The 72,089-nt window shown below is 27.6% G+C and overlaps 6 protein-coding genes across 8 annotated transcripts; 5 read left to right on the top strand and 1 right to left on the bottom strand.

Moving 5' to 3' along the window:
- The first annotated feature begins 14,849 nt into the window (after nt 1-14,849).
- Nucleotides 14,850-20,513, top strand: LOC111036311. The gene is made up of 5 exons (XM_022318306.1): nt 14,850-15,499; nt 17,672-18,593; nt 19,482-19,614; nt 20,118-20,194; nt 20,284-20,513. Exons 1-5 carry the CDS (start codon nt 15,329-15,331, stop codon nt 20,373-20,375), a joined length of 1,395 nt encoding a protein of 464 aa, XP_022173998.1. The 5' UTR covers nt 14,850-15,328; the 3' UTR covers nt 20,376-20,513.
- Nucleotides 20,514-42,018: 21,505 nt separating this feature from the next.
- Nucleotides 42,019-44,274, bottom strand: LOC111036301 (zinc finger BED domain-containing protein 4-like). The gene is made up of 5 exons (XM_022318293.1): nt 44,061-44,274; nt 43,793-43,958; nt 43,156-43,496; nt 42,989-43,059; nt 42,019-42,843 (listed from the first exon to the last, which is right to left on the bottom strand). The coding sequence occupies exons 1-5, from the start codon at nt 44,272-44,274 to the stop codon at nt 42,019-42,021; spliced, it is 1,617 nt and encodes a 538-aa protein (XP_022173985.1).
- Nucleotides 44,275-45,868: 1,594 nt separating this feature from the next.
- Nucleotides 45,869-50,795, top strand: LOC111036305. Of its 3 annotated transcripts, XM_022318299.1 has the most exons (8): nt 45,968-46,128; nt 46,186-46,346; nt 46,425-46,503; nt 46,610-46,745; nt 46,812-46,922; nt 48,477-48,537; nt 48,962-49,032; nt 50,395-50,784. In XM_022318299.1, exons 4-7 carry the CDS (start codon nt 46,611-46,613, stop codon nt 49,021-49,023), a joined length of 369 nt encoding a protein of 122 aa, XP_022173991.1. In that variant the 5' UTR covers nt 45,968-46,128; nt 46,186-46,346; nt 46,425-46,503; nt 46,610; the 3' UTR covers nt 49,024-49,032; nt 50,395-50,784. The 3 variants fall into 3 exon arrangements, with proteins under 3 accessions (XP_022173990.1, XP_022173992.1, XP_022173991.1); XM_022318298.1 differs by lacking the exons at nt 45,968-46,128; nt 46,186-46,346; nt 46,425-46,503 and adding an exon at nt 45,869-45,961 and having other exon boundaries at nt 50,395-50,789; XM_022318300.1 differs by lacking the exons at nt 45,968-46,128; nt 46,186-46,346; nt 46,425-46,503; nt 48,477-48,537 and adding an exon at nt 45,869-45,961 and having other exon boundaries at nt 50,395-50,795.
- Nucleotides 50,796-53,524: 2,729 nt separating this feature from the next.
- On the top strand, nt 53,525-58,860 carry LOC111036300 (E3 SUMO-protein ligase KIAA1586-like). The gene is made up of 8 exons (XM_022318292.1): nt 53,525-53,560; nt 54,177-54,278; nt 54,341-54,433; nt 54,860-55,231; nt 55,427-55,828; nt 55,943-56,561; nt 56,655-56,809; nt 58,828-58,860. Exons 1-8 carry the CDS (start codon nt 53,525-53,527, stop codon nt 58,858-58,860), a joined length of 1,812 nt encoding a protein of 603 aa, XP_022173984.1.
- Nucleotides 58,861-59,818: 958 nt separating this feature from the next.
- On the top strand, nt 59,819-68,719 carry LOC111036309 (PAX-interacting protein 1-like). Its single transcript, XM_022318303.1, has 14 exons — nt 59,819-59,934; nt 60,009-60,137; nt 61,223-61,402; nt 61,504-61,629; nt 61,708-61,810; nt 63,007-63,088; nt 64,010-64,209; nt 64,283-64,392; nt 65,001-65,147; nt 65,490-65,674; nt 66,202-66,461; nt 66,522-66,690; nt 68,246-68,548; nt 68,615-68,719. Exons 1-14 carry the CDS (start codon nt 59,819-59,821, stop codon nt 68,704-68,706), a joined length of 2,202 nt encoding a protein of 733 aa, XP_022173995.1. The 3' UTR covers nt 68,707-68,719.
- A 1,766-nt stretch (nt 68,720-70,485) lies between these two features.
- Nucleotides 70,486-71,214, top strand: LOC111036312. The gene has a single exon (XM_022318307.1). It carries the CDS (start codon nt 70,486-70,488, stop codon nt 71,212-71,214), a length of 729 nt encoding a protein of 242 aa, XP_022173999.1.
- Nucleotides 71,215-72,089: the final 875 nt, after the last annotated feature.

The following is a 72,089-nucleotide window of genomic DNA, read 5'->3' as shown; positions in this document are numbered from 1 at the left end:
TTTAAATTAGAAATTTACACAAAAATAAATGTTCTTTTCATATATAAGATTTGAAAATTGAATACGAGATGACTTATAAGTTTTTTACTTAAATCAAAAAAAAAAAAAATTCTTCATAAGAGTCAAATTAAATTTGTATGAGCATTTTAAGTTGACATTTTTACAACATCGAACATTTACTCCATTTCTCATATAGCGATTTTCTTATTTTGTTGTAGTTCAAAAACGAATGACTATTGACTACAGATACTTGGAATTTATGTTTATATTATCAATTCATATACTCGATAAAATGTTCAAAACATGTTGGCTCGTTTTGAGCTGTTTCCAGATATTTTCAATTTTTTTCGTTTTTTTTTATATATTTGTATTTGTTGAGTCAAAAAGCTTAAAAAATGTAATGCAAAGCCCCAGATATATATTTACAATATCAGTTAAAAAAAATTAAAAGTACACGGGCTCGATTTTTTTTATAAGAATTTAAACTTTAAAGTTCAAATGTTGACAAAATCCATATCATTTAAAATGTACAAGCTATTTTATAGTTCAACATTTTTAAAATGTTCAACTTTTATAGCTAAGGTTAGATAATTTAAAACAAAGTTCCTAGCAAGTAGGAACCAAGTGTTGCTATAACCAAAAAATCTAAATTTATAATATAAGGCAGGTTTTTTAAATTTTTTTTATGTTCAAATGTGGTCGAAATTACATATTAAAAAACCAAGAATAATGATTTATGTTATTTTGTTGCAAATTAAAAATATTATTCCTGCAGGGTAGGTACTTGAACCTTTTAAACCATATTATTATATTTTATACACACAATGACTTTTCAAATTTATTTTTTCTGGCAAAAATTAATTTCATCTACTGCGTAGTACTAATGCTTATTAGTAAAATAAATTACCTTAATCACAATTATATCATCAAATATACTAAAGAACAAAGTAATATTATAGACTGACGACCAGAAAATACTTTAAAAATTACTTTAAAATACTTTCGTATTTAATGATTTTAATATCATTGGATTCAAATTTAACATTATCCATTACAGTGACCCACTTGCAACATATTGCATAAATGCACAACAGATCGACTTATAATTATTATCCTCTTTATGAAATTGTATTCGTTAATTTTTGTTACGTTTCAGTGGTTCACACATGAATTTAAAAAAAGTTAAGTGCAAATGTATCAAAACGGCAATAACATAAGATACGAGTCAATATTTGAATTTTTATATAGATTATTCAATAGGTATAAAATAATATTTTTTAAATAACATGTTATTTATTCCAAAAAAAACTTTCAAAATATGCATTATATGAACGTAGACAGCTAAATCCGACACATGATATGTATATTATAGTATATTGTAATATAATAATTTCTGTATTTGGCTCTATAGGACTATTTATAGAGTCATTTTTATAAAGAGATATTATATTCTAAACCAATTTGAACAATACCGTTCTTTTGCTAACCATTTCAAATGCAGTGTATGGTGTAAATCAGACATTTTTTTCATGGGTACCATAAGTAAAAAAAAGGCCATTAAGTTCATAACCTACTACCTAACAGATTTCCACTTCGAATTCATTCACTCGTGGAATACATTTAAGTTACGCCCAATGTCGAGATGTTCATCAACGTTATATTTATTTATAGAATTTATTTAGGTACTGCTATGCATAGTGTTATCCTAAGATGATACATAATCTGAATGCGTAATGTAATTTCGGTTATTAATTATTATTCATTTGACCAACGCAATTTCTCAAATTATTTATGTATCAAACGTCCAAAGCCTTAAGATTATTGCTCGTGCCAGCAATAATTGTTCCTCCGGTTGCATATTATTGACTATTCCGAGCATTAAATAGCCGGACCAAAATATCAACAAAATATACTTTTATCGTTGTCATCGTTTTATCCAGCTGGGCGACTCTAAATCAAACCGCTGTGTGCATGTAAAAGGTGGCACGAAGCAAACACGAATGTTCGTCGTCGAGTATAATTCTACAATGATAATAATATTAATGTGTACCGACTTATTTGCCGCTGACGAACATCACAGACATGTGTCACTTTTGCGCCGTATAGAATGAGCTTAAAGACGTGCACGAATGCGTGTGAGGTTGTAAACGTGTCACAACTCACCGATTCACATGCTGTAGGTATTGCAATATATTTAACAACATATTTTGTTCATCTTAAATAGGTATACATATAATACAAAATATGATTAATATTATTTTAATATTATCAATAAACTTACTCATGAAAATAACTTTTATATGTTAGCATCTTCTATTTTTGTTTTTCTTATTGTTTTTTTCTTTCCATCAATTCCATTCAAAATCGATATCGTTTTTTTGGTGTTATTCAAAAACGAATAACCATACTAAGCTATAAAAAAATGTTGCCAGTAGTTGAGCTATTTTAGATATTTTAGATGTTTGATATTTTTTATTTTATTTCGTTTTTTCTTCTTTTGTTAGGTCCAAAAGTATTTAAAGTTCGAATTTTGAGGATATTTATTGAAATCGCGGAAATTCTCAAATTATTTTACAAATAGAATTCAGAAATATTTTCCTTTTTTATCTAAGATTTAAAAAATGAATACAAGATTCCTTATAAGTTTTTCTACATATAAAAAAAAAAAGTTTACCACAAAGTCATTTTAATCATTTATACGAGTGTTCAATTTTTTTCGATGATGGATCAACCTGTAAATTAACTATTTCTCATTTTCTCTTCAATCGGTTTTTGTTGTTTGGTTGTCATTCACAAACAAATAATAAGAGTAGATCCTTGCAAATTGTACCAAACGTTTATTTTATAATTCTCTATTAGGTACTACTACTACTACTATTCTCTATGATAACATTTTGATTCTTTTGTTAATCATATTTACCGATGTAAATATTTTGAAATCTTAAAATTATTAGTTTTTTTTTCTATAAATGTTAATAAGACTTTTTCATTGGGTCAGACATCTTTAAAAAATGAGTAGAAGGTTCCCCATAAGTTCTTGTTATATAAATTTGAAAATATTTTCATCATTTTTTGTTTGAAAAATGAATATTATTAATCATGTGAGGGGAGGTAGGAGTGGAAGAGCTCCTCCCTAACATATTTGATCATCCTATACTATGGGTAAGCTCTTTGGAAAATTTGTTTATTACAAAACGATTATAGTATACGTATCAGAATTATTACCAAAGATATAGATGATATTGCCACAATTGGAAAGTGAACAATCAATATTTGAAGTATACATACATGATTACAAAAATGTTCATACAAAATAAATATTTTTTATTATTTTATTTAGTATGTTATTACTTAATTATTTTATTTTATAATTATAATTATTCATTATTCACTGTAATGAAAATAACATTTAAAATAATAAATAGTTAAAAGAAAAAAATATGTATGTTCTTTATTTCCATGTTACAATAATTGAATTAAGAATGCATTTGTGTAATGCATTATATATTTTATTAACATAAATACATTTAGGTATTAAGTACCTTTTGTAAAAAATAAATTAAAAATTGATGTCCTAATTAGTAATTTCCACACGAACTGATTTTGATTTGTAATATCCAAAATGTCTAAAGAGCCTAACTACCATCGGTATATGATTGCAATAAGTGAGCATTTTGTTTGGAACAACTGACTCTTATAAAAAAAAGTTAAAAATTTATTGGTATCGACTAATTTGGCAAAAACACTAAATTTTCAAACGGCTCGTTCATTCTCGAAAATATATTATTTATAATAAGCACGTATAAAATACACCACTTCGTTCGGCGTACGTGGAATAGTACGTTAACGCATCCATCGACCAAACGGCAATATCGCACTTAATGTTTTCCATAATCATTTATTCTTATCATTAGTTGTTATTTGTAGGTATTATTATATTATAACAAAAACGTGTTTGTTGGAAACGAAGACGCCACGGAATTCCGGCGTGGCGGCGCCCTCGCATCGTCGGCATCGGAGGCTGTGTGCCATATTATATGTATATATATATTATATTATTATAATATATGTTATGATATTGTATAATACAAAAAAAAAAGAAACGAAAACAAGGTCGCATGGTATTTGTTGTCGTGCTCAAAACCTGCTGCCGTCTGTAAGGTGTCGTCGCCGCCAGTTGAGCGGTTATATTTTTGTCACATATTTATTAAATTTACAAAATACATATATATATATATATGTCTGTGTGTGTGGGTACGTTATTATATTATTATGCGACTTCTTATAAACGTATGTAATAATAATAATAATAATAATAATAATAGTCGCGGTGTCGTCCCGACGAAGTTTTGAAATCCGTTGACACACGCGATTTTCGCCGGGACGATGACGCGCGGCCGACGGACTGAAAATGTTTAGAAAAAAAAAAAACACTTCAAAACGAGTTATACAGCAGCGATTACACGACGACTTTGACAGTGATCAATACGTACGTGTTCGTTTTGGTATTTGTTCATAATATCGTTATCGACTCCTCCATCGTCGTAACGCGGCGGCGGCGTAAAGTCGTTTGGCTGCCAAACTCGGCATTGGTACACCTATGCCATGTTAAATCATATTTGCTTACACCGCGATTTAAGATCGCGTCGGTAAATCTCAAGTCGTGGCCTACACTATTGTTTTGTGTCCATATACCGTGTACCGGATACCGGACATGCGAGTAACCACTAGAAAACGGTTAGATACTGCAGTAGGAAGTAGGTGTATCCGTTTACTCGGCATGTCATTATTTATTGTTTTGTTATTGACTATATTACAGTAATATTGTCGTTAAGTTATCATCATATCCAACGTCTTCGTACGTGTTTCAGAAATCTTTCTCTACTCCTACTTTTTTCTGATTTTAATAAATAAATGTGTAGGTAGGTATTTAATAAAATAGGAAAAACGTGGCTTTGTAAGCAGATGCACTGTTTTATAATCACGTGATAATGAACTTTCGATCAAAATGTCACCGATTTATGCGATAATACTGCCCGATAACAGTCTAATTGTAGTGTCTTATAGTTGTATATATAGGTATAGTACTATTATTTATTTTATGTCAAGAGCTTGACGCCAGAATTACCAAATACATATAACATTACAATTTTCAATTACTTTTTTTCTATAAAATTAATTTGAAGATAAAATTAAATAATATATCATGAGTTTGATTATTTTTAATAGCTTAATATTAAAATATCATGTATTAACATAATATATAAGTTAAATATAATGTAAACCTAAATCTAATCAGAAATTATGAAGTGTTAAGTGTTTGGCGTTTGCTAATGTTGTAAACATATTTGTTGCATTTATGTATTTTGTTCAATACGAATTCAATTAGCTTAGATAATAATTACAATAATTTTCAAGTGTCATTAATTCAAGATGTCATATTCATTTGTTTGGTTAAAAATAAACCATAACACCAAACGGTAAGATATTATGAATTTGTGAAACTGTAGGTACAGTAGTCATATTATATTAAATATTGATGTATCTAATATGAAAGTATAGAATATGCAACAATCATTATTAACATTTTCATTTATTTTATGACTTTTGTTACAAAAAGGTTTTCCAATGAAAAACAAGAACAAAACATTATTGAGAAACAAAAACATCCTTCAAATATAACGTGTGTTATTATATTATGCTGAAGTAGAAATTCATTTGAAAATGTAATTATTTTACCTATTAAATAATATTGTTCGAGTCAGTTAAATTGGAACTTACACTAGGTACAGTGTACATAAACATATTATTAAAGGCATTAATATTTAAGAATAATCAATTATATTCATAAAGTATAGGTTAACTACTATAATATATATATTTTTAATTGAAATAACATTATAAAGTCTATTAAATAAACATAATATTAAAGAATATGAGAGATCACGAATAATAATAATCAACACTTCAGCGATATGCAATGTAGCTTTAACTAATAAATAAGCTTATAGGTATAGTGGCGCATACTGGTCAAATGTTCAATGTTACCTATATACATTTTAAAACTTATAAATGATTATATTAAAATAAAATATGTGTCCTCATTTAAGTTTCAATACACCTACGCGTAGATGCGTAGAGGACATTTTGTCTAAAATATTACAACCATGTAGGCAAATACTACTATTTTTAAACAATAAATAATTTGTTTGGGACATATACCTATTCATACTTTAATTGTTATTTTTCATCGATGTGGTATATTGTCAACTATGTATGATGTAATTTTCCAGTTGGTGAGTGGTAACATAAATGCATTATTGATATTTACGGTTCCCACCGACCAAAAATACATAAGGTCCTTTTAGGATGTTCCAAGGTCCGTGGAGACTGTTAATTTATTATGAATATTTTGTTCAATGAATCCATCCATTTATATTACAAAAAAGAAAATATGTTAAGTGTATACCATGCACAATTGAAGAAAAAAAATAGCATGGATAATATGAAATAATATTATAATACTATTCTCTTATTATTCAGAAAATAAATTTAAATAATAAATGTTTCTATTCTCAAAGTGACAACATAAACGTAATTTTCTTCTTGTCTTAAACTAAAATACAACTGTTTAAATCATAGTTTATACAATAATTATAAGTTATTTAAAAAATAATTTTAACGGAAAAATCTTATAAAAATAAATAATCAATTATACCTAAATTTCTTTTACCCTATAATATATTAACCTGAAGAATTCATAATCAGTTTACGATTATTATTAAATGTAATTCATATCATGTCATAATTTTAAGATGAAAGTATGACCTCACTATTTGGTACGTTCTTACACAAAAACTAAGGGATATCTATGGACAATGAGTGCAATTCAAGTTGTTTTTTAACAATTATTATAACTATAATAATGAACTATCGTAATAATGTTATATGGTTTAAAATGTCAATGAATTAATTTACCTGGTTAAAAAGGGAAAAATGTGATAAACATACAGGATTAGTCGAGTACCTAAATGTATTTATGATAATTGATAAATCAATGAACTCAAAAATAGATACTATAAGTGGCTAGGTTTATCTCAAAATCATCATAATTGTAATGAAAAAGAATGCTTGCTTAATTTTTTTCGTGGATTGTATTGCTGGTTTTGAGATTTGTTTTGAAAATTTACTAAAACTTCGAAAATACCATCACTGTCCAATTTTGGAAAATAAAAAAAAATGCAGCAAACCTCATCTTAAAACAGCAGTGCGCCAATTAACTTCTAATCTATAACTATTTAGTAAAATTAACAAATCTGATCGTTTTCCATGAATGTATATATTTAACTGAGCTCTGAGTTCACTGAGTTAACTAAGTTAAATTCAATATCAATAGATGCAGTAGCTTAGAAACCTATAATAAATATGTTATAATTATTATTACATAGACAAGTTTATTTTATAAACTTAATACTAATTTGATTATTTTACTTTGCAAAACATAATTATTTATTATTATACAGCTAAGGACTAAGACGTTAATGAAAATAAATGTTCTACTTAAATAATTTTTAATTATATTTTTCTTGCAATTTAAATTTCCCCATCCATATAATTATAACAATTACTGTGGTATATTATAATGATATGTCGTTTAGAATTTATTTGTAATGACATTAACAATGTTTGGCTTCAAATGTAAGTAAAAACACATGTACTTACTGTACATACACTGTCTTAACCAATATATATTACAACATAAAAATTAATTTAATCAGAAATATATGGTGAAGTATTTCAACTGGAGCGTCTGTCTCTTCACTGAGTTCATCTTGTCATTATTGTATCTAATTATCAATTAAGTTTATTATTTAAGACTTGTAACAGATAGCCTAACTTATAGTATGATGGATGTAATTGTTAAAAATATTGTATTTTTGGTTCCTATTATAAGCCTGGATTCTAATCATACATGTCGAAGCCGTTCTGCAAATTGCAATTTTCATTAAAAAATAATATATTTAAATGTATGTTTTCAGGTAAGAAGAAGTTGCCCTCAAGTTGTTAGTAGAATACCAAAAAATTACTCTTTTACACAATAAATAAAAATTGTTTCGTCAAATTTAGTACATTTTGTAACTTTGTATTATTTCTTGATATATCATTGGCAACACGATAAAAATATGAAGACACATGAAAACCACTTATAAATAGTAATTTTAAAATACAACAAGTAAAATATCATAGTGTTATGTAAAATACATCATAAAAGAAACTTGTTTGAATTTATTGTGAAAATCGAGTAAAATATTATACAACTTTTCAATAGTAAAATTTTGTCAGTAGTCAGTAATCATTACATTAAAACACTATAGAATACTTAATAGGTAATAATAAAACAAGAAACGTATTACGAAATAAAAAATAACTAACAATTAATATACGAGTACGTTTATAGTTCAAATTAGTATGCAAACGCAACTACAGGTATAATTAAGCAAAAAAAAAAATATCGTTAGGTTAATATATTTTATCAAAATCACAAAAACTTAATAATTATGTTTTTCACATAATAAATAATAATTATTCATTAAAAATGTAACTTCAAAAATATTCACATTATTTAAATAATAGTGTAATTTTGAAGTAATAAATTAGCTAAGAAATTAAAATAATAAAATAAGTAAAGTAAAGAAATAAAAGAAGTCATAAAAACAACACTATAAAAACTGTATGATTATTTAAATTAAATAAAAATTGCCTATACAAAACTCCTTCTATAGTTAAGTATATATTTATTTATCTATTATAATTATAACGGGCAGTACCCCCTGAATACATAATAGATAATACAATTTAGATTTGAATAATCAATTGAAATATGTGTTCAAAAAATATTTTGGATACACTTCAATTATTGTTACTGAACACGTATACCGATACACAATATTATGCCAATAACAAATAACACTGCCGCACATGTATTAGGTAAAATATTTAATTACTTCATTCAGGATATCATATAATATAATCGTTTATCAGTCCTAATTAGTCTAATGATCGTTTTTAATAGTTTTGAACAGCCTATATTTAAATACTATGAGCCACATTAATGATTGGACGTAATTCATAATTTGTCATTAGGTATCACTGAATTTCATATTCAGAACAAGAATAATAAAACATCAATAAAATAAAAACTACTAGATAATACAGAATTGGTTATTTTTATGTTGAAAACAGTGTGTATACATTTAAATGTATACAATTACAACATTAATAAATATTCTGCACCAGTATGGAGTAGTTTAAGACGAGATCACTTATGCGTGATGAACTAGGTGTGAATATTGAATAGTAACAGATCACATTTGAAAACCATCAATTTTTCATAGTGGTATGCACCTAATTTTCTCTGGGATATTATTAAAAGAAAACTATATATATATTATCAGATATATTATCAGACTATGATATTCAGATTTCATATATGAGTATAATACCAACATATTATACCTATGCATAGTTATTGAGGTACGTACGATAATGAGTACTAGGTACTTAATGCTTCAATATAATATTCCATATCTACAGTTGTTGGTAGTAAGATTCTAACTGATAATAACGTAATAACTTAGGTACCTACATGGTTTTAAGTACATATAATAACTTATGTAAGAATATAAAATAATATCTTAAGCGAACATTTTATATCCGTGCAGAACTCCAAATTATAAAATACAGACGATTGCTCCAATGATAACCAGAAATCAAAAATCATCAAAAATATCTATATCATAAATAATTGATAGTATAATAACTTACAGTTTACCTACGATACTAATTTTAATATTTAAATCAAAGTTTAGCGATTACAAAATGTCGTTCGTACAAAACTGAACCGTCTTTCACAATGTAAGATGTGTAAATATACATCCATCCTTACTTATACCTCTGTTTTCACTCGAATCGTGTTGAAAACGTGTGTTTGAAGGAATAATAAAAATAATAGAAGCTTCGTAACATGGAGTTTACCTAATATAATTACATGTATTCAGGTTTCTCTAGATGTACCTAACTCATATACTTATTCAACACCTGATATAATTTATTATGTTGTATAATATTTTAATACTTATACTATCGTATAATATCTTCAGTGTACACAAAACTATAAAATATTAATACAATAAATATTATTTTAACTTCTACGTTAACCAAATATAATACTAAAATAGCATTTACAATTTAGTATATTTTAACCGTGGTATAGTTAAGAGGATTATCACTTTGTTGGTAGGTAAATGACAATTTATTTGCCGAGTAAAAAAAAAACAAGATGAATAATTTACTTAATAAATTCACCAATTTTTTTGTGTTCTTACGCTAAGCTATAAACGTATCGTTCATGACATTAAAAAACGTAGGTACCAATAATTATTGATTTTTAATTTTATTTTTAGTACACCTTATGTGTATAAAATTGTTCAATGTCGGGTGTCCAAAATAACAAATTACACCTACAATATAATGGCCCTTCCGTTTATTGTTGTCAGTAGTTGTCACTGTGGTACACTGTGCACTGAATGTGTCAAACCATGGAAATGCAATACTAACAACATGTCGTTTATTATTATTATTATTATTATTATTTGTATTTTGTACCCTTGGACTGTGGTTATAATAAACTTATTTATTTTTGTATAGTTTACTTTCAGACATAATAATATTAGGTATCTCATATTATTTAAAATATCGTGTGATGTACATATTATGTAAAATTATTTCGTTTTTACTCTTCATTAATTAAAATTTGAAGCCAATCAAAACAAGACCGAAGAGCCTTTAATTTAAATAATATTCTATTTATATTTATATTTTTCGCTTTAAATGCAAATAATAATTAATAAGGTTTTTTTCCGTTTGTGAAATGGACATTATTTCACTTTATATTTTACTTACCTATACTCTTTCGTTACAAAAAAAAAAGTAAGTACCTGTATAAGCAATAAGCATGTAACTAACAGATAAGTTCAAATGTCATTACTCAAGTAACCAGAAAGCTGGTATAGTCGTATTATTATAACGTATTATCGAGTACCTATGTGTACTCGTATATTGTATACTTACACGAAAAAAACATACATTGTTATATGATTATATATTGCATATATATATATCTTCTGAACTTCACATTACAACATTGTTACATTGTTATATAACAACACACATTATGGGGTTGAAACCAATTAATATAACAACCATAACTAAATTACTGGTTATTATTATTAGTGTTCGCGAATAATTATTAAGGAGTGTTTGATTGAACAAACGTACCTATTTATTTACCTACATTAATTACATAACGTTTGCTGATGATTTATATAAATACTGCAAGTGAAATTCCTTAGGTCGTACAATCGAATATATTCATTTTGACATTACCCGCCAGTACAGACCAACCCGTTGGTGCTCTTTTTTCTGACAGAGAAACGATACAACCATACAGTTCTATGGTGATTGCTTTTGCCATTGTTTTCAACAATGTATGCTACATTAATTAAGCTACATTAACCTACTGCACGGGTACTAAAAAAAATACATACAATCAATCAAGCATTATATTATTTAGAATATAACATAATAATATATAACACGATCATTTTTGAACATATGATTACTATTTATTATAAAGATTTTCAAAATATTGATTTTAGTTTCTAATTATTTTTTTTAGTCTTAAAATAAATAAATCAAATTTTAATTATTATAAATTATTATTATTATTATACATTTATTATTTTAATTTATTTAATTTCTTTTAAAATCTTTTTAATTTTAAATGTATTTAATTACTTATAACCTTTTTTTTAGTGTTTTGTGACATATTTGTGCATTTGATGGAATTAAACATTTTTGAATTTACTTTTTTCATTACATTTATTTTAATACTGCTTTTTAAAATATTTTTATTTTACTATAAAAATAAAAATAAATTGTCATCTCTTATAATTGCCTTGTAAACATTTTAACATACATCAGTACTCTACAGTAGACAGCACATAAGTACTTACGTACCCAATATGTGATGTATTTACTCAATTATTTTGATAACTTTACATTTAAACTTTAAACAAATCTTATTTTGTAAAATTGTAGTTCTATACTCGGAATGCTATGCATAATTTAATTTTAAAATATTGTACTATTATATTATGTAAAATGCGGTAACATGTAATAAATAATTAAAATTGTTGTTTTTAATAATTAGAATAATTAGATATTATACAGTTGGCTCTCTCCAATCGTTTTATACTTGGACAATTATAATTTTATTTGAATTTGAGAAAGGTTTATTTATATGTGAAAATAGTGCATTTAATGGGCCATGACCTGTTTTTTGTACTCAAAAACGTGCCTTACAAGTTACAGGTTTTTTTTCAGGTTTCGTACGACAATACAATTTCGATACATTTTTTTTTTTTTTTGTAGAAAGATGAAGACTTCTTACAGTGGACTTCAAAAAAAAAATTATATTTCTAAAGTATTATCTAAGATTTTTTACATGAACAATTTTCACAAGCTTTTCACTTTTTATTATTTTTATTTTCAGTAACGTAATAAAGAATCGAAGTGCAATGGACTCCGTAGAAAGTGAGTTATTGTAATATGACCACCCTACGAGGTATGAGAGTTTTTACTAAAGCGTGTTTTGAGTAGGTAGGTACGCTTCATTTTTCCTTTTTATGCCACTGACATGTGCGCACCTGCATCGAGTGCATAAATACCCCTCAACGCACACTAATGATTAACGACTAAAACAAAAGGTTAGGTTAGGTTGCGCCCTACTTATAAAGTTGGAAAATTATTGGTTTGGATTATATGGAACCGTATTATCGTGGGAAAATATATCATCAAAAATACGTCATATTTTTGGAACTGGATTTGTATTAAATCTTTTTTTTGGAATCGTAATCTGCTTGAGACATATTATATATTTTGGCTACATATATTGATGGGACTATAACATACTGAATAATATTTTGTTGAATTTGATCGGAAACTTTTTTCTTGGAAACGGTTAAAACTAGGTTACGGTATATGGTTCCGAAAAAATACATTTTTAACAAAATACGTTTCTGCACTTATACTATTCTGCTAAAATATGTTTCAATTCAATATAATTCCAAAATTATATTTTCTGTTTAATTTCCAAATGGAGGTATACGGTTTCGAGTAAATACTTTTCAAACTAAAAGCACTATACAAGCAAATACTTTTCGGACGAAATATGTTCCCAAATAAATACAATTTAGAAAAGATATTTTCCGAAGTTTTATGATCCAATCAATTATTTTCCGACGAAAATAGCTCTCCCAAAATAATTCCAGATGGTGGCGAGAGAACAATATAACATATCGCCTGAATAGTTCTCCTTATTAAATAGATATACGCAGCCCCTTATAACAAATTGAAATACATATTATTCTATAATCCATAAAGTCTCGGACAAAATTTAAAACGATTTTGTACAGTTATTATATTATTATAAAAGTCAACCTAATTTCAAATATTATATTAAAAAATATCATTGTATAGGTATTAATTGTATGCAATTCAATGGATCATATCATCTGACATTCTGATATGTGACTCGTTACGGTCGAGGAGTACATGTTCTACTACAACTACGAGTTCTGGAGTGATTATCATTTCGTCGTTGTGTACGATTTCTCAAGCAATAAGTCTATACTCAAAATAATATAATATTGAACAATAACAATGACACTTGTATATTATTTTATCGTCGATCATAATATCTCCACGATCAAGCCATCCCAAAACTGTCATCGGTGCAGTACGTATTGTTCCAAGTACGACCCTCATTTTGTACTCATAAACCCCAAACGGAGTATTGGTTTTGATAGTTTTGATAATCATATACCAGCTGTAACCCGAAATGTATGCAAAGTCAATCACAAGATGAGACCTTGGTGTATTTCTATAGATCGACGATTGTAATGTCGAATAAACTTACAACTTGTGTACAATTTTGATTTTCACACCGTTTACAATAATCCATATGGATACGAAAAGGGTAAATAATCAAATATAGAATTTATTCCAAGTGCAAAGTCAAACAAAATTCTTTTTTCATCAAATAAATCGCTTTTCTACACTGCTTTCCTATGATCTAAGTTCGGTTTGGAATGGTAGAGGTACGTAAATATACCGTTAGTCTGTACCTCTAGTATCTACCATGTCATCTATCACACAATAATAACATAACGAGTGATAATGTATAATATATATTATGTGATCTACCGGCTACTGCAACTACAGTGTAGTGGTAATTATTATGTTTTTTGTAGTGACTGTCTGATTCTTTTATCGGTGGACAGATGGGCCCGATTGTGTGAAGCCATAACAATGTAATGTTACATTAAATGTGTGAATAGCTTTATGATTAGATTTCAACTCATAAAATAATAATTACTACAATTTCTACAATTCCATAAGAAAAAAATTTAAAATAAGGCGAAACAAATATACATTTAACTCATATGTGGGTACATAGTTTATGAAAAGTAGATTGGTACCTACCGATAATATGTCTTTATTTATTAATCAAATCATATTACCTATAAGACAGTTGGTTGAGATTTATGGATAATATTATGAATACATATATTATATAAGGCAAGTGTAACTTCATTCTTCATAATTTCTAGGTAGTGTCGCAGTGTACCACTAATTGTTATTTAAAAATCTAGATGGCCTCATTTATAATAAAAAAATATATTAAGCTTTTAAAAATGCCATAAAAAAAACATGCTCTAAAACTACGCTCGTGGCACTTTGCACAGATAAATAAAGACATTTCGGGTCCGGGTTGAAAACTCCTGATTTAACTATATTGGCGGGGGGGTATTTTTAGAAATCTTTTGCCCGAGGTATTCAGACACTTCGCCTAGCCACTGTACCTACAATCTACATACCTACCTATGTGACGACATGTGGCAGAGGTAGGTAGTATTGCTAAGTGTACTTATTATAACTTTACGCTGTCATGGTGGGGGTGAAAGGGAGCGGTAAAATGACGAAGAAGACGGCGACGTGGTACGCTGGGCAAGTGTGTGTGCAGGTAGGCTCTGCAGTGCGGCGGGGAAAATTAACAGAGCGGCTAGCGAATGAGCGTGTTACTCAGTGAATTTAGCTGGATAATACACAGTTTTCCAGTCGTCGTAATCTGTCGGCGCGAGCTGTTCAGCGAGCACATGTCATTGACGATCAAAAGCACCTTATAAAACACGGTTTCGCAGATCACATGGACGCGGTCAAGCTGGAGGCCAAATGGCCGCCAGACAGGAAATCCACCATCGAAGCATCCGAGTTTGGTATCTACAAGGAGCCGTCCGACGGGAAACGCCTGCGCGGCACTGACAAGGCCACAGGATGTCTCCTGGTACTATCCCTGATCGCTGCGGCCGCGGTGGTGGTAAGCAATCCAACAATACTACATATTATTATATTATAATATAAAACATAAGTATATGGCATGCATGACAAAAGTATAGATATAATATTAAGTACACCTATGTCTTGGTTTAAACTATGCCTTCCACTATAAGCTATAAATAATAATTAATAACTTTCATAAGAAAAATTCGAGAATTTCCTGATATAATCTTTATTATCGATTCGAAACTAAATTTTTACAACATATTTATGTAACAGTAAAAAATTAAGTAATTTTTAAGAATTTAATAATATTAGTGGAGGACGAGAAATGAGTATATCTTCATCTCCTCATCGATCCTAACCTTTTTCCCCAGTGTGATGCCTATCTCACCTGTCGTACCTACGTATGTCCAAATGCACATCGATTGTTTTGAAACTTTTGGTGATTTTGGTATAGTTATCATCCCGGTAGACATTCCTCTTTGCTATTTCCATTACGACTATATTAAATCACGTACACATCATCTACGTGATCGTTTAAAATCACGACGTGTATTTATAGTTTCTCGTTCGTATTCCGATGTGTAATCTTAGAGAATTTCAGTCGCAATTTTATAGTGTTATGAGTCTTTTTCAAATACAAGCAAAACATCAATAATATGTTTCTTGCTAAAGAATATAAATCTTTAAATGATAAATCTTCAAGCACCAAACATTGGAACAGTAATGAATATCCAAAACATACTAAATCTATTCCCCCTGTGGAATTAAACTCACTGAGTGTAATAAAATACACTAAAATCCTGTTCCGTATAAACTATTTAAAGTAATTAAATATGTATAAGAATATGAGGGTGAATATTAAATCACATCATTTCGATCAAACAAATAAAAAATTTACATCAGCTTACACTTTGTCACGAGTTTAAAATACCAACAACACATATTACAGTTGTATAAGAATAAGTTTAAAAACTTCATACAAACTAATCAGTAAGCATATTATATTATTTTATTTTTGTATCCGTTTCAACTAAGAAAGAACACGTAATCACTAAAAGAACATTTTCTTTAGGAAGCACTTAAGGTTATTAAGAACCATTTAAAAAAAATTAAATTACGAACGTTTAAAAAGAAGCTCCTCTGAAATAGTGATGGTTTCAAAAAATATATATTATAAGGTACACTATAGTGTATTTCTTACACTATGAATTAATACATCTTGTTTATCAGAGAACAGTTATAATTTCACAGTAGGATTTTGATACGTTTACAAGTAGTTACACGAATAGTGCGTACTAATCGAGCCGTGAACATTATGGTCACCGAAACCGCGTGGATATGATAATTATAATCAGATAGGTATATACTTTCCGTGGTAATTATGTCAAACCACGTTTAGAGTTAACAATATTTTTATTTTATATCATAGTCTGTATGGGTAATTTGTCGGACACGCACTCTTGTTTTCACCGCGAAAGCGTATGGTTTTTTTCCATCAATTTTAGAAAACCGAAATCAAAACTTTAAATTAAGAATAAAATAATTACAGTTCGTTATCTCACGTATAAAGGTAGGTATATCAATATACACCAATATACACCAATGTACGCAACACCGAATTTATTTTCCGCTTTATAGACGGGAACGATAATAATATACCTATTAATTCAGATTGTATCGCGTTAATTACCCCACAAATCAACAAGTATTATTGTATCGCATAATGTAGAATACGTATAACAAAAACGAAAGTGAATTTCTATGCGTGTTGTTAAGTTATATATTATTCGTATGTGTGAGAGTGTTGAAAAAGAAAAGACATTTTAACTGGACATGGTATTCCTTTCAAAAGTCCAGATTGCTTGTAAAATTGTTTAACGTACAATATAATATAATGTTAATCTTATTCCAAATTTAATATTAATACATAATTATTATTGTGCAAAATTAGTATCTACTAATGAATTTATATAGTTTTTCTTAGGGTTTTTATTAAGCTTGTGTGGACCATTAAAAAATCTAATTTCAAATTCATATTTAATTAGATTTCTTCACCCAGGTTAGGTTAGGTTATTCATTTTTGTAAAAACTTAAAGTTTTATAAAAATAATATCTTATTAGAGAATATTTGTTTATAATATAATTTAACTATTTCTTTTTTAAATTAATAAAATATATTAATTAACATGATAAATGTTTCTTTTAGCTATACTTCTCGTTCTATGATTATACAATCCCAACAACTCAAGGTGCGTCTACTGGACCAATAGTGAGTTACGCAAAATACGTAAAAGAAAAAAATACTTTTACTACTCAAATGGTTAACCGGTCGACAGACGGGCTTCTGACAGCAGTTCTCGGTGTGCAAAATTCCGAAAACTACACGAAACGAAATCCGGAGGACGACGTAGTTATTGCCAAGAGGATTGACGACGGTAAGTTAGGAAACGGTAGGCACATGCGATTGTATCCTCAGATGGGACCGCAACAGCCGGCTTATTTGTCGTACGATTCAAATTATTGGAGAATTAATAAAAACAATAAGCTCGAATATGCCGATGGTATGTATGGGTTCAATCGGAGATCGGACTTTCCGCAGTTGGCAGCTTATCGAGCACCGTTCCCGCCAAAGAGCATCCTGGACGTTATGAAATACGTGACTGGGGCCCCTCATAAGGCAAACATTCCGGAATACATGATAGCACAAGAATCCAACCCTCATCGGTACTATCCTATTCGACCGGCGGAAGAAGTCAACAGATTCCTCCCGGATGTAAATACGCCAAGTGCCAATCTGAGAAGATTCCGCAACAAATTTGGTCCGCCGGTATTCTTGACACCGCCTATCATGTCGTTCCCGGATGACTTCATGAAGCCGCCCGACCTCGATGCCTATTATTCGATGGATTTTGAGAGTGACGTTCCTTTAGACCTTACGCTACAAGAAGGGTCATCTAGTGTACCGTCACATACCGGCGTAATATTCCGTCCACCTTTTAACAGTGGTTATCCTGTACCAGATACTCCAAAACAAAAAAAAGTTAAAAATAAAAGAAACAAAAAGCCAATAAGCGTGATGTTAGACATCTATCCATTATCGGATAACGAACACGAAAATAATGAACAAGGTTAGTAATTCAAAATTAATTGTAGTTAATGAACAAAATAATATATCTTTTTTTTTTTTAGTTTTGCAGACAATATTATTTAAAGTAAAGTTAAGTAAAATTCCCCCACTTGAAATTTATTTTTTTCTTATAATAATTTACACTTAAATTATAATTACAATGTTATAAAAGAGGATAGTATTTTTTTTTTTAATAAAAATAAATATAATTACAATTTAAGGGTCACAAATCTCATAATATATTCCTATAATATATACAGATTAAAGACATCACAAAACTATGCTGAAACATTTACTTAAACTGTTAACATAAAGTATGTATTCTAGACTAATAATTTCAAAATTGATAAAAAAAAATAGTTATTATTTTAGTTCCAATAATAAACCTATAAGTATCTAATAATGATTTTAAGTGTATTAACATATTATATAATATATATATATATGTATATTGTTTTAAAATTTCATGAAATTCATTTTGAAATGTTTCACGAAATATTTCATTTTGATGAAGAAAAATAAAAAATCAAATTTTTATTTAAAGCTATAGTAGAGAGTTCAGTAAACAATTCTACTTAGTTAAATGTTATAGAATTATTGCTTACGTCGTACAAATGTACAATGTATAAATTACATAATAATTATCTATCTTATGTATATCTTCTCAATATTATGATCGGAAATTAAATAATATTGATAAGAATTAATCACTCACTCAGGCATAAAAACAGTCTGACCACATCTAAACGATCTAGTGATGATTTTATGAAACATACCAAAATTAAAAAATGTTTTTTCAAAATATTTTGAATTGAAAATGGCATGTGAAATGTTTTATACTCATGAGTCATAACCCTATGGCCTATATATATATATTGTTTTTATTTAGCTGAAGAAGATGAAGAAGAGCATCATCCCGAGATAATTACTTCGTTAAAAAACAATGTTCAGTATTCAGATTCAGATAAATTATTGTTTCGATTGAACTTATTTCCAAAATTCAGTGACGGTGGCCGTAGAATGTAAGTGTTGCAATATATTATAATATTACCACGTTAACAATATTAAAAGCAAATATGAAAAAAAATTTCGAAAACTGAAGGATAAATAATGGTACCCAATTTTAAGAGTCTTATAATTCAGTATAATCAGAGGTTAGGAAGTTGGGTAAGTACCTACCTATTGATTATACACTTTTATACTGCAACTGGAAATGCCAAAGGATGAAATATTTGTCCTAAAACAATTATTTTGACACTGTATTTGATGGAAAGTGCAGTACTAAAAATCTGCTACCTATATGTCATATATTAATTATACCTTAGCTACCCATCTCTACATTTTTCATAGATATTATAGGTACAGAAGCTTTAGTTTTGTCACTAAAAAAATCAAGTAATTATTCTGCTATCCCTGCCTCCTCGTACCATTAACATAATAAATAGTTACGATTATAAATTATAACACACTAATGTCATTGGATTTAAAAACGTAAATAAAACCAAGTACACTATTTTTTGTTTAGGTCCAAAAATTTGAAGTCCGAAGAACACGATGGTCGTAAACCAACTATTCATTTGACAACGAATAAACCATTATTAGGTAACTTATTCGAAAATTAAATTATTTTAAATACACAAAATAACTATTATCTATTATGATTTTTCTATAAATATGTAATGTTAATCTAGACAAAGAAAAAACCGAAGATGATGAAAAATTATTCGACTATGAATATTCGTCAGAATCAAAAAATATAGCAAATATATCAAAAACACAATAGTGCAAGAATCAAGACTTGAACCAAATTAATTGAGTTACTCTTAATTAATACAAAAATTACTATAATTTATAATTTATAAACTACTATAAGTCTGTGTATTTTTTATAAAGCAAAAATAGATGTTTAAAAAGTATTTCATTTATTACAAGTATTCATTATTTGATCCAAATACAAAATCTTTGGACAATAAATTTGATAAGAAAAAAATTACTTACTGTAATATTATTATTCTCTGAATTTGTTTTCAAATTACTTTCGGAACAATCAATTCAAAAAACGATTGAAGGCGTTCAATCCTGTGTATTACTAAAAATACATATATTTGAAAAAATATTACAAATATCACTTAGGTATGTTTCATAATACCATACAAAAAATTGACTTTTAAAACATTATAATATTATAAAGTTTTTGAATCATTGTACCAGCTGATCTATATCCACTTAGCCAGCCGTGAGCCGTGAGGCCTTGTCAGGACCAATCAACCAAACAAAAGCTACTGAGAACATTTTTTTATTTCATTTCAGTGGCCTTCGTATTAAATACACTTAGTGTTCATATTTTTGAAGCTGAAATGCTAATCCAGTTAAAAGTACAGCTATGTTTAAGATCTGTGTAAATATTTGGTTAGATAAATACGTTTTATATGATATTATATAAAAAAAATATATATATATATCACTGATATTAAACATTTAGCCTTTAAAAATATTTACATATATATTTATATATTTACTTTTTATTACATGTTAAATAAAATCACTATGACCAAAAATATATACAATTACTACTTTGATATATATTTAAATAATACTTTAAATTATTTTTAACACGTTTGTTTTATTTTAATTGTGAGTAAAAAATCAAAATATTTAATATTACAATTTTATGTACACGTGTAAAAGAACATATAGTTTTGTATTATTTAATAAATAATTAAAACAGATGTGATGGAAGTTCATCATTTCATTGCATCCTTGTAAAGTGTTTTAATTTATATATAACTAGGATCTATGAATATAAAATATATAAAGTGTTCAAATACATGATATTAATATTATTAATTATTATACATACTTTATTTTATACAATTTTTCATGAATTATTATCATAATTATAATTGATTGTGATAAACTGAAAACTTCAAAAATCGAATAAAACATAGTGCATACTGCATACTAATTTGTAGTTACTATACATAAATTATATTACTAACTAATATTTAATTTCGAATTAATTTTTTTGCCATGAAAATTAATTGCCTCCAATCAAAACTTTTTTATAAATATAATCTGGGGGAATCTCAATTTATGTCATTACTGTATTTGTCTATTTAATACAAATAAAATATCTTTTACACTATAAATTCAACTTTCCACTTTCGGATGGAAAGAATCCATCAAAAAATATGTAGATAATGAAATCTAACAATAAAATTATTTTCAAATATTTTAATATTCTAATAATGAACAATGTTTATTTATAATGAATATTCAAATGGGGGCCCCGAATACTCTACCATTAAATTTGACAATTCAATCTAATATCAAAATTAACAGAGTAAACGAATTTTTTTTAATGTAAAGTTGCTACATTATGCTTTAGGAAGACGGAGACAAGACATTTTAATCATCTAAGTTTTTATTTTCTCATTCAGTTCGCAGATTAATGAGAAACTTAAATCACACACTCATCATTAACATGATTCTGTGAAGAATGTTTTTTGTAAGGCTCAATTTACCTTCGTAAACATGTATTACCTATATTTTCGTGTTTAAGACACTAAGCTGTAGTAGGTATGGGAGTACCCATAATTATTCCGTATTTAAAACGCATAACAATACGTTATAATAGGTAAAGATTGGAATTTTTCGTAATATACTAGCAGATGCTAATAGATTTTAATATAATACAAAAATAGGTATCACAATGTACTTATTATACTATATGTGAGAGACAACAATATCATTTAAAAAAAAAACTGAACTACTGCCACATAATTATATTTTACCAGAAAAAACTATGCCCAACTTGTAACAACATGTTTATATATTCGTGTAATATGTGAACACAATTTTTATAACGTTTAAGGACAGACAAAAATAAACAAATTCATGTATAATGTATTGCGATAATGCGATAAATTCTAATGATATCCGACAAATGACATATTATTTTAACTTGATGAATCTGTGAATTTTAATAACTGAATCAATTGTTTCCCAAATGGGAAAAAAATGATTGTTTTAATAGTTATTTAATTTAAACTTGATCTGAACTAAGAAAAACCATTAAACTTTACTTTCATTCTTTACATTATGGTAAAAACTTAGTCCACTAGTGTCCCATAACCCTTTCTATTGTTCAATGTACTTGACAAAAGTCTAACTTTGGCTCAACTCATACAAGGCAAATGAATATTACTAAACAACTTTTATAAAATGTCCTATATTATCATCTATGTATAAAAAGTCGAATAGCAATTTCCGTGCAAAAACAGAACTGTAGAAAAACATTAGAAACTACAAAATCTTTATGATTACTATTTGGTTATTTATTACCTACCTATGTGTGCGATTCAATTGTTTGATAAAGAAAATTCTGTTATTTCAATAATTTTCTACTCTCTAAATGGAAACTAGAACTTCCAAGTTCCAACAACGTACAAATCCAAACCCATTATTTGTTATAATTTACATAATATTATATTATACTCACATTGACTGAAACTGCTAATATACAGTTATACACTATAGCGTATATTGTGTGTGTATATGTATGTATAATATATTATATATATACATAAATATATATACAGATAGTTACTTACAAAGTATACGGCACAAGTCTTCCTCGCATAATAGATTATAATATTACAGAACTTGATTCACATATACTCCATAGAGTATTCGTACCTATTATAATAGAAGATACACTATATTATAATATAATGTCGCTTAGAGATATAATAATATGTAGCTTCGCACATTTGAAATTGGTAATAAAATAATAGGCATATAACTTTCACTGCCTAATGTGTCGTTAATCGTCATATTATAATGAAAATTAACTCTAGACGTGGTTAGGTATTTAAAAGATAAAAATAGTTACTTTAAGATACTAAAATTCAAAAAATATAATTGTATTCAAAAAAATTTTAATGTATAATATTTAATTTAAAATATTTACATTGCAGTAATTTGTTTATAATAGGTATCTATTTCTACATTTTCATAATTTAAAAAACTTTTTTTACATATTTTTAACTTCCTGGGTACATTTTTGTACACGGAGAATTGTATTTAATACCATTTTATTTTTATTTTAAACATTTCAATAATATAATACTATGTATCAACCTACATAAAAAACTCGTAAGTTAATATTACAGCATTTAAAAGTTTGAACAAACAGTTGAAAATTAATAAGCTTGTAGTAAGATCTTTTTAAACTCGATACTTTTTGAAAAATATTATTAAACAAACAATTTTTTCAAACACAACAACCATCAATTAAATATATTGTTTCAAGTGCATAATAACTATAATAAGCATAATATTATAAAGACATTATAGGGCACTACATTTTCACACTAGGAGATGAGCAGTTTCTTTTTGTGGCTCAATTACGTTTGTTAGGTACATTTAATTTTTTTAAACAATTCAAACAACAATAGCTTAAAAAAATAAATGAAAATGTTGAATATAATAAATTATTTCCATCCATATCTTAACTCAAATTAAGCACTGTAGTAAAAGTATGTTCATCATTGCATGCCTTTTGATTATTTTTAACATTAAAAGCATTAGTAATTTGAAATTGTTTATTAACTTAAATGACGAGCATTTTTTTTTATACATATATTTACTGCCATTATAGGTAACAAAAATGATCAACTTTCATCCATAGTCTATACAGTTGAGTATTTCTCGAATCCCGATAACTTTTAAAAGCGTAGTAATGGAATTCGCATTAATTAAATTTATGAAATTTGTTGTGTTGTTAAATAAAACGTTGAAAACTAACTCTTTTGTCATTGCAGCAATGTTATGTCATGGCCGTATGATACAATAAAATTTAAATTGTGTGCACTCATATTGTATTCGCATTTAGCAACTGCTGTAATTAATTATGTGAAATGAAATAAAATACCCAGAAATACACAAAATGGTTTTAACATTTTTTGAAAATGTGTCAGCCACACGCTATTTAAAAATACACTTTACCATAAAACATGTAAAATATCATGTATTTTCATGTGTTTTTATAGTTAATGTGCTTGACTATGCGCCTATGTCTCCGTCAGTTTTACTGTGACAACACAAAGTCCACGGGCCTAAAGACAACACGAGAACGTCCGAATGTTGTTGTTTTATGACTATTACACTCCTTATAGTATTACGACATACAGCCATGCATCTATGTTGCATCCATTAAATTATGTTCTTCGAAAAGCACATAATATGTACCGATAATAATTGATTATAGACTTTGTAATATTTTACCGCAGTACCTGTGGTACTAGTCTATTGCTTATTTTATTAATTTGCAGTAAATTTATTTTGTAAAATAGTATATGGAATATGCACCAGATGTCCAGATCAGTATGGTACACGTATAGTTCATAATTGTACATAAAATCAACACCGAATTTTGACAAAGATAAATAAATGTCCTACAAAACATAATTGTTTTTATTTGTCTTAACTGTTTCAACTTTCAAGCTATCAATTGTATTTTTCTGTCAGCCATCAGTAATTCATAATCAACTGTTAAATGTAAATAGGTAAAAAAAAAAAACGAATTGTTTTTAAATTAGTCTATGAGAAAGAATAAAGCAATATAACTATTTTGAATCGAATCAAATTGAATTTAGTCCATAAAAATATAAATTTTAAATCTGTAACTAAACCCAACTGCATTTGTATCAACACTTGAAGTACATCATTTGTATTTTTTTTTAACAATAACACAAAATTTAAACCAGATGTTTTTATTTATTTAACCATTACATATTATAAGAAATAAGTTTGAATTTGAGATTATGTTCGGATATCCTGTAGGTAACAATATGTTGTCCATGTGGTCTATTTGAATTGAGATATATAATACGGGTAGTCATCTGAATATCTAAATGAGTGGGAATACGAAGTTGGGTAGCCGATTGAAACACCTGAAAATCAAACAGTATTTACTATCAATAATTAATTAAAAATATGATTTTTTGTATGAGCAATAGGTATTCTTCTTGAGTTTTTATTTTTTATTTTTGGCTATTTAAAGTAATTCAATACCTAAACCACTTCTGTATCCGTAAGGCAAGTACCGTGGATATCCACCGAAACCATACGAATATGGCAAATAGGCATACGATGTTTCTGCAGCTTTCATGTCATCATTTGTAACCTGTCCGGCTGATTGCGCGGCCGGTTGTGCGGCGGGCATTGCGAAAGCGACATTCAACACTGCCAAGCACATCATAATCTGGAATATAGAATAAAACATATTTTCAATAGCCTTTTTTAGAATATATTGCCTTTTTAAATAATTTGATTTTTAAAACTATACATAGGTAAAAGGAACCATGGCATAGTTTCTACTTGTAAGTTATAATCAGAGTTTGGGACTTATACCACTTATAATCATCAAAATAAGCGCTGAAAAAAGCATTTAAATACTTCATTTTAAGCACTCAAATTAACACTTAAAAATATTAAAATAATAAACAAAAAAAACTTTAGATAACATTGATAACAACTATGGTTTAATTTTTATACTAAAAAAATTCATCTTTAAAAAAAATTAAAACTTTTAGTTTTTTTGAGTTTTCTTTGTTATACTTCTTATATATTTTCTGGAAAATGTTCTAATAACCGAAAAAATTGAATAATTTGGCAGATTCTACCAAGCGAGCAAATACGAGTTCCAGTGTCTATTACTAGGAAATCTCATACAAAGAAAAAAAATTATTTTTATTTCTAGGTTTACCATAAACAAAAATAACTTATAACTTATTATAATAGGTCGGGATCAGAAAAGGTGTTTTGACTTATAGTTAGAAGTTAGAACTTAACATTATGAATTAAATGTATATTTTTACTAAGAAGTTACCTACCTAAATATAATAATAAATGTGGCATAGGCTTCTCACTTAAATAGAAACCTATGTACAAAACGAGCAGAATAGGTCAACCATGAGACCCCAAATTTTCACAGATTATGTGAACTTATATTAATGTTGTATTTTTTTAATTATTTAGAACTAAAAAAATCTAATTCATACCAATATGTGTTAATACGATTGAAAAAATAAAATTAATATTTAAATATTAACAAGAAGACTTAACTTACCATGGTGAATGTAGCAGACATTTTTCTTGATTTTTGTTAAGAATTTTAAAGAATTTTAAACTTGTCTTTTAACACAAAACAATTCGACTGATTTTCAATTGACTCTACTCGTCCTTTTATTCTAATTTTCCACTAATAATAGGTTTTTTTAAACAATAGACTGTTAAGTAATAATTAATGATCGATACAACATAAATACGCAATTGAAACTCGACCAAGGATAACCGCAAGTATATTCTTCCCTGTGGCTGAACTTAAGGTTATTTAATGGAACATTCCTCATTAGAACGATGGTTTGTTTATAGTAATATTATTTTTATTATTTGTAAATTTTACAGGCTAATAATATTCATAACATATAATTCATAGTAATTTGATTTTTTTTTTTTTGTATTAAAAATGTTTATTTACAATCTATATTTAATATAATACAATAAGTAAATTTGAGTAATAACATTTTTGACATGAGTTCACATGATAAGAGAAAATATCCATTGATATTACTCTTCAGTAGTAATTTGATTAAAACATAATTATCAAGTAGGTACAGTAGTGTCGCGAGAACATGTTGTATTTCACTTTATTTATTAATATTTTACTATTCCTTTAAAACGTAATAAGTCAGAGATAGCCTTTTTTATTTTTTTGGCCTATCTTACCTAAATTTGTTTAATTCGCCCTGGATTCAGAATATAATCATTTTATTTTGCGTTGTTTTCTATTATAAATTATTTTTTGTAGTTTTTGTATGACGTAAGACATTTTTCTTAAATTTTAAATTTTAAAATAAATTTGTTCAAAAAAAAAATTGTGTTGTCATTATTTGTGGGTTTTCGTTGTAACTAACTGTGTGCTTTGCATGAAAAATGAATTATTTGTTGCTAAAAGTGTATAAGCTTTTATATTACTTGTAACTTTAAAATTTCTTATACGTTCAAATATTATAATCGTGAAAATGTTAAATACTTATCAGAATAAACCATCTGGTAATATCCAAACATAAAATTGGTACTATTATTTTGCATCTTAAGAAATCATTTTACATCATTATAATAATTATTATTATTTTATTTTGTTTACTGTATAGGTATAGTAATACTAGTGGGTAGATACATAGTTTCAATTACTATGAATGGAAAAACCACCAACATAAAATTGTTTTTGTTGATATTAATTGCACAATAATCGTTTGAAGCAAGTTGCAAGTACAAGTAAAATCGCATTTAACTATCTATTCTAATTGCGCTCACATCCTTATTAAACCAAAGCCCACTCCCCGCCTTTCCCATTCCATAACACATATATCACACGGTATACCTTCAGTAGATTCACATCATGTTATTTACATATTTAATGTCATAATATATAAATTATTAAGTAGTTAAGTTTTATTATTAAGTTTAAGATATTCAATTAATTCTCAAGATATAATAACTTTTGTTTGAAGCTAATAAAAATAATAAAAAATAAAAACTATCTATTATTTTAAGGCAAATTGTGGTTTATTTATAATATCAAATATTCATCTAAAATAAAATCTTAAAAATAATATTATACATTTTTAAATGTTCATATTCATAACACTCAAAATAAGGTATTACCAAAGAAAAATTGGTAAAGTTTCACGGAAGAGATGCTCACACATGGATTTTAAGATTCAAAATAGAAATAGAAAATTTTCTTTTGCTTGCAAATGATTGACATTAGATATTTAGACAGACGAAGAATAAAAACATGAATCGAATCGTATTATTTATGGCCCCAAGGCCCGAAAAAAAGAAATTATATCTTAAAACTAATATGAGAGTTAAATATATGTTTTGTTGCTTATATACTCGAAAACTACTTTAAAAGTTTGTGATAATTTCAATTTGTTCATAGAGATACCAGGAAAGTTCAGAGAGTAGAGTTTGAAACAATTTCTATTTATACCATGTGCTATATATCCAATCCACCATCAGGTGAATTGTCCATCTCGGTCAAATTAGTTTACAAACTAGGTTACACCGACGCCGATTTTCCCTTAAGCTGAGGTACACTAAAATCATCTTGGTAGCCATCATTATACCGCTATATTTTATATTTTTTTAAGGGCAGAGTCTGGTTTTACAATTAAAAATGAATGTTGATTCATCAGAAGTTAATAAACTTACCAACTACTTTACCATTGTCAATATAAATTATATCAGTAGATTTTTTGAGACTTGGAAAGTGGTATTTACAGCTTTTTTTCAGCTCATAATAATAGCTCACACATGACGTTTTTTTCATCTCATGAAAAAACAATATTTTTTTGGTACGAATGTGCCATGAAAATTGCAAGCCTCAACCTATCATTATTTACTATTTAGGCTCTACTTTGATCTAGTCAGTGAACAAATCGATAAACACAAATATTACAAGGCATCACATTCCGAATGAAATTAAGTATCAGATTTGTCGTTCAAATGGTATTAAAATTAATGGACTAAACAATACTGTTAGCTATAATTTTATGATCGCAAAAGTAAAACTGCGATACGGCCTACGAAACCGACCCGCTGCCTTTGCCGCCAGACAAATTGGACACGATGTCGCTAACCGAAGCCGTTAACGTTTGTTTGACCTTTTCTCTAATAAATGTGCTATCTACTTAAATAATATTTCTTATTATTTAAGATATTTCCCAGTATTCATATCCTGATATTTGATTCGATATGTTACTGTATAATAATTAATAAGCACAGTAGTGCGAGTACATAAATTAATGTTCAAGTGTGTTTTTATAAGTTATTCACAGTCAAATCTGTTGCACTCATAGTTCTGCGATTTGGCACATGGGTTCTACACTCAAGGATGTGCAGTGTGCCCCTCGAGACCAATTGTTTTAAATTTTGAATTTTAAAGAGGTCAAACATTAATTGGCTCAAGAAAATTGGATATTAGAATCTGAGAGGAATGATGAACGAATTGATTTTACAATGATATGTGTTTTTTGTGTATTGTGTAGTATTTGAAATAATACTTCAGTCTTCAACTTCAGTACCTTTTCCTAGTTGATGCATTCGGGAAGTCAAAATTTTTAATTCTCAGTAGTTTCCAAAAGCCGAGAAAAACCAAAATGTTTTTACTTAAAATCGGATTTCAACAGATTTAGCAGTATTAGCATTTTCCACATTTTACCATGCGATTTTCAAAATATTTTGACATGTGTTGAGCTATTCGTGGGACATTTTCAATTATTACCTATTAGTTTTTTTTAAACTAATGTAGATAACAATTATTTCACTCGATTTCTCATAATCTAATGGCACAATTTTCTGTCAGATTCTGTCTAATTCACCTTAAGTACAAATGATGAAGGGCTGTATGTACAAGAATTTTTCATAGAATTTCATTTGAAATATTGACAATAGAGGTGTATAAGTAGAGGTGTATAAGTAGAGGCGGAAACTAAGCAGTGAGTTTAAGAAGCAGTAACATTTTGTCCGAATACAGTCATTGGTAGAAATAATAAGTTAAGTATTACCCATTTTTTGATATTTATTTATTGCTATATAGTATATATGGGTCTTATACGTTACGAAGGATAATATGTTTTTAGTTAATTCACCACGTATTATGGTAATAATTAGTGATTCGAGAACCTGAAAATGTGGCCTTGAATTCGTTACTATAATATACAATAAGATGCAGGCATACCATATACCTGATTCGGTGAAAATTCTGCCAGGGCGTAAGATAAATCGCGATTCTCGCCTACTTCAGAACACTAGACGTGTTTGGTTCCTTGTATACTCTCGTAATGATGCCTAAGTATCTGTTTTCGTATTTCGTTGTCGGACTTCTTTTTTCCTCATATTTCTTTTCTTACGGCTGCTGCAACGCCTGCAACCATCGCTAGAGTATACTTATGTGATTAATATAAAACAAAATATTTGAAGAAGTTATCTAACATATCCTTAACGTCGTAACCCAAATAATGAACAGTTACGTGTACATAAATATATTTGTCTTAAATAAGTTTTCAGAGTTTTTGACACATATTATGCACAATTTTACTATGACCAATTATTAAATATTTAAACGTAATAAACAATATTCAAACAAAATTCAACTTCAAACGCTCATAAAAATTTAATTTGACTTTCCGGTAGAAATTTTTTTTTGATAAAGGTAGACAAACTTGTAAGAAATCTTGTGTTAAATTTTTAAATCTTAGACATAAAAAGAAAATTTTTTATGAATTTCTAACTTAATATAATTTGCTAATTCTCATGATTCTTACGAATTTCGTCAAAATTCTAAGTTTAAACGCTCATAAAAAATTATTGTGGATGTACCCTCAACTTTTTTTTTAATTTCCATTAATTGTAACTTACAAGGAACCTTGTATTACATTTTAAGTTGTTTGACATAGCAAAAATTTTTTTATCGACTTAGGTTTAAATAAAACAAATAATAATGGAAAATTTCATTTGTCTATAAATAGTTCAACCCAAATCAAAATATTTTGAAAATTTTATGGTATATAGAAAATGCTTAAACAAATATTCAGTGAAAAATTCATGTATCTACGGTCATTTTTGTTAGAGTTACACTAAAAACCAAAATCGATTTTTTCGAAAAATGGTTTTGCATACAAGTTCCGTTTTTCCTTAATTTTTTTGTTTGTTTTTCCTGTTGCTTTTGAAAACTATTGGGTAATTTTAAATTTTGACCTCCCTCATGCACCAACTAGATTCACTTTCCTACCTCAAAAGCTGCTAATGAAGAAAATTGAAGCACTTTTATTGCAAGAACCGTGATGACAGACACAAAAAAACATAAAAAATAAAAATAATAAATATATATAAAAACACACATTATTGTAAAATCAATACATTCATCGCTTCGCTCAGAGTCTAAGATGTCAGTTATTCCGTTGCAATTCTTCCATTGTTCTCGGGGATTTAAGAATTGGATGTATATTATATACTGTACAGTGAGCAATGACATATTTTTCAAAATATTTATATTCATTTTAAGCTATTAATTATTTACACTATTCTACGGCAAGGTGATACTGACTCAAAAACTAATATCAATAATATGTTATAACAGAAATAAGCTGATCCCGTGCACTTCGTTGCCCATTAAAAATGCCATCTCTATATAAGAGACTTGATTGTGATAATACGATCAGTATATTATCAGGTAGGCAACCTACCTGCGATAAACATTGTTTTGCCGTATAAATTATTTCGAATGAATGTTTTTGTAAAATAATATGTATAATAAGTAATATTGTGAGTGTGTAGGGATGTGATATACTGGCATATGATTGAAAGAGTAATGGAGTATTGTGAACGATGACGGCCTATAAAAGTAACAAAATAACCAAATTTTCTTTTTTTTTCTTGTCTTCGCCTCCTATAAAGTAAATTAATAAAAATGTATGTGGTTCGTTTGGTATCGGTTAGGTTGCCCTCACTTTGTGTTAATTTTGGCCTTTGATATTCCGCCACCACTGCTGTTGGAATTAAGGGAGCGAAATAAGGTTATTCGCCCATGTAGTAAACCCATGTTAAAATTTTAATTATAATAATATTATTTTTTAATTTTTTATTTTTATGTCAACAATATTATACATGAATGGATAATTTTTAATTTATTTTTTACCATGACAACAAAAAATTTAAATAATATTGGCATTTACTTTTTCTAATAATGATTAGATTAATTAAACATTCATGTTATAAGAAATGAAGGTATTAAATAAATGATTGCTAATAATTAAAATAAAATAAAATTGTACTCACTCAGTTTTTCTGGTAACGCCAACAACGGAAAAAGAAAAATTAAGTCGTAATAATGGAAAAATCATAATTCATATAGATAAAACCTAAATTTTATCTCTTCTATCGACTATTGCGTTTTATGTAAAGAAAGAGTATTTAGGGCTATAAATTAAATCGAACAGAATAAAAACGATACGTTAATTATAACTTTACAAAATTTAAACTTAACTTTATATAGTGAAACATAATATTAATACCTAATATTCAATACACGACAAATTTCTCCATGTTGATCCATTTTTTTAATGTTGGCCCCCCGGCCCATTTTAAGGATTAATTATGTCATATGGACAATTTTATAAGCTAAAGCTTGCTGTAGCTTTTTCAATTCGAAAAAATATTTCGGAACGCAAAAAATAAAACATCAAAAGAATTTTTTTTTTTTAAATTTTAAAAAAGGGTTTTCCAACATTTTTTTTTTTTTGTAAAAATTTCTCCTGGCAATTACGAACGATTGAACAAAAATTGGAGTCAAATCGGCCCAGAAGTTCTCAATTGACGAACTATTTTACATTTTTTGCTCCATTTTTATATATATAGATTATTAGAATTAATGCAATATTTTCGATAACAATTAAATTAACCTACCATAAAACTAACGGTAAAATAAGTTACTTTAATAACAGTAAGTACATATCATGAATTATATATTAGGCTATCAGACGGTCTCTGCTCAGAATTGTTTTTTGTATACAATGATATTCCGCTATAATGGAATTCACATTTAACACATCTATTATAGTGACCCACTCGGACCTAAATGGTTGTTATTGGTTACAGATTATAATATTGCTATTATAATAAGAAAAGAAATGTCATATAAAATGTATTTAAAAACATATTTTTTTTAAAAAAACCTTAAAATCATTACTTATTAAAACAACTATTATTACAATGATTACTTTTATGATTTTCTTTTTAAATTCAGAATATTTTTTTTAAGTAAAATTTAACGATATTGGATTTACACCGGCTATTAATCCGAATGAATTTCAACATAGCCGTTGAATCTATCTAGAGTTTTTTGTGCAAACATCAAATTGATATCCAGATTTGATAAATCGAAAATCATAAAATTAATCATTGAAACTGTGTTTGTAATTTTGTATAATATATCTCAACCAAACAAAATTGAATACGATATAAAAATAAATCAATTTAAATCTGTAACCTACTAACCTAACTACACCTAGTTGTATTTTTATTAACACTTAAAATACATAATTTATATTTTTTTAACAACAAACACATGAAACAAATAAAACTTTCAAACGGATATTTTTATTTATTTTTTACAATTGCATATTATAAGAAATAAGTTTGAATTTGAGATTATGTTTGATATCTTGTAAGTAATAATATGTTATCGCTGTAGCTTATTTGAATTGAGGCAGATAATGTGGGTAGTCATCCGAATAACCAAATGAGTGGGAATACGGAGTTGGGTAACCGATTGGAACACCTGAAAATCAAATATTATTTATTATCAAAAAATAAATATAATACATATTTATATGTATAAGGTATGCAAAATTCTTCTGGAGTTTTTATTTTTTTTATTTTTGGCTATTTAAAGTAATTCAATACCTAAACCACTTCTGTATCCATAAGGCGAGTACCGTGGATATCCACCGAAACCATAAGAAAATGGCAAATGGGCATACGATGTTTCAGCAGTTTTCATGTCCTCATTTGTCACCACTCTGGCTGGTTGTGCGGCGGTCATTGCGTACGCCACATTCAACACTGCCAAGCACATCAGAATCTGGAATATAGAACAAAAAAAAATATTCAATAGCCTGTTTTTTTAGTATACCTATATTGCATCTTTAAATAGTTTGATTTTTAAAACATTATATAAACAGAAGCATGGCATGGTTTTTACAGTAAGTTATAACTTTTTAGAAATATTACTGATCGAACACATTGTTGAGCACATTATTAAGATTATGTCTCGCAATATTTGTTTTCCTTCTAAGACCCGTGTGCAAGACAGATAAAACCATTTCACCTTAAAACCTTTTTTTTATGATTTTTGAGTAATCCAAGAATAAAATCAACTAAGTATTACAAAAATTATAAAAAATAATATTTTTGGTGATATGACACAGTTTAATATTTTATTACTATTTGACTCTCCATTTGACTTTCAAAATAAAAAAATAATTGTAATTGTTTTGAGACAATAATTTGTCGAATCGATAAATTATACCCTCAAATTTATTATTTTTTATCATTTTTTAATGGGCGATTTTACTCTAAGGTTATTAAAAAAACATTACAAAAATTGATTAAAAAAAAATTGATATATTCTTTTTGTCTGTGTTACGAGTGGGCCAAAGAAAGGAAACGAACAATGCGCTAACATCCTCTTAAAGTTATTTCTTAACTTTTTTAATTTACCAATATATTTTTTTGGCAATTGAATTAAATTAAAAACATAATTTATTTAATCCGACATTTGATGTTGAAGTTGAGATAAAAGTAAACGCCTAGGTTTTTTTTCCAAGTTCTTCAATTTAATTTCTGATTTTCTAATCGTAGCCACTAGCCCGAGTTACATTGTAGTCATCGAAAAAAAAAACTCAAATAACTTTGTATCGTTATAGAATTTGAAAAAAATATTAACTATTATTATTATTACTAATTATTATTATTGTTATTATTATTATTACGTAAACAAACATTATTTAGAAATCAGCGTTTACTTGTACGATGCACCCCCCTGATAAAATACCTGTCAGTGCCTATGGTTACTATCATATTACAGTGTACATTTTTTGCAAATAATAATATCTGGTAAAAATAGTGTAAATTTGATAATTAAATGGATTCTTCTGACTTAAAATGGTAAAGACTATAGTACTGATACGTAAAGAATTTATCAAGGCGTTGACAACACATCGGTACAACGTCCTCTTAAGATGATTTTGTTATTCAAGAATAGTTATTTTAAACTTTCAACTGTTGCTAAAAACATGATTCTCAAGATTTATTCACAAACGAAATAAAATATGTTCTATTTTTAATAACGATTAAGAGATAAATATAATTCAGAGCATAATTATCTAGTCCTTACCACTTAGTACTTCATGTGAGTACATACAACATTTTTTTAAACTGTGAAAAGCTCATATTTATTTAAATAAAAGATAAATTACTTGTACTAAAACAAGAACGGATAAAATTAATTGTGTTTTTAGTTATTTGATATTAAAAAATGTAATAAACCAATTCATACAAATATGAGTTAATATAAAATACGATTTAAATAATAAAATATATATTTTAATATTTACGAGAACATTTAACTTACCATGGTGTATGTAGCAGCCATTTTACTTGATTTTTGTTAAAAATTTCAAAGAATTTTGAACTTGTCTGCTAGCTCAACACAATTCAACTGATTTTCATTTTACTCTACTCGTCCTTTTATTCTGATTTTCCACTAATAATAGGTTTTTTTAAACAATAGACTGTTAAATAGTTAATGATCGATACAACATAAATACGCAATTGAAACTCGACCAAGGATAACCGCAAGTATATTCTTCCCTGTGGTCGAACTTAAGGTCATTTTATGGAACATTTGACGATAGAATGACAGTTTTTTTATATTACGGTTAAGCATCTAATACCGTAAAATCTTAGTAGCTGAAATTTTGTCAGCTATTCAGAGTTATCCAACATTCCGAGGTTTTAGTTTGTAGTTGTTTCCTAAGAAAACGTCCTCTAGTTAGAAGTGTCTATTTAGCTGACTTCACACTGCCCCGTAATCCGTGAACCTTGATTTTCGAAAAAAAAATCAGTGCAATGATTGGCTGAATTTGTGGTTATCTACAACGGTCATAAGTAAATACCATGTTATATTAATATTAAAGAATACCAGAAAGTGGAATACAATCCTACTAACTTGCAGCTCATGATGTATTCAGAATAAGACAAAATATTAATTTGAATCAATCAAGTAAGTTATCTAAATTATCTAAAACATTGAACTACATGAACAAATTATGAAGAGAATTTTAAATTTTAAATGATCGTGAAAAAATATTGTTATTTTTACTCGTCTACATAATTTAGAGATGCTCCATGCTTTTCAAAATAAAAACCATGTTTATAGATAGAAAAGTTTACAATGTGTGTAATGCATAGTTGTATCATCATTATGAAAGCTCGCCAATTCATAAATAACCTATAGAACCCGGGAACCAACTCGTATGCTACCCGTAGACAGTCAGTAAAACAATTTGGGGAAGGGGGAAGGGGCATGGGCCTTAAATACGCCTATAGTTATTGTTGAATAGTTATTACCATTATATTAATATTATATTATATAATATATTATATCATAATTATTGCGATGTGTTTTGCATAAAAAATGCATAAATAATTAAAATCAAATACTTATTTAAACGATTATTACATTGATTACTTCCTAGATTTGCTTTCTAAATTCTTGATTTTTTTTTTTATGTAAACAAATAAAAATGAATACAATCTGAACGATTTTGGATTCTCGCCGGCTTTTAATGTATTTAAACCGAGTCGTTGATCCGTCTCAATTTTTTTGTGCAGACATAAAAAATATGTTCAGATTTGAGAAATTTAAAATCTTAAAATTAGTCATTGTAATTTTGTTCGTATAATATATCTAAACCAAAACAAAATGGAAAACAATAGAAAAATTAATTAAATTAATTTGAATTCGAGTGAGTCTGATAAATAATAATACAACTATAGCTTATATGAATATAACTTCTATATAAAATCCGATTGTGGATTATATTTCATAAAACGTTCGTTAATAGATCAGCAAAATTTGTAGTATCATTCACTACATTTTATTAATCACTTTTTACTTTTCAAACATAAACGTTGAATTTAGTTGATTCTTGAAAAACAATAATTTCTCATTTATATATCATTAGCATTGGTTACAGAAAATAAAATTGTTATCATGCTTGGATATAATTTTAGATTTATATTTTACATTTGGACAAATCAGCCCAAAATAACTATGTTAAAAATCTTTGCAGTTTACATTTCGGAGTTTAAGAAGGAGTAAACCCACGTGGATTTAATTTTTCACGCAGTAAAGGATCAGTTTATAGTTACCTACCTATTATAATTATAATTTATACTGTTATAATGACGACACATAACATAATTGTGAATATTACTTTAATATTAAGTATATTACCTAATCTAGAATAAAATGACATTAAAATTATCAACAATTAATAAATCGACTAATTTAGTTATTTGTTTAGGTAATAGGTATAGAGTACATTTTTAAAAGAGAATTACTTTTAATGAATCACATAGATACGTTTATAATATTTTGTCTGTGCACTAACATGTTTTATTTACTAATTCTATATTTTAAATTGTTATTTAACAGCTAGGTACCAAACCATCACACACATATTTTATTATTTTGTCAACAATAATGTTTGCCTCGACCTATTTCTTCGCATAACAAGTATAGGTAATAACTAACAAGTAATAACACTATAATAACATGTGTTGGAAGCGAAAGCGCAACACACACATGCGAATTACAATGCAATCATATAAATTAATACAATAATTGGATTGAACATTGAGAATAATTGTTTTTGAGACTGATGGAAAACAGCTGGATAAGTTTAATGCAATCTGAAAGTATATTTTACTACACTCTACGATTTTATATTCACAGCAATAAATATAAAATATATTAGGTTAGGTTCCTTGTAGCTTGTCAAACAGTAGTACTACGTAAATTATTTAGATACCTCAAATAATCTTAATTACTCCTTGATGATGGTAAGGACTACAACTACTGTATAGAAACATAAACCAGATAGACACCTAACAGATTAACCACCACCTAGTGCTTTTAGTTACTATAATAGTCTAATATAATATGACAAGGCTATTCAAACAATTAGTATATATTATGGTGCTTCAAAAATATAAATACATTTAAAAAAAAGTTTATGTTGATGAGATTATAACATATATTTTATATCTAAACACTTACAACTTTAATTGATAAGTACATCAACTTTTTACCCATGGTTGTCTTATTAGTTATGACAAACTTTTAAATAATAATTTTGAGTGAAAAGCATTACTAAAACATATTTTATACCTACACTACAAAGATCTAAATATCATAATAATTAGGGCTTGGAAGTTGTAGGAATTGCATATTGTTTTATATACTCTCAAATGTAGCAGACCGAGGTTGAAATCCGGGTCATACAATGATGAGTTTAAAAATCGAAAATTTAAAATGCATATTTTTTGCATATTTTGTTAACTCTAAGGGCAAAATGCATATTTCTTGTTTTTCATAATTATATTATGCATAATATTCATTATTTTCTAAAAAATATTGATCTTTTTCTTTCTTAACTTGTATTTTTCAATATTAATATTGATTATAAAATCTCAATATATTATGAATTCTTTAATTATAATTATCAAGTTAATAGTCTACTGTAAATTTAACAACGGTGTGTTTTTTTTTTTTGACACCAATGTGCCTAATTTCTATCGCACTAATGTTTTGCTGTACTATCTTTTCAAATATATTTTTTTAAACTATTTTTTGAGTTCAATAAAATTTCAAAATGGCGAACAGTTTTCTGATCTATTCTTTCTGACATTTTTTCAAATATCATAAATTTATTGTATATATTTTAACATTTCTTTTAGTGAAAAATATTAATAACAATACAACATAAAATGGTTTTTGTGGAATTTGGAATTCTTAAAAAATTTGTTGGCACATTTGACATTTTTCGTTCATATTTAAATGCATATTTTTCCTTTTTTAGCTTCTATAATTTCTGACTTCCGAGTCCTAATAATAATAATTAAAATATTCAGACCTTAAGTAGGTATCAAACTATTTAGGTAGGTTAAAATAGGTAATTTTACTATAACATTGTAATGAAATTAAAATAGTAGCTAGCAGTGGTTTTGATGAAATATTACATTATAACAATATATTATCTAAGATGTTATAGTAAAGCATTTATAATAAAATATATTTGATAGGGCTTCGAGCGACCATTTTTCGTAAATTATTTTTATTTTATTAAAATAGTACATAGTATAAACTACTAACAGTATATACTATTACTTTTATTGTAATACTGNAACTTACTGATCAAATTTCAAATACCAAAACCAAAAGGTAGGTATTTGGAACAACTCTGTGGAAAAAAATTGGAAAAGAGTTAAATACAGAATACCGTCGTCACAAAATAGGAACATAAAAAACGCCTGTTCTTAGTTCTTACATACAATATATAAATGATAAGGATTATTTATTATTTTAATTGTTATTATTCTTCTTCTTCTTCTTGGGTATTATCGGCCACTAGGACCATCCCGTCAAACAACCAATCCTCCATGACTCTCTGTCAGCTGCTTTTGTTTTCCAATCTGGGCCACCGTTCAGCGATTCCACGTCTTTCTTTATTAATACTTCCCATCTTAAACGGGGTCGTCCAAGGGGTCTTTTCCCTTTTGGGTTCTCTGTCAATACTACGTGTAGTAGTGGGTTCTGACTACGCCATGCGTGACCCGCCCACTGTAACCTCCTACTCTTGATTATGTTTAATATGTTTGGCTTCTGAAAGAGTTCTTCTAGTTCTTTGTTTTTCCTTATTCTCCATCCCTCAGTTTCCTCGTCTTTTACTGGGCCAAAGATCTTTCTTAAGATTTTCCTTTCCAAAATAATCAGTTTGTTTTCCTCCGTTTTTCTTAATGTCCATGTTTCTGCTCCGTATGTAATTATGGGACGTAAAAGTGTAGTATATAATTGTAATTTTATATCTCTCGACAGGGATCGGGACCCTAGTATCCTTATGAGTCCGTAAAGACATTTGTTTCCCGATTGGATTCTTGCTGCCACTTCCTTATCAGTTTCATTTTTTTCGGTCAAAACAGAACCTAAATATTTAAATTGTTTGACTCGATTGAATTCATGGTTGCCAACTCTTAAGGAAGGGTACATTCTGGTACTATCTCTTCTCCCCACCACCATGTATTCTGTTTTGTCTTCGTTTATTTGTAAGCCAACCTTCTTAGCTGCCTCCTCCAAACGGCTGCATAATGATCTTAATCCATCATGTGATTTATCCATGAGGACCAAATCGTCCGCATAAGCCAATAATGCCACGGAGGAGCCTTGTAGTGGCATCCCCTCCTGTGGTCCAATATTAGTTTCCCTGATAACCTTTTCTAATACCAGATTGAAAAGAACAGGTGACATTGAGTCCCCCTGTCTTAGGCCTGAGTTCACACTTATTGGGTCGGTTTCCGCTTCTCCTACTCTTATTTTAATGAACGTTTCCATAATACATGATTCGATCAACTTAACTAATTTTTGTGGGAAGTTATACTCTCTAAGAATATTTATCAAGATTTTGCGATGAATACTATCGTATGCCTTCTTGAAGTCGATAAAGAGCAGGTGCATTTCCTTGTCGAATTCCCAGGTCTTTTGAAAAAGTTGTCGGAGAATAAATATTTGGTCTACCGTAGATCTTCCCGGCCTAAAGCCTCCTTGATAATCTCCAATGATTTGCTCCGATTTTGTTCTTATCCTTGACAAGATACAGTTCGTGAAAACTTTATACGCAACACTTAGCAGGGAAATTCCGCGATAATTATTGCAATCTTGTTTATCCCCTTTCTTATGAATTGGGCATATTAAGGCTATTTTCCAATCTTCCGGAACTTTTTCGGATAGCCATATTTGGTGGATCAATTTCCACATCCTGAACGTCATTTCTTCTCCTCCTTTTTTGAGAAGTTCTGCATGAATTTGATCCTCGCCAGGTGACTTATGATTTTTTAATATGTTAATTTGGAATCTTATCTCGTCCAATGAAGGTTCTGGGCATTCTTGTTCTTCTTCAGTTTCTAAGTTGAGGCTAAAGACTTCATCAGGTGCTTCACAGTTAAGGAGAGTATCAAAATAATCTCCCCACTTTTTGGCTAATTCTTCATTCGTGGTTATCAACGACCCATTGTCATCTTTTAGGAATCTTTCCTTCTTCTTGTAACCACCAGTAAGATAATTTATGCGTTTGTACATATCTCTAGCCCTATGTGCTTTGTAGTCTAGTTCAGCATTAACCATAATTGTTATTATATATATATATATATATATATATGTATCTGGGGATTGCACTTAATTGGTTAGTCAACGCTGTGTTACTATAATAACTATACACTGAATACTAAAACACAAAGAAAAATTAAACTGTGGATGCTAGACTATAAATGCTGATCAAGTAAATGTTGTAAATACCTATCACTTTCATAATAATAATAATGATTATATTTCATAACTTAGAAAAGATTTTTAACTTATTATTTAATATTATTTAATTAATACAACTTCTCATATTAATATACATAAAAAATGCTGTACACAATTTTAGTCATCTGCACAAATAAGTCTCTTATAAATTATTATGCAGGAATATTAGTTGTGATGCTTTTTTTGTATCCAAGCGGTTTCTTTTTAAAGTAATAGTTTGGCCAGCTTCTGAAAATATCCTTTCACAAGGAACACTTGTTGCAGTCACACAGAGTCGCTTAATGACAAATGTATATAGGTGAGGATATATATTTTTACGCTCATGCCACCATTTTAAAGGATCTTTATGCCGATCTATTAACGGCTCTTGCATATATTTGTCTAGTTCTATTATTCCAGATGCTGTTGATGACTGAGTGGCTTTGAATTGTTCTACTTTTTTTTCGTAGACTTTCCACAACAGAGATACTGGAGGAGACGGAGTTGATGTAGATGTGGAAGGAGTTTGTTCAGCATTGTCTTTTTGATTGGATGGTAAACTAATATTTCCTAAACGTGATCTTAATATCGAAAAAGCATTTTTAAATTTATTATCACTCATAAAACCATACTTCTTAAATCTTGGATCTAAAATCGATGCTTGCGCTATTATTTCACTTTCTTCAATTTCGCTATACCTTTTCCTCAGTTGATTTTTGAGAGAAACCGCCATTTGGTTAACTTCATAAGGCAAAGATATGTCATTAATGTAAGTTTCCATAGTCTGCAACATAGAACTAACTAAAACTATTACTTTTGACACAGACACTGTTTTTTCAGAATTAACTTCAATTGTTACTTCATTAAAAATTTGCAACACTTCAATGGCCTTTTCTACTATATCCCATTCTGCTGGAGTTAAGACTACAATGTCAGTTTGTAAGACAGCTAAAGTTGAAATTACAGCATCTTTGATGGAGACAATTCTCTTCAACACATCAAATGTTGAATTTCATCTAGTCACACAATCTTGTTTTAATTTCAACGTAGGTAGACCCATTTGAGTTTGTGTTGAATTAAGTTTTACTAATGCATTACTGCTACGTTTAAAAAACTCAACAATTTTTTTTTACTTTAGCTACTATGACAGAAATATTCTCAAGAGAGTGTTGAACAACAAGATTAATAGAATGGGCAAAACATCCTACATGTCGATAATGTAATTGACGTACAGCATTAGAAATATTTGAAGCATTATCGGTAACAATGGCTTCAATTTTATTATTAATTTTCCATTCACCTGCTATTTTTTTTAAAAAGGCAGCTAGATTATCTGACGTGTGCCGTTGGTCAAAATGTTCACAGCCAAGACAAACAGAAGACATTTTACCATCATAATCAATAAAGTGAGCTGTAACTGCCATATAGCTCCTATTATTTATGCAAGTCCATCCATCCTCTGTTAATGAAACTGCACATGCATTTTCAACTTTTTTTTTTAAAACTTCTAATGTTGAATTGTATAATCGGGGAATCAAATTTTTTGATACTGTCTGGCGAGAAGGAAGTTCGTATCCAGGGTTTAACATATTTACGAATTTTCTAAATTCTTTATCGTCTACTATGGAAAACGCATAGTATCTGTATCATAAAAAAAAAAAAAATTGAAATATGGCGTTGAAAAGTATTAAGCTAATCTGATCTTATTTATACTAGTAAAAAGCTTTCAGAAAACGTGGGTAAAAATACAAAATGTTTAAATGTTTTGAGGGTGTAAAATTTTTTAAAACCAGTAAATATCTAATTGTAGTATTGTAGTTATATGTAGGAATTCAAAATATAATATTACTTTAAAATATACTTATTACTTTTTTTTTGTTTCTAGTCAAAATGTATTAATAATTTTAATATGATTAAAAATAAAAATATGTAGTTACCCTTTATCAATCATCTTTGTAACTTGCTCATCAATTTGTTTTGATCTACTGACAGCCATAGGTTTTTTATTTTGCATAAAATGCATAATGCTACTTTGGGTGCGAGTTGGTTGGTTCGATTTAACATTACTAGTACCGGGAACAATTAATGTTTCTACTGGTGAATCTGCTTAATTAATCATTTAAAATAACATATAGAGTTTTAATAATTAAAAATTTTAAATTAATAAAAGAAATATAATAGTAAAAAATAATTTATTAAAAATACCATGATCTGCAGGATCATCTACATTACTTTCATCACTAGTCACTACTGCTTTTGATTGTATTACAGTGGGATGTACAGTTTTTAAGTGGCGACTCAGATTGCCAAAAGATCCACCAGCAACACTATACGTGTTACCACAATACCCACATTTGGCTTTGCTATTTTCCACTTCAGTAAAGTGATTCCACATATCACTCCTTTTACGTGGTGCCATTATTAAAATAATTTATAAAATATACTTTTAAATAATATGTTTTTAATTAAAATAATTAAATCTGTAAAATTTACCACGCTCAATAAAATAAACACTGTTCACTGTTAAATGCAAATACAGATACTGTAATAATTATTTGTATATTAATGCATACAGTCATAAAATATACTATAGTTATACATGGTATAGTTTCAAGTTTGTGCATGTTTTTACATGTCTACTCCTGTAATTTTACAATATTATTACCACTCATATTATTGTTTTTAAAAAGTTATACTACCAATCTTATTATATAAGATTATTATCATCATGTAGAAAAAAAAATACTTGTTTTAATTTTTTGACTTTTATAATATTACAATTTAACAGAATACTAATTTTGTGGTATTCAAAATGTTGCCACTTCTCCCATAATTAATGAATATTTTAGGGATAAGGGATGTCATTTTAATTGAATTATAAAAATAATAACAACACAATAGCATAACATTTTAAGTATTTATTATTGAATGTAAATAACAAAAGAAACAAATAAATTGTTATACAAAAATATTAAAAATTATATATTTAAAAAAATCTTCGCCATTTCTTCCTGTATTACTTAATTAACTATTGTAATTAATTATTGTATAAGTAAGTAATAATATTAGCTAATAGCCAAGTACATAAATATAAAAAAACATACAATTAAATAAAATAAAGAAGTATATTTAATGCATGATAATAATTGTATGTCTATTATAAATAAGTACCCATATCCAGTATCCACTATCTTATATATTATGTTCAAATAGAATAATTTTAAACATAGAATAAATGGTTCTAAATAGTTCATAATACAAAAATGGAATCAATATTTGCACTATTAGGTTCAATAGTTGGTCTCCATAGTATGATAACCGAAAAGTACCAACATTTTTATTAATATGGTTATTGTTATTGAATTAATGATTCTTAATATTCAATAATTTCATCATTATTTGTACACTAAATTAAATTTTTTTCTGTAATATATTATGAGCTAAAATCATTAGGACAGATTTGAATATTAATTTAGGTATTGATATAGATTGTAGTATTATAGAATTAGCATTATATAATAGTACATACAATCAATTAAGTAAAAAGGAATTAAAAGCTAAATAGATTCAAATTTGCCCTAAGTACAGGTAAAATATATTATTCTTTATATTGTATATCATCAGATTGTGAACAGCTGTTTTCAGGATTTTACTGGTATTGATAAAATGATAATATAAAATGAATAGTTCATTTATCATTACTCATTAGTTAATTTAGTATATTACCAAATGGCAAGTTATATAACTATGATCAGTATGATCTATATAGTTCCATACAACTATGAACTAGTGTACTGTGTGAACTGAAGAATAGTTCATTTGAACTATTCACTTAAATGAACTGTGAACTAACGAACTATTCACAAAAATGAACAAAAAATTCCATCTCTACTGGCACTAGAACTACAAGTACGAGTTGACACAGCCTGGTGGTAGCTATCGGTGAAGGCCGCTATCCAGCTTGGAGGGGCGTGACCATGGCTAAATGTATTTAGCCATGGGCGTGACCAACTCCTTAGGCTTGGCTTAGCGGTGGCAATTTATGTGACGGCCGTGCGCCCGTGCCGCCACAGAATTATAAAATTCATTCCGATGCGTAACGATACGTAAGTACGAAAACGCTAAACATAACCAAACATTTTATTAAAACCCATAAAAACTATCTGTTTCTTCAGAACTCAACGGCCTGAACTTAACCCTTAATATCATTTTTCGTTACAATCACGGATTTTAAGTTTATCAGCTATTTTCTAGTTTTCTAAGCACGTGCTCGGTAATGACATTAGTAAACACTATACATATTTGTTTTTGTAACAATATTATCATTTAGGTGCCATTTGATCGATCATTTTTGAAATTTTTTCATTCTTCTTGTGTGTTTTCCTTACAACGTCTGGGCTTGTAGTTTTGACAAAGCTTCACGACTTCTACTCTCTTCTACTGTTTGACGCTGCATAGAAATCGTACCTTTATAGATTAAAAAATAACCAAGTACGTTAAAAAATCGTTTTTGACTGTACATTTTTCAAAGTAAAATTTTGTTGTTTTGGTTTTGATTTCTTATTCCAGTTTAAATATTGACAATTGATGTTTATTGCCTATAAGTAATTGGTAATATATCATAATACTTGTAATAGTAATTGGTTAAGTAAGTACCTATCTACTATGTTATTAATTTTAATCAATATATGGCTGTAAATTTTTTTACGTTCATCAAAATGGTATACAAATTATAAAATAAATATTTTTTTTAGAATGTCAAACACAAATTCTTCTGTTACAAAGTTAAGAGGTAATGAAACTTCAAAAAATCACGGACAAAATCAGCCAAACTCTGATCGTAGCTTGCAGGCAGATTATGTAGCATCTGGCTCTTTACATTATTCAAATGTACGTTACTTAATTAATGATTTATTGATTTAAAAATAATCATCTTATTTTTCATGATTTGTATAGCCTGAAATAAATACTTTAGCGCATCAGCATAAATATAGAGGTAGAGGAATGGCTATTCAACGACTAGCTGAATCTATGGCTTCAAAGGGCAGAATGAAAAATTCAAATTTGGTTTGTATGATTATTTTAACTTATAATGTGCATTTATTATGTTATATAATATTTTATTGTTTTATAACATTGGTAACCATGGACATATTTAGTATTTGATTTTTGTGGAGCTTTAGTCCCAAACACTCTTTCAACTTTTATTTAATACTGCAAATGTTTTTATTTTTACATTTATAAATGCTTACAGAATAACCAGTAAAACTACTATTTAACATAAAATAAAATCATAAATTTAAATTTCTGCAAAAACATCTCATTTTTAATTTCAATATTTGTAAGTTCACTTTTAACATTTAAAATAGATAAATAAATGAAGTTTTTGCTCCTTGAATATTTTTATACATGCTTTTAAACCCATTATTTAAAATGTAAGTTAGACATAGAAATATATTGATTTCAAGATATTTTAAATATATTCTTGTTTGAACACCTAATATGTATCCTAACATCATACTGGCCCCATAATATGCAAGGGCTATCATAAGAATAAATTTTAAATCTAGTTCTTTCAGTTTTTCTTAAACTCTGTTATAGTATTATCAGTACATAGCCGGGGCCAAAAATATGTCCGGTCGACATGGGCGACATGGGCAGCAATAACATGCTGAGTTCTTCTTATTCTGTGTATATAATTTTTTTTTTTTTTAATTATTTAGGTGTTATCTAAAGAGTGTTTGTTAAAATAATCACCTTATACTATAGGTATTAGTCACTATTGACCAGTTACTGAACATGTGGAAAATGATATTATGACTGTCGCACCTAATAACAGATTATTATTATAATAATTTAAAAAATGTAGTTACCTTTGCAGTATTAGCTTCAATTAATGACATATCTACATCAAAGGCCAACTTTAAAAATATAAAATAAGCATTTAAACACTTTAAACATGTTTCTATGGATAATAATACCATATAACAATATAGATTTCATAATTTTTTCATTGAAAAATTGCATGTTTTTCTTCGCTAATAAATGCACCTACTTTGTATTTAGCGTAAAGGTGTGTTCAAGTCATAAACATATGTAGGCGATCAACAGATATAGTATAATTATTTTATAATAAGATCAACCAATATCTCTTTAAAGAATGACATACCGATTAGACATGGATTTACTACTTAGACAATGAACTACTTATACTTTAAATGTACTGTAGTAATCTGACGACTACAGGTGTCGTTTAGAAAAGGAGGATGAGATGTATTTCAAATTAACTAGTAAACTGATGATTTGTGGTATAATTGATTGTAATATTTAATTAAACATGATATTTAACCTGACAAACTGTTATTCTGTATCAGATAATTTGTCTCATAGAATTATTCTAAGCGTTCAGAAAATATCGGTTTGACCCAAATAATTCAATGATCTATGTTCATGTCTTCACTGCCTATATTGCGGACTATTTGTTTCCTTATATTACTTAGACTTATTTTGATTTTTATACTTTTTGTATTCTGAAACTCACTCACTGATGAATCATTAGTTTATTAGTAAAGATAATTAGATGCCCATGTTTAACTGTGTATAATGACTTAATATTTATAGGACTATTCAAATTCAAACATAGAACGTCATTTCAATAGTCTTAGAGATGAAAATGCAAAAAGTAAGTTTGTAACGCTACATTACATATTTTTGGACTATAGTCGGAGTATGGAAAATATTCTCTGCCTCTCATATGCCAATCGGCAGTTTTCCTTCTAAGTAACTATCAAATTATTTTTGCTCATGAATACGACACTTACCAGTAGCGTTACAGTACAATGTTGTGAACCAATGGCTACTAAAAGTCGCGGACTCCAATGCAATTTTTTTGTTCCCACGTCTATAGTTACATTATTTATTATTGTACTTATTATACCTAATAATAATATTAATTTTATCACTCAGTAAATATTTAAGTGTTTAATTTTTGTTAGGAAAGGAATTAATTTGAAATAAGAAATAAACATAGAATCTTGATTATATATTAGTATTAATACAAATAATTGAAGATCTATAAGTATTATAATTATTAATCAATTTTTCAGAACTTATGGAATCAAATGAAAAGGATTGGGGAAAATTCATATATTCTAATAGAAATACTTAAATTTATAGGGTAAGACAACAAATTGAAATGTTTTAATTGTTTTAATAGATTAATGTACCATACAGAAGAATCTTGATAATCTGAAAGAATTCAGACAGAGTTTGGTCTGGATTAGGGATTCTTCTGAATTACTCAACGTTTTCCAAGACTTAATGACTTAGAAATTTGAATCCAACAATTTAATTGATACTTTTTGATAAGTAACAAATACCAAAACAAAAATTTTTTTAATTATTACACATTTGATCTAGTAAATTTTCTTAAAGGGATTAAGTTAATTTAGTTAAATTACTTATAAGTAAAAAAAATCGTTAATTTTTGTTCAAGTGATTCAACTTTCATTAAATTGTTTTTCTTAATGTTGAACAATAGGCACAGTGAAGAGGGAGAGTTTGCATTAGGGTCCCTGGATTTTGGACATTTACTGGACTTTCTTTGTTCAATCTTAATCCTAAAACATATTAGCAAAAAATAGCATTAGGTTTTCAATAACTTGTAGACAGTTTAAGTAACAATATTACTTGCATTACAATTTTGAGCAGTAAAACTTGTTTCTTGAAATATTTTAAGTAATTCAAATTAAGTTAAGTAAATATATTAAGGATGTATGATATTATATTTTTAGTGAATTATACCTTTATATTTTGACGTGGTAGATATTATCTGATAAAATATAATATGATATGGGAGGATCATTCACTAATACGAAGTATTATCGTTGTCATTTAATAAATTTCGGTATGTGTATAGGAATATGCCAGCCTATCAAGATAAAGATATGTATAGTAAATTTAATTTATATTGAATCGTTTTTGGTAGACAAATCTTAGCAACAGTATAAATGATTTTAGAGATTTACTAATTTTTTCATAACTAAATGTTTTTTGAATGTACAATATGTGTAATCATGAATCTAAAATATTGACTTAGGTATATTAATATACTGATTGAAATTTTAAAATTTTTCATTTCTTTTAATAATAATTTGTTCACACTAAATAAATAATATTTATGAAATTAAAGTCTTAAAATTTATATACTAGTAACAATACTAGTACAGCATTTTCAATACTTAAATGTCTTACGAAGAATTCACATAATACTAATAATATAATAGTCTAAAAGTTTATTGGGCCTTGGTAAATAGAATAAAAATAGTTTTTGGTTTAAAATTATGTTTGGTGTTTCTTCCCTATTTCTTCATTGTTTAACTAGTTACAGAATACAGTTGTTATTAAAAACACTGATAACTAATACTTTCATTAAATTGACCTATGACTTGGTAGTCCAGGTGGGAACCTCACCCGTTACTGTATCCAGTCCTCCCTGATAGTATACTATGATCTAATCTAATCTTCTTTAATTTTTCAGATATTTGTTTTGGCTTTGAAAATAACTGCAGTGGTTTACTAAAGGACAGTAAAAACTTAATCAATAGGTATGAATTATTTTTTGAAACAAATGATGTATTATAATTGATTTTTTTCTATTTGAATTTTATAATACATTTAAATAAAAAGTTACTCATTTATTCAATAAATGTTCAAAATAGCTTGGATTTTTTTATAATCTTCAATATTTCATCAAACTAGCAACTGCCTTAAAATACATGTGTCTATATTTGGAAAAGTTGGTAAGTTTGAATAATTTTTAAAAACGTTTTTGAAAAAAAAAACTCAAGGATTAATGGTTTTTGGCAATATCAAATTTATTTGTTGGTTTAACTTGAAATAACTAAAGACGCTTAAAATTGTCTGTATGGCATACATTTTTTTCTTAAAGTTTTGACTTTTTTTGTACAATTTATATCATTAGAAACATTCAATTTGTATTAGTTTTTTTTTTAAATGTAATCGATATAATATTTTTGCTCAGTAAAAAAACTTTATAATAACGTTTTATTTATTATTATTATTTATTTACTTCCATCAACTTAATAATAATAATTTATTGTAAGAAAATTCAACTTATGTAGTACAAATAATTTCATAACATAATATATATTATTAAAAATAACAATAAAAAGCTTATAGATACCTACAAACTGTAAATTTATGCTTTTGGTAAGATTAAAGATGTATAAAAGGATTATAATATGAATATTATCTTGTATAATTGAATTTTGAAATTAATTTACAGTTCATTAATTATATTGCCAGCACAACTGGACACACTTTAACTTGAAACCCTAGCACGCTGAATGTATAAATATTTTTTACCAATTATGGCTAAAAGTTGGAAACTAATTTTGATGCACTTTTCATCGCTTTAAAGGATCTGGATCTTAATTTATAGAATTGATGCATAAATATTGAATTTGACACAGTTGAGATTAAGATGTGAGTTGACTGTTCAAAACCTAAGCAAATGAGGATAACTTTAAACAGTAATTTACATTGATGAACTTTAACTGAGTCATATTCATGGCATTATAATTATCTTTTTGAAAATAGTATATTTAAGAAAATTAATATTATATAAATAAGTAATTAACTAGTTATAGGTAGTATTTACCAATATCGTAATTTACCAAATTGAAATTTAGTGGAGAAGCACATAACTGTTTACCACTTCTAAACAGCAATTCATCAAAACTTCCACGACCTATAGTATAAATTAATTTTAATTATGCATAGGTAAATTCATATTCTTTTAGTAGATTTTAGTAACATAATCGCTGATAAATATAAATAATCATTTAAACAATTTAATACAATTTTTATAAATACTTTGATTGAGATTTTGAGGCACATACAATTTGTCTTGACCACTATCATAAATATCTGTACTTTCGCTGGAATCTAGATTATTAAACAAATCAAGTACAAATTGCAATTCTAGTCAATATTAGGATTTATATTAGAATTTTGTTTTAAACTTTTTACTTGCTAAACATAAATCGTATACAGAAATTAACTTTTACTAATTAAAAATATTGATTAGAACAAAAGTTACCTATTTAATTGTCAGGTTTTTCTGTTCCGCCTTGTATTATATTTAATACAAGATTTTAAAAATTGTTTGATGGTGTTTTATTCAATTATTGTTCTAAATTAGTTTTATTTTTATATAAACTATAAAGGCAATTGGTTCAAGTTTGGTTTGATCAATAAAACTGTAACAAAAAAAATTGTTTTTGTATTTTAAGAAATTACAATTGTATTAGTTTTTATTCAAAACAATTTTTGGGTACCTACCCAATACCTTGAGTAGTTAATTACCTATATAATTAATAATATTACTGAAAACCACTCTACCAAAAGGTAAGTATATAGTTTAAGTTCAATAGAAACTAAAATAAATTTATGAAAATAAATTTACAAGTAACAAGTTACAGTAAGTAATAAAAATATAATGACGTTGATCAATATTTTAAGTATATTGTACGTGGTATAATTCGTGATTGGTGCTCAGTAGACGGACTAAGTAGTAAGTACTACTAGTGCTATAGTTCACCAATACACCGTTTTGAGACGTGTTATTACGCCTCGTTTCGCCACCTGAGTAGGTAACCGTGGTCGTAATTTTCTCCCACCGAAGCCGCCAAGGTAATTCCCCGTGAACACGAAATGGAAAGTGGATGAGTTGACCGGTTAGCACTACAACGCAAGCTGTGGTCGCCGTGATTCAAAATTGCATTTAAATTATTCATTAAAAAGTCTGCACTTTCCTTTAATAACTTTATTCCTAACCGAAAGATTTCGATGATTTTTGTAAAATTATCACTCACATAATTTGTCTGATTTTTCCAATCTATTAAGTATTAATTGATTCGGTAGATGCAGTGGTGTATTGGGGCGTATACGGGGGTATACGGCGTATACCCACTTCTCTAGTTTTTTTTTATAGCGTATACTCTCTAAATGTACGATGGTACGGGTGTATACGGCCGTATGGCCCCGTATGGCTGTATGCCTAATGAGTAGTGGAATGTTCAGTGACAAAAAAATAAATATTTTATAGGCTATAATATTATTTGTAATTTTTAATTCTCAGATAGGACATAGTACTATAATAGATATCAGGCGATAAACAAAACAATATTTTAAGAACCAAAGACTTAACCAAAAATAAAAATACCCAATATCGGATGTCTATTTTTAACTTGTCATGTTCGTAGTAATGTATTCTGTGTAATAATAAGTGTGTGTGTGAGTGGGTATGATTATAATAATATACAATATATTACTATACCTATATTATTTTATAACCTTCGTTTCTAGACCATGACCATTGATAAGAATGTCTCTAAAAATAATTTATAATGTTTCAATTTTAGAATAATAATTATTATCGTCTAAAATCACTCTCCATTCTTATTATGACGTGTTCTTTAGTAAAAGTGATAAACCAGTGATGATATATTATAATATTATTTTCATTTTTATTTCAATTACAATTTATTAGCACTTTAGCAGAGCCAAGTTGTTATTATTAAACACTAGAAGCTGCTACTGACTACTGAGAAATATTTAATCATAATTCGTAAACGTTGTTTATAATGGACAGATTTGTAATTAGAGTACCAAACTCCAAGGTAAGTGTTTTATGTTTTTTATGCAAACATTATGACATAGGTATTTTATATCATTATTATTAAGATCTAACTAATTATAATTTATTAACTTGAAGCATTACAATAGCATTAAACAAAATTGTAACCGTGTGGGAATAATATCGACCTCCATACTTATCTCATTATATTAAAGCTTTCTTTAATCAGCAACTGAGTCAAATTTTGAAATTATTCCTATTAACCACACTGTCCACACTCTTGAAGTTTTCATAACTTAGATTTTTTTCATTCCGATTGATTGAAAATATAGAAAATAATACATTTTGTGTATTTAAAATAAGATTATGATGTTAGATTAAACATTAATTTAATTTATTTAGTTATTACTTATTACTATTTAAGTGTCCAGTGGATTTTATAATAGTAGGTATTATGTTTTAATTTTAATATTTCAATGAAATAAATAATAGTTCATAGGGTAGTTGCAGTTTTTAACACTTAAATTATGTATCTTAAATTGCTATAACAATTATTATTTTATTATTGGTATAAACTAAACATTTTTTATGCATGATTAATTTTATAAGCAAAATGAATTCAATTTTCCTTTTTTTATTCTCATTTGTATATTTTGTAGGATTCCCAGAATACTATTGACAATTTTAAGCAAGTGTCCACAGAAAATAATGTTGTGACATCCAAGTCAGATTTACAACCGCCGAAAAAAAAAAAAAAAATGGTAGGTACCTAAATTGCTTTTATTTAATTTTGTTAAATTAATAAAAAAAACTATTTCATTAGGTAATTGAATCTCAAATAAAAACTAAGAAGAATACATCTTTTGACATGGAAGTGCCATCAAGTGATTTTGATAACAATCCAGAAGTGCCTCAGGTAAAATAATATTTTAACCACCTAACAGGATATTACTACTTATATTTTATATATTTATTCCATTTTTATGATAAACTAGCCATATTACCTTGCTCTAGAAAACCATAATATTTAAATAAAAAATAATTTATATAATTAACTTCTAAAATACCAAGATATTAACCAGGAAAATATATAGCACATAATACATTTAAACAAATATGAATAATTTTAAATTTAAGTTATGATTTATCCTTTTGAAATCAAAAATGAGATTCTATTATTATTTGTTTATTTTTGCAATAGCTTAATAACTATACCTAGTCATTTACTATTTAAAGAAATAAAACAATCAATATTATGAGAATTATTTCAAAATACCATTCAAAGTTAATGTAATCCAAAAGGTCAAATAAAAACATTTTTCATTTTTTTTTTTTTTTACAGATAAATATAACACAAATGACCAATAATGATTCAGAAATTGTTAAAATTTTATGGCCTTCAGATTGGTCTGCTGAACAATGGGCAGAAAAAAAACAAAAATATACTTGGCTTTATTGTCAAAATGGACTTTTGGGGTGTACAACTTGTTCTGAAGTTAGTAATTTTAAAACATTTAAGAGTCAAGATTTTGAAATTTCCAAAGAATGGTCATCGTGTCAAATTAATGGTGGTAATAGCATTAAAAAAGAAACAAGACTTGCTAGCCTTCGGAATAAAATAAAAAGACATACTTCATCCAAAGCGCATAAGACAGCTTTTCATTTTATAATGCAGAAAGAAGAAAATGTTCTTTCTAAACAATTTGAAAAATCGGCATATGTTAAAAATCAATCAACTACATTAATTTTTCGTACTGCATATTATATTGCTAAATTTAACAGACCATTTAATGACCATTTTAATCTTTTGCAACTACAACAACTGAATGGGATAAAAATTGGTACTACACTTCATTCAAGGTTTTCTTCAACTAATATTGTTAACCATATATCTTTTAAAATGAAACAGAAAATTGTTACTAATATTATTGAGACTGGAGCCAAATTATCAGTTTTAATTGATGAATCTACTACCGTTAGTGCAGTTTGTGGTATGGTTGTTTTTATTAAAGCTTCCATTTCTTGTGATGATCCTATTTTTATTTTCTTAGACCTTGTTGAGCTTGTTAGTCAAACAGCTGAAAACATTGTGAATCAACTTATTGAGTGTTTAAAAGAGTCTGGTTTTAATGATCATTACTTAATAAATAACTGGATATCATTTGTAAGCGATGGTGCTAGCGTATTGTTAGGGAAAAAAAACGGTGTAGCGAAACGTTTACAAGAAAGATATCCATTAATTTTCAGTTTACACTGTATGAATCATAGATTAGAGCTGGCAGTAGGCGATTCAGTTAAAGATGTTAATGCTGTAAATCATTTCAAATCATTTATGGATTCATTATATGTTCTATATAATGCATCGCCAAAGAATCAAAATGAACTAAAAAATATTTGTAACGAATTAGATACTATTTTTTTAAAGGTTGGACGTGTATTGGACGTCCGCTGGGTGGCTAGTAGCTTAAGAGCAGTTAAAGTTGTATGGAAAATGTTTGAAGCTTTATGTAACCATTTTTCAAGTGCATCGTCTGACATAAATAGGGATGGTAAAACAAGAGCCAAATACAGTGGACTAAGAAAAAGGCTAGCTAGTCCTGAATTTCTATTAGATCTTGGTTTAATGTGTGATTGTCTTAATGAATTATCCGTCTTGTCAAACATACTCCAGAAGCGTTCTGTAACTTTAATTCAAGCTCAACAACATATAAATAGGAGTGTAAGAGTTTTGGTTTCATTTAAAGAATTAAAAGGTGAATACATGACTAAAGCAACAGTCGCAGTAAATGACATGTCTTTTAAAAATATTAAATTAGAAAAGAACTCTAAATTAGTTAACATCAATCATAATCAATTTCTTACCAGTCTTGTTGATAACTTAAAATCTAGGCTCTTGGATAAAGAACAAGATATTTCAGTAATTCAGGATATGCAAATCATGGATACAACAGAGTGGCCGGATGACTACAACATACGTTATGGCGAAGATAAAATTAACCGATTATGCAAACGTTTTCAACTTAATAAGAATGATGCTATTAATGGCTTAAGACAAAAAATTGATGATCAAAATATTTCATTTAAAAATGTTATGCCTGAATTTTATAACTTTATAAACACCTTTCCTTGCTCAACAGCAGAGTGCGAACGAGGGTTTAGTTTGATGAACAATATATGCACAAAGTTACGTTCTAGGCTAACTATTCAACATATGGTCAGTCTTATGTTTATTAATATCAATGGACCCCCACTAGAACAATGGGAACCAGAAACTTATGTCAGTAGTTGGTTGGTAAATCATAAAACTGCTGATGACACTAGAACCAAAAAAAATATCATTAAGGAACCAGAAACCTCAGAAGAAAAAAAAAGTTTATGGAAAATACTTTAGAGTTTAGATTATAATAATTGATAATAGTTATTAAAATAACTATGGTATTATGTATTATTACAGGATTATCAACCCCAAGTACCCATGATAATTTTAATATTAATTTTAAGTATTAAATATTTTATATTTAACTAATAAATGAGTAAATACTCTGAAATGTTTTAAGATATTTACTGATTATTTAGAGAAAAATCAATTCAGATACAAATACAAGATACAATATTCAGATACAATATTGTAGTGTGCCTTCAAAATATATTGTAAACTAAATAGGTTATCAACAATGTCAATATTATATCAACCAAAAATCAGTTTAATCATTTAAAGGGTTTTACTACCTAGGCACTTTATATCACTTTATGTTTCTATGTTATTTTTCTGAATTTAAGTTTCTAAAAATAGAAAGTTTCATCAATGTGTGACTACTTCCATTTCAGATTTTTCATGATTTTGGTTTGGAAAATAAGTAAAAACTAAAATAATTATCTACAATAGATTACTTTCAAAAGTATTAAGTACGCAAGTATGCGATATGTAATAAAAAATGCTGCAAAAAAAAAAATATTTTAAATGAAGTGAGGAAATTTATTTTTTGACCCAATGCTATCACTTATCACCTACTTACATGTTAAAAACAGTAGTATCCAAGGTCGTACTTAGAACAAATTTCAGGGGGAGAGGAGGTTGTACAAATCTTAGTAGGTGGTGAAAAAAAAATGATGTTAAATTTCTAAGTTTGGGTAATGCGAGAAAAATTCGTGGGGGCACCCCCCCCCCCCCCCCCCCCGGACCGACCGAACCTTTCGTATACCCACGAATAATTTTAGCAATACATCACTGGGTAGATGAATAGTTAAGTAAAGCAAATTTATACATTTATCTAAAATGTTTTATTTTTTTATTATAATGATAAGCTGTAAGCTTAAAAAAATATATTTTAATCTCATTAGACATAATTAAAATGTATATATGCCTATACTCCCTAAAACGTTAAATTCTACAGATTTTGATTAAGTGATTAATGCTAAAGCATTACTACTTTCACCTGTCACGATAAACTAAATTGACCCAAAAACGAATACACATAAATGTAACTCCTTCTAAGACAGAAAAACTAAAATTACTTTAACAGCAAACAAGTGTTTCTGTAAATTCTATAAAATATAAATTACTGCTAGAGCGTGGTACGAGGGGAGGACCCTACAATAAGATCATTAATCACTTGTGTATAATGGATTATGAATTAAATAAGCCTGAATTAGGTTATGATAAGATATCACTTTGCAATTATTGTTTACAAATATTGTGTTATGGTACATTGGAATCTGAAATGTAAGTGGTTTGGGAAACACTGAACTTCTTATCAATAGCTGTAGGATTATTTTTCGTGTAAATATCGTTGCTAACTTGTCACCTCAGTCATTGTGATATGTGTAATGTTTTGTGACACGAAGTCAATGAGTAAGCTGTCGATTCATAGTTAATAGCATGCAGTTGTTGCACACGCTTTCTTTAATAAATGAATTTAATAAAAGAACATAATAACTTAATGTCATGTGTGTGTCGCACAAGTCACTGAAACATAATACACCATTGGTAATACACAAACAATAGATATATACAGGTTCAAGACTTCATGAAACAAACACTATACTATTCATGTTGTTAAATTAACTTGAGTAAGTATAGCTAAAGTATACATTTTACTATTCATAAATTTGATTCATAACGTCAATCATAGTATAATGATGTATAGGTCTAAATTATTAATTATGTGTTGATAAGACAGCAGCCATTGAGAATAATAATTATTTACAAGGTAACTGTTTAGTTTGTTTTATATATTTCTAATCTTATTATATAAGCATGAGCACCCCCTATTTCTTTTAATTAATGAATTAATCAATTTCTGATTTTAGGAATTTTTAAATATACCCAGACCATCTGTTTAAACTCTTAATTTTTTTTGGACTGCTTGGTGTACTGTAAGCAACTATTTTTTCAAATGAGAACCCCCGTATTCTGTTTGGTGTGTAAGCATTGATCTATTATAAATCAATGATAGCAAATCAGCTAGTATCAGAATCGAAATTAGAATGAGTAGTTTTTGAGTCACTTAACTTTGTGCTCTGAGGATATTAGATCCATGAAAATGGGTTTTCATTTGAAAAACAAAAGTTAGTATTATCACAGGACATTTCATGAGTAATACAAAAAAATTCTTGAATTTGAAAAATTGATAAGAGTATATTTGAAAATTACAATGATCAGAATTTGTTGTTTAACAACTTGATGGATAATTCAATTTGGTGCTACCGTTGTTTATCAGTAATTATCCACAACTAGTTTCCCCATCCATCAGAGTAGAGGTTTATTTGATTGATATTTTATTTAGATTACATTGTTTGAATCATTTTCGGTTATTTTATTAAAATAAGCATAGGTGATAATTTCAAAAGGGTAAGTGGATGTCACTCTGCTGTTCAACAGGTCACTGTAATGTATAGTGTTAAATTTGAATTGACAAGTAAATTATTAAAAATATTTATTTTATTTAATTTTTAACAGATAATTTAAAGTTATTATCAATATTAAGACAAAATAACAAGTTATTGGTAAAAGGTTTACACTATAGCACTGAGACTGGACTTTCATTACTACCTAGGTACAATAATAATGTCTTCAATATTGATTCATAGTTACTACCGAGGAGCAGATACGTACTACATACATGTAGACCAATTAGAAGAATTATAATCATTATTCATTATATTGTACATATTTTATATTAATAGTATGTTTGAAAATTATTAGAATAATTCTAAGAAAAATCATTTAACATTTTTTTTTTTGTGAACTAGTTAATATGTTATATTAAACTGTATTAATTATTATTTTTTTCCTAGAAAAATGTTTACCTGTGTTATATGTAATGAGATATTTATTGGAATTCACCTCAACTCTGCTTATACAACACAGTGTGGCCATGTCTTTCATCATCAATGTATTATGAGATGGTTAGAAAGGTAAAATAATATATTATTTTAATTTAACTTGTTATAAACTTCTTGCTTAAAAAATTAATTTTTTTTGTCTAAAGATCACCTTCCTGCCCACATTGCCGTTCATCGGTATTAGAAAATAATGTCGTAAAATTATTTTTACAAGTTGATGATAATATTCGAATAACACGGATTAGAGAAACTGATGAAGAAATAAATACACTTAAGTAAATATTTTTAATTATTAATATTTGAAGTCACATACATCTAAGTAAGCCATAAGGAATATTGAATTATAAATCACGTGTTTAACTTTTATCATCATTTAATTAATTTTGAAATAATAGAACCTATTATTAAGATAATTGATACTTCTGTCTTATTTAATAAATAATTTTGAACATAAAATGTTATTTTTTAATATTTAATCTAGCATATAAAAGGAAAATAATGGATTTATTATTTTAAGTCGAATTTAAGTAAAACATTCTTAAACAAAACGATAACAAACTTTTGTATATTGAGGTTTACGGGATATAGGTCATAAAGATGTATTATTATTTTTTGTTTTAAGGAGATTTATGTCTTATATGAGGTCCGTTATAAGGTTTTACTGTATTGTCATACTTAATGTATTTGAATTTATGTTATTTTATAAAATACTTTGTAATATAAATAAATTCTTAATTTTCCAAATTTGAGTATTCAGTGTTCAGCACTAGGTAATCCAAATTATTATAAAACTTATTTTAAAAATATTAGGTCTTAACCATAACTCAAATAAAAAAAATACAAATATAATATGAATGCTTTTAAATTTAATTTGCTTCCAATAAATTGGAGCAGAGGTTCTCAGACTTTTTACTCTACAACCCATTTAGTAAAAAGTTCTAACTTTGGCGACCCACAACACATAAATTATACATTTTTTTTTTGCTGTTGTTTCATTGATGAACGCTGTTTGAAATAACTTTTAGTACTAGAACATTGTGGTGACAAGTTAATTATTTAGTTACATTTAAAATATGAGTATTTTATACATAAAATAAATGGTTATTTCAAAACCCACCAAAGATATAATTATTCCCACAGTTTAGAAATCTCTGTATTGGAGTATTATTTATTTATACAGATATCTGAAAATTAAAAGAACTAAGAATATTTAAATTTAAATAATTTATGATGTATATGTATTGCTATTAAGTATCAAAATGTATTTAAAAGTAATTTCTATTCATACTTCAATTCAATCTTAAATTACAAAAAACTAATATCATTCTAGTAAAATAAGCACAGATTTTTTAATTTTTAGGAAGCAACTAAAAATTTTAAAGGAGAAAGAAACCCAAAATTCTAGCTCAATTAAATGTCTTGAAGTTCAACTAAGAAAAAAAGAGATTGATTTAGCCTCAAGCAGAGAAAGTTTACGTTATTTTGAACAAGTAGCTGAAAAACAAAAAAAGGAAAATTCTGCACTAAATTTGTTGAAAGTGTAAGTAATCTTGCATAATATTATGCAATTTTTTTATTAACTAACTTCTATCATACATAACCAAGTTTTTTAATTGTATTTTATGTTTTAATTTATTTTAGAGAATACAATGCATCGGAAATTGAAAGAAAGAAATTGAAAGCTGAAAATTTACTTCTGAAATCAAAAATTAAATTTCGAAACTACGAACTTTACAATTTACAATCTTCAAATTCATCGTATATTGAGTAATGTATTTTTATTTGACATGCACTCATTAATTAAAACAGGACATAAATACTAATTTTATTTTATTTATCTATTAGTAAATTAAAATTGGAAATAGCTGATTTAAAATCAAAAATAGCGTATGTTCAAACCTACTATAATATAGAGGATATAAATATCGAACAACCAAGTACATCTAAGGTAATTAGTATTTCTTTTGTTAGTATAAGTATTCTTGTCTTTCATTTAATGCTAGTGGCTCTCAACCTTTTTTCCCCACAATTGTGTGTGTGTTTTTTTTAATTCAATGGCACCTTGTGGTTTATAATACGTGTAATAATTTATTAATTTATAGTATGATGGTATATTTTTGGTATGAACCCTTTATATTTTCAATAAGTTTGTGACTCATCGAAGGCCAGTTCAAGGTACCCTGGTTGAGACCACTGATCAAATATGATAAAAGCAGTAGTATAATAAATAATAATCTACAGTATATCAACAGTTTTCTCAACAAGATTTATCATAAAATATATAATACAAATCTTAGTTATTAAAGATGAGTGTTACAACAGTGGGCGGCTCTTACTTAAGCGTAGAAACAGAACACCATGTCTTTTGGTGCCTTTTCTGATTTCTATATTTTAAATGGTCAATATTATTTCATAAAAGATGTATATCTATTTTACATGTCATAGTTACTTACCTTTATAATTCAGACTTTCAGTAGAAAATCTTTTGAAAAAAATTGCCTTTTTTTAATGATTGAAAAATTGTAACTAAACATTGCAAAGACTTGTGCTGGATTTCAAATTTATAAATGTCTCAAAAAAAAAATTGTGGTAATATATTTATCATTTTATCATTGACCATTAATTCAAATAAATTTGCATTGAAGATGTTCTCGAAGAGGTATAATATATATTAATTTAAAACAATAAGAATATGTTATTTAAAAGTTAATGCAATAGAGTCAATTATTATTTTATTCACCATCGACTTTAACACCATCCTTTTGCCTCCTCGCATCCCCACTTTTTCCTATGTGATAGATACTCTAAACTCTGATACATGCTTTCAATAAGAGGCGGAGAACATAACATATCATAAAAAGTAGGGGATATGAATCAGAATGTTGCTGATATAACTATATTCTTTGTCGTGGTTTCAAATATTTAATTTCTTCAAAATGTAATTTTCAAACTAAGTGACATCCAGTTGAATGATTTTATGTTTCCTTTAACTTTAGGCACACCCAATATGATAAATTTTAAATGTTTTATTAATATATTTAATTTTAAACATAAACATTGTTATTCTTATAAAAAATTATACCATATTTAATTAAAATGTGTATGTGGTAAAATATTTAAAGGTATTTGTGTTTAAATTTCCAGATGAATATTGGAAACAAAAACGCTTTATCATTTCAAAATGAAAATAAAACCAGATATTATGGACCTGATTCTCAGTTGCACAGTAAGATATTTAATAACCATTCTCTGTAATAAAAATATAATGTTAATAAAAAAATAATCACAAATGTTATTATACTATGAGGTTAAGCGTTAATAACCCAAATGGGTGGAAAAATTAAAAAAAAAAAAATACACTTTCCATAATAAAATGTACATTATCAGTAGCAATACACCTCATTACTCAAATAATAATACAATGTATAGTGAAACCTGTATATAACAGTCAGTCACAAGACCATAAAAAGGGAAATATATCATATATAATAATTGTTATGGGTTTTATCAAAGTACCTATGTACTTAATTGCTATTGTGCTTCTACACATCATGCATGTATACTACTTACACTGTGTAATTATATTTGAGTGTGAACTAAAATTGTCCTCTGTGTTAAAAGTATGGAGGAGAAATATGTTTGTGTCTATTATATACAAGTTTAAATACGCTGTTATACCTTTTTGCTGGGAATTTATAATATTGTTTGTTGAGAGATGACCATTATATAACAGTGTCTGTTAAATCAGGTTTCACTATATTACAAAGAAATGTTATGTTATAAATTATGTTATATTGAATTATGTATTCATATGAACTTTACTCTCATAATAACAAATAAAATGATAAATAATACAATAGAGGTTGTCATATTATTTCTGTCATATGAAACTTCACCACTGTGTATGTTTAGTAATGTGGTGACAATATTTCTAATTGTGGTGCTAATAATAAAACAAAATAGCTTAAACATAATATATGATATCACATACCTAGCATCATAGCTAATTAATTTTTAGGGTCCACTTATTCTATGAGGTTAACAACGGTCACCACTTATGTTCATAGCAGAATACATACTTTCAAAACTTTTAATACCTTATAATTTCATATTTAATAAGTAATTTAATTTAATTTTTGATTTATAGCATTCAAAGAACAATTTCTATTAGGATGTGTATTTTTATTTGTTGATAACCAAATCCAACATGGAGATTTTAATGTATGCAATCATACAATTATATCCAAGGAGGATATTACTAAACATGGCGGATCAGTTGAACAGAATTATTCTGTTCATGTTACACATGTAATTTGTGTCACCCAAAAACACCATTTAGTTGAACTAGTAAAAATAATATTGATTTTTACATAAATATATAATTATTGATATATTCATTATTTCCTTATACTGTTTCCAGGGTATAAATGATGGTAAAAGATGCGTGACTTATTACTGGCTCATTGATATCTTTCTTAGAAAAACAATGATAGCCCCTTGGTTAGCTATTCACTTTCCCATACCCTACAGGTAATACAAATTAGATATGCATATTGTATAAAATAATAAAAATATAAATTGTGCAGTTAAAACTCAAAATGAAATCTAAAATTTTCCTAATTAAAACAAATGATATTTAGAAGAATTTTCGTTTTGTTATTATAGCATATATTTGTTTGAAACATGGCAAAATGTTTTCTTAAGGTTTTTGTTGTCATGGTTACTTCAGAAGAGTACTATGGTTTTTTTTCCAATTGAGAGTACTAAAAACTATTTCTTCTTATAATTAAACTTATAATAAATACTATTTAACTATTTATTTATATTTTCTAAACTTATTTCGTAGATTATTATAACTGTATCATTTTTATTCATCAATAAAAAATGAAATACTTGTACTTACTCAAGTTCAAAATTCTTTTGTCCCATATTTAAGAATGAATATAGGTAGTGTAACTGCATTGAAATATGAATTTAAAATCTTTATTTTTTTATTAATCTAATGTTATTTTAAAATTGATTAGTTATTCTTAGTTTGAAATAAGTTATTTATAGTAAATTAAAGGGAAAACCATAATTATTTAAGGAACGCTGATTGTGGGTCTAATAACTAAATTTGTCTTATTAATATTTTTTAGTATAGAGAATATGCCATGTCAAAATTTTCAATTCGCAATCGCTAATTTTGGTATAAATGAACGTCAAATAATTAAATCAATGATTGAACTAGTTGGTGGTTATGTAAACGATATTACTTGCAGAACTGATATTGTAGTTAGCCTGAAGTAAGACATTATCAATAAATATTAATATATTTAATAATTAAAATATATTATTATACAGTAAAACTTTCATGTTACGGTCATCTCTAAGTAAAGATAATTTTTGTTTTTATCTCATTAAATTGAAAAATATTATTAATAATCGTAAAAAATACATGAATATATTAAGTAACACATAAATTTGAAAAGTTATAACTTTTCAAAAAAATATTTAGATTTTAACAAGTAACTATTTAAAAATAATTTTTTTGTTTGTTAAAATTTATAATTTTTTAGTTAGCTAGTTTTTGTTATTTCAATAAAATGATAAATTGTTTAATTATATTTTTGTATTTTTGAATGTAGTACCAAAGGTGAACTTGTAGAAAAAGCTTTAACCCGTCATATACCAGTGGTTAATGTGCAATGGTTAAACGATATACTTCTTGGAGAAAAAATTTGTATAAAAGAACACGGATTATTAAAATTCAAACAATTTGATTTGTGTAATCCATTTTTAGTGAATTTCAACATGGTATCGTGTTTAATGGGTATGGTATCAATTAATTATGTTTTTTTGTATCATGTTCATTGTTTGGCAATAAACTTGACAGTTTTATAGTTGCTTACTTAATGTTCAATATTCACAATTCAAAATTAATATATTGTAAGAAATTAAGTAGATTTCACACAAAAATGTCTTGTCTCCCTTTTATGTATATCATTTCCTCTTTGAGTTCAGTCAAATCAATTTTATGTTGTTGTCTTTACCTAATTTTAAAATCGTATCTATGTTTGTTTGTCTAGTTTTATGATAATTGAAAATATTTTAGTTTAAAAATTCACCATACTAACTGATTAAAATGTCACAAAAAACCCATCTGACAAATACATGTTCTTACCTTTAAGTTTGATATTAGGTAAATTCACTCTTATATTTAAGCTGATACCTTAAATTTGGTATGTTGTATATATATAATTGCATTAAAATAAAATAATATAGAGACATATGGGTGGACATCCTCTTAAGAATAAAAAATTACTGTAAATTTTAATTAATATTAAAAAAACATTTTAGAGGCTTGGAAAACTCCTTTGATTTTATGTCAAAGTCAACAAGACATAACAAAACACACAGATTTTAATATAAATTCAGCTGGCCCTACAAAATGTAAAAGACAAAAAACAATGTCTATTGAAACTCAACAAAGGATAAATTCAAATGATGATGACATTGATGACGATGATGTTATCATTACTTATATAAAAAAATGTCCACTAAAACCATGTGTGGTGTTTAGTGGTTTTTCAACGGATGATGAAGAAATACTTAAAATGGTATTTTGTCATTTGATTTTTTTTTTCATTTTAAAATATTAAATTTGTTGTTATATTTAGATATTACATTTATTTGGTGGTAAATTAGCCAATCACTATGCTGAAGCAACTCATTTAGTCATGAAAAAACCTGTAACATCGATAGAGTTTTTTGGTTGTCTTTCAACTGTTAAATATGTTCTCAATGAACAATGGTTAAGAGATTCACATTCCAGTTTGATACTCCAAGGTAAATTTTTACTATCAATATTTTCAATAAATATATCAATAATTAAGTTTTGATTATTTCAAACTTTATCAGTTAATGGTTTGCTTTGTATAAATAACTTTGATATTTTTAAGTACCTATTCCCTAAATCTGTCATCTCATCTTATTTGGATAAGCTGGTAAGTGTTTAAAATTTGTAAGCCAATTTAAATAGACACTACCAAGTACCAGTACCCTACAATAGATTTCAAGTATTTCAAAATATAATGTTTGTTACTTTTTACTTAAAGGTTATTATATTATATTCTTAAACAAAATAAAAGATAACCTACCATATGAAAATGTTTAGTATATATTATAACTACTATAGTTAAACATATTATAGTGAGAGCCCTTCATCAATAATAAAATAGAATCATATTCCTGTATAGGGGTAGCTTAGCCCCCTCCCCCCAGTTTGAATATTAGCCCCCCATAATAATTGTTATCCATTTCATTCAGTATAAGTACCACTGTACTTATCATATTAAATTTGACGTGGCGAATGACAATTAAAATAACAACTAACATTATCACTTTCGTAATTTTTTGTCATAATCGTGTTTCATATAAATCAGAACTTACTTAAAAATACCATTTTATATTCTGAGTAGAGCAAGTTAATATTTTCGGGAGGTAACAATTGAAAATGTTCAGTTATTTTTTAATAATGAAAATGAAAAATAAAAAAATAAGGAAATGCAGGATATTCTATGCAATACCATATTTTTAACTAAATTTATTTTGTTTTTTTGGTGTATTGGTAACTAAAAACAGTAAACTATAGATTGTACCTTGACGCCTATCTGAAATGTTTACTAAATTGTTTTATGCTTTTTGAGCTGTCTTAGACATTTTTGATTTTATAGTTTTTTTGTATTTTATATCTCGGATATTATTGCTTAGTGAAGATATTGGAAAATTGAATATTATGTTGTTGCTCATAAGTTGTTCACATAATACATTTAAAAAAAAAATATTGAAAAATATAGTCACAATATTTTATTTATAAGCGTATACGTAAGGTTAGAATTGTTATAAAATTCAAAAATGTTACCAAAATTTAAAAAAAATGTTTGAAGTTGAAAATATATGAAAAAATGTATTTTTATATCCGAGATTTGAAAAATCAATACAAGATCCCTCATAAGTTTTTCTAATTTAATAGTAATAATAATTTTTTTAAATTTTTTGTAATAATTATGTTTTTAAAATGCCTTAAGAAAAAACATTTTATTATTTATTGGTTGAAATTTTTTTAAATGTAGAGAACATTTTTTTCTATTGATTGAGCTCTAGTATTATTTTATCCTAGTGGGATAAATATTTTTTTATATTAATGGCCATAATTAAATGTATGACTCAAAATTTGAATTATTTTGGAATGTGTGTTATTTTATTATTAAATGTATGAAGTTCCGATCCCTGGTTATAACTAATGACTAATGAATGACTAATGAATGTAATATGTATAATTTGTGCTAAAATTTCAAATATTAATATTTTTCTTGATGTTCATATTCAAACTTAATTTCAGATGAAAAAGAATATTTTATACAAAATATACAACATCAATTGTTTGGGTTATATAATATAACTACAATTCTTGCAAACAATAAGCGTCATCTACTATTTAGATATTTATCATTCTTTGTTACTCCTGGAATTAAATATCCACCCTCTTCTTTTTTTGAGCAAATCATTTTTTCTGCTGGTGGTACAATTGAAAGAACAAGAAGATCTTTGGAGTCAATCCATGGTTTGGCACCTAATTCCTATTTCATTATTTCATGTCAAGAAGATCACTATTTGTACAAGGACTTGTTGGGTATTTCTAATGGTATTGTAATTAAAACATAGTTTATTTTTTGAGAAAACTAATGAATTATAAATTACATTCTTTTAGTTGTTTATTCTCCTGAATTCATTACATGTTCATTCCTCGCGCAGCAAGTTCAACTACAAAAATATTTACTGGAAATAACTGCTCAAGACTAAATATTAAAATACTTTTATTGTGTAATAAAATTTTAAATTTAAATTAATTATAGTTAATAGTATTTGAGAATAATTCATGTGTACAAATATGTATTGCCATTTTATTTAAACGCTGCATAGATAAATTCCAATTATACAGTATAATTGTACAATAAAGGCGCAACTGTAATGATAACTTATAACAGGTATTTTTAATGGATATTAAAAAATTATAAATATTATTGGCTCGTGAGTTATATGTAGTGTTGCACAGACTTACTGTTATTATATTTATTTTAACTGAAATATACGTACATAATGTATAAAATATTGAAGTTAGTGTTTCCATTTTTTATTTTTTATTATATAAAATTACTTAACACTTCTTAAATAATTAAAATAATAATATACAAACAATGTACAATGTAATTTTGAAGTTTGACTCGTTTTTCGGAGGGACTGTGTTCGTTTTTGTCACCTATTTTTTCCTCTGATCTTAATCCACCGAAAACAATTTTGTATTGTCTAGACATTTACTTTCTTGCACTCTCCCTTTGCTAGATAAAGAGCATCAAGAATGTCTACTTTTTATATCGTTAGCTCGCAAGGTTCAAGATGCATCATGTTCGAACGCGGCTGATTTTCCCGTCGAATCGTTTATATGGCCTAGGCTTTATAAGTCTGCGCGATCGGTGTGGAGTGTTCGCGACAATTCATCCCCCCTCTACGCACTCGCGGCCGCCGATGTTCATTGTAACCGGCGTCCGTTCATAGTTTTGTTGTCTTTTTCCAGCGGTCAAGCGAGACGCAACGTCCCGTCCGCTTGCCGCCACCGCCGCCACAACCTTGTGTGATCAGGAGAATCTGTTTGTTGTGATCGTGTGCCGTCTTGTACCAATTATCGTAAGTCCCGAGGTAGTCTATAGACTTATTTTGGCCGAGCTGCCCATACACCAATTATTGTACCAGTGTACCTGTTGCGTATCGCATATCGCATCGTATATGTGTTTTGTGTACTTATATATAAATATCTATAGACTATAATGTCGATTATTGTTATTATTATACTGCGATAAGATTGTGGTCGTCCGCCCGATCTTCGTCCGTACATCATAGTATTGTACATTAAAATTGTGTTAGTCGTTTGTGGTCTACGTGACTTTGAGGTCTGTGCTGACCTCACGCGAAAATTATAATAATTATCATTTAAAAATGTAATTGACGAAATAAATAGATAGCATTTAAAATACACAAATTACGACTCAATTATTATTCCAACAATATACAGTCCACTTAAATCGAAGTTATTAAGAAATTGTCAGTGTTTCACGCAACATTTGGTCCATTCGTCCGGATTTGAACTAGCACCGAAGCACGTGATCGATCAACGAAAAAATCATTCAAAAAGAAAGTGCTAGCTGTTGCTGTACACAAAGTCTACGCGTAAGGTTAGCAAACCAGCCCACCAACCACCATCGAAGGAATCAAGTTATCAAGGTAAGATAGTCACTTTTTATATTTTTCCTTTTTTCCGTATTATTTAAAAGTGTTCCTGTCTTGTCACTTAAATAAACAAGGTAATTCCCAGTCAGACTAGTGAGTCAAGTACAGTCGCGATATCAAAGTAATAAATATTACGGCATCTTTGTCGAAACTTTAACCCATGTTCAGATAACATCGTATTAGCCAATAGGTACAATATAATATAACCTTAGTTATCTACACGGAAATATATCGAATAGCATAGTATAAACATTTTATTATTTGACGATCATTAGCATCGTCATCGTATAAAGTAAAATGGAAGGTACAGCGCGACGCGGTCAAATAAGGGCAATAGTAACACGATTTCAAAATTTCATAAGATCACCCGAATGTAATCTAAAACAAATACCTCTGCGACAGGTCAAATTAGAAGAAGCTTGGCAAAGTTTTAAATTAGTCCAAACAACGATGGAAGAATTAGAAATAAGCAACAATACAAATACAGATCATTCGCAATATAGGATCGATTTCGAAAATTTATTTTTTGAGACAGTTGCTGAGGCTGAACAAAAACTTAGCTCCACTAGGTCGAACCAGAATGACACCACTGTCCGAAGTTCCGATCGTGGAGAGAGCATTAATTCGACATCATCGATTATAAAATTGGCAGCGTTAAATATACCGGTGTTTAATGGTAGTTATAATGATTGGGTATCATTCAAAGACATTTTTAAGGCATTGATTCATACAAATAGTAATTTAACATCAATTCAAAAATTGTTCTATTTACGGTCTTCTATAACCGGCGAAGCGGCAAATTGCATAAAAAATTTTGAAACAACGGCCATAAATCACGAGCACGCTTGGAAGACATTGACCACGCGTTACCAAAATGAAAAATTATTAATTCAATGTCATGTCAAAGATATATGCGAATTAAACGCAATTGAAACAAATTCGTCGGATAGTTTACGCCTGTTCTCAGACACACTACGTAGTCATATTTCGGCCCTTGAAGCATTAAAGCAGCGACCAAGCGAATAGGGCCCATTACTCATACACATAATATGCACAAAACTAGACTCAAACTCGCTAACTGAATGGGAGGTAAAATCACCAAAAACCGAAATTGCTAAGATCGAAGATTTAATGATATTTTTAGACGAACGTTCGCAAATCTTATAAGCCGTAGAATCATCTAAAAACCTAATGAATACCACATCGGAAATTAATAACAGCACAGGTAAAAAGAATAATTATAATAAACAACGTACACCTTCTACAGTGCTCACTACTACCACGGATGTAACCTGTTTTATATGCAACTTAAAACACACCATATACAAATGTCCCACGTTTTTAGCACTATCAATAAACGATCGCATGAAGAAAGTAAATGAACTCAAATTATGTAAATTATGCCTGCGTAAACATGATTTAAAAAAAAGATGTTTGTCACGAAATTGTTTTAAATGTAGCAAAGCACACAATACCCTGTTACATATCTTCCAAAATAAAATTAACAATGATGAAAAAACGGAAACAGATGAGAAAACAAACCGTTCACCGATCCAAACTGACGCTAACGCGTCAATAAGCTCGCATGCGCATAGCACCAATTATGAACAGATACTTTTAGCAACCGCGATCGTTCGAGCATTTGGAGAAAATCAAAAATCATCATTTTGTCGCGCATTATTAGACTCGGGTTCGCAAAGCAATTTCATTACAGAGGAATTGGTTCAAAGTTTAAAATTACGAAGATCGGGTTAGCCTTAGGTTATCTATCCACTATCTTATCGCAGTATAATAATAACAATAATCGACATTATAGTCTATAGATATTTATATATAAGTACACAAAACATATATACGATGCGATATGCGATACGCAACCAGCGTTGGTAAAAAACATGTTT

Source organism: Myzus persicae, unplaced genomic scaffold, assembly GCF_001856785.1.
Source record: "Myzus persicae strain clone G006 unplaced genomic scaffold, MPER_G0061.0, whole genome shotgun sequence".
In the NCBI taxonomy this organism is placed as follows: domain Eukaryota; kingdom Metazoa; phylum Arthropoda; class Insecta; order Hemiptera; family Aphididae; genus Myzus; species Myzus persicae.
This window is presented reverse-complemented; position numbering and strand designations above follow the sequence as displayed.

What these genes read in the sequence shown, in the direction of transcription:
- LOC111036311 (XM_022318306.1), top strand. Translation starts at nt 15,329, where the DNA reads ATGGACGCGGTCAAGCTGGAGGCCAAATGGCCGCCAGACAGGAAATCC. An exon ending in ACACGAAAATAATGAACAAG is followed by an intron (nt 18,594 to 19,481) that starts GTTAGTAATTCA and finishes GTTTTTATTTAG; the next exon opens with CTGAAGAAGATGAAGAAGAG. An exon ending in AGTGACGGTGGCCGTAGAAT is followed by an intron (nt 19,615 to 20,117) that starts GTAAGTGTTGCA and finishes TTTTTTGTTTAG; the next exon opens with GTCCAAAAATTTGAAGTCCG.
- LOC111036309 (XM_022318303.1), top strand. Translation starts at nt 59,819, where the DNA reads ATGTTTACCTGTGTTATATGTAATGAGATATTTATTGGAATTCACCTC. An exon ending in GAAGAAATAAATACACTTAA is followed by an intron (nt 60,138 to 61,222) that starts GTAAATATTTTT and finishes TTTAATTTTTAG; the next exon opens with GAAGCAACTAAAAATTTTAA. An exon ending in CATGGTATCGTGTTTAATGG is followed by an intron (nt 65,675 to 66,201) that starts GTATGGTATCAA and finishes AAAACATTTTAG; the next exon opens with AGGCTTGGAAAACTCCTTTG.
- LOC111036312 (XM_022318307.1), top strand. Translation starts at nt 70,486, where the DNA reads ATGGAAGGTACAGCGCGACGCGGTCAAATAAGGGCAATAGTAACACGA.
- LOC111036305 (XM_022318298.1), top strand. An exon ending in GCTCTTTACATTATTCAAAT is followed by an intron (nt 46,746 to 46,811) that starts GTACGTTACTTA and finishes TGATTTGTATAG; the next exon opens with CCTGAAATAAATACTTTAGC. An exon ending in TAGAGATGAAAATGCAAAAA is followed by an intron (nt 48,538 to 48,961) that starts GTAAGTTTGTAA and finishes TCAATTTTTCAG; the next exon opens with AACTTATGGAATCAAATGAA.
- LOC111036300 (XM_022318292.1), top strand. Translation starts at nt 53,525, where the DNA reads ATGGACAGATTTGTAATTAGAGTACCAAACTCCAAG. An exon ending in ACAATCCAGAAGTGCCTCAG is followed by an intron (nt 54,434 to 54,859) that starts GTAAAATAATAT and finishes TTTTTTTTACAG; the next exon opens with ATAAATATAACACAAATGAC. An exon ending in TAAGAATGATGCTATTAATG is followed by an intron (nt 56,562 to 56,654) that starts GCTTAAGACAAA and finishes CTTGCTCAACAG; the next exon opens with CAGAGTGCGAACGAGGGTTT.
- LOC111036301 (XM_022318293.1), bottom strand. Translation starts at nt 44,274, where the DNA reads ATGGCACCACGTAAAAGGAGTGATATGTGGAATCACTTTACTGAAGTG. An exon ending in AGATGATCCTGCAGATCATG is followed by an intron (nt 43,959 to 44,060) that starts GTATTTTTAATA and finishes TTAATTAAGCAG; the next exon opens with ATTCACCAGTAGAAACATTA. An exon ending in ACAAAGATGATTGATAAAGG is followed by an intron (nt 43,497 to 43,792) that starts GTAACTACATAT and finishes TTTATGATACAG; the next exon opens with ATACTATGCGTTTTCCATAG.